The 72,089-nt window shown below is 33.7% G+C and overlaps 4 protein-coding genes across 9 annotated transcripts; all 4 read right to left on the bottom strand.

Moving 5' to 3' along the window:
- Window positions 1-12,015: 12,015 nt before the first annotated feature.
- LOC128235598 (dopamine D2-like receptor) lies at window positions 12,016-15,535 on the bottom strand. The gene is made up of 3 exons (XM_052950407.1): window positions 15,051-15,535; window positions 13,736-13,988; window positions 12,016-12,123 (listed from the first exon to the last, which is right to left on the bottom strand). Exons 1-3 carry the CDS (start codon window positions 15,533-15,535, stop codon window positions 12,016-12,018), a joined length of 846 nt encoding a protein of 281 aa, XP_052806367.1.
- A 7,078-nt stretch (window positions 15,536-22,613) lies between these two features.
- On the bottom strand, window positions 22,614-45,168 carry LOC128234350 (uncharacterized). The gene is made up of 12 exons (XM_052948542.1): window positions 45,046-45,168; window positions 32,786-32,928; window positions 31,913-32,099; window positions 31,020-31,337; window positions 30,527-30,726; window positions 28,759-28,873; window positions 27,965-28,099; window positions 25,830-25,958; window positions 25,364-25,559; window positions 25,131-25,147; window positions 24,732-24,840; window positions 22,614-24,245 (listed from the first exon to the last, which is right to left on the bottom strand). The coding sequence occupies exons 1-11, from the start codon at window positions 45,113-45,115 to the stop codon at window positions 24,764-24,766; spliced, it is 1,587 nt and encodes a 528-aa protein (XP_052804502.1). The 5' UTR covers window positions 45,116-45,168; the 3' UTR covers window positions 22,614-24,245; window positions 24,732-24,763.
- Window positions 45,019-60,089, bottom strand: LOC128234348 (uncharacterized). 6 transcript variants are annotated; one of them, XM_052948537.1, is made up of 14 exons: window positions 59,954-60,088; window positions 58,842-58,945; window positions 57,161-57,437; window positions 54,868-55,010; window positions 53,753-53,939; window positions 52,748-53,065; window positions 52,320-52,519; window positions 51,647-51,761; window positions 51,065-51,199; window positions 50,752-50,877; window positions 49,758-49,974; window positions 49,280-49,296; window positions 48,812-48,933; window positions 45,019-46,382 (listed from the first exon to the last, which is right to left on the bottom strand). In XM_052948537.1, exons 3-14 carry the CDS (start codon window positions 57,216-57,218, stop codon window positions 46,227-46,229), a joined length of 1,794 nt encoding a protein of 597 aa, XP_052804497.1. In that variant the 5' UTR covers window positions 57,219-57,437; window positions 58,842-58,945; window positions 59,954-60,088; the 3' UTR covers window positions 45,019-46,226. The 6 variants fall into 6 exon arrangements, with proteins under 6 accessions (XP_052804497.1, XP_052804496.1, XP_052804498.1 ...); XM_052948536.1 differs by lacking the exon at window positions 58,842-58,945 and having other exon boundaries at window positions 59,954-60,080; XM_052948538.1 differs by lacking the exon at window positions 58,842-58,945 and having other exon boundaries at window positions 57,161-57,392; window positions 59,954-60,070.
- Window positions 60,090-62,753: 2,664 nt separating this feature from the next.
- Window positions 62,754-66,216, bottom strand: LOC128235597 (alpha-1A adrenergic receptor-like). The gene is made up of 3 exons (XM_052950406.1): window positions 65,732-66,216; window positions 63,659-63,898; window positions 62,754-62,925 (listed from the first exon to the last, which is right to left on the bottom strand). The coding sequence occupies exons 1-3, from the start codon at window positions 66,214-66,216 to the stop codon at window positions 62,754-62,756; spliced, it is 897 nt and encodes a 298-aa protein (XP_052806366.1).
- Between the last annotated feature and the right edge of the window lie 5,873 nt (window positions 66,217-72,089).

Below are 72,089 nucleotides of genomic sequence, written 5' to 3'. Positions count from 1 at the left end.
ATTGATATATAATTTAAAAACCACATCATACATACACATGATATACTATTATTGTCAATGAATATTGTTTAACTTTCAATTGATCAAAATGAATAGGTAGTTAAAAATAACATAAATAGTATTTAATTTTGTATTCTCTTCTAATACTCGAAATGCTGCTATCACTCTTTGTTAAAATGAAAGGATCATAGTCACATTAAAACTTGTTAAACCTGTAAAGCAAAAACATGAAGAATTCAGATGTTCTGTTTCTTTACTTCATCTAGCATTTTTATTTGCTCAATTGTCATGGATTAAAATTGTCAAGATGAAATCTGACTTGGCTACTGATCTGTTTAACCTAACACCATTTCATTCAAAATGGAATTTAGTTAACAAATATGAAAAGCTTACACAGATTATGTTCACTTAATTGAACGTTATTTTACTTACGTATATTTTCAAAACCATCCGCTTAGTCCTTTTGTGAAGCGCGCACGCTGTCGATCACAATCCAATGATTTATTTTTGCTGTTGTATCACATTGTCTACCGCTTTTGCAAGGTCAACAATAACGGAATCTGCGTGTCGCTTCAAGTTAAAACAGACAGAAGTTCCATGACTGTTGTTGTCAAGTATGCGCTGCAATCTTATTCTTTTTTTCATTCAACCACTCCTTACGGCATGCTCGAAAGTGATGAACGACTATTTATTTTGGGTCTAGAAATTTCATTGAAAATAACAAAATGAGTATCTATCAGCATAAAACCAACAAGTCATTTATTTTTTTCTTGACTGACGTTTTCGAAAACAGATTAAGCACGGCTGATTCCCCCCCACGGCCGACTGTATGCCTGTACATAAATCTTGCTAATATTAATTGTATGTATATTTTCAAAAAATAAAATGATATAGAGGACAAATAAGTCAGGCTTACTGTTGGTTTTTAAGCATAATTGTTGACAGTTCAATTTGTTCAATAAATTGCTTATAACCTTGAATGCAGTTTCTCTTTCTTTATTTTCTTATACCACTACTGTCGAATGTAAGAAGTCAGTGCGTGAAGCCAACTTGCCCTACAGGTATACAATGCGAAATACCTCGATATGTGATGAAAGCCAGTCTGTGAAGCCAACTAGCCGTACAGGTATACAATGCGGAATCCCTCAATATGTGATTAAATCCAGTCTGTGAAGCCAACTTGCCGTAGAGATATACAATGCGAAATCCCTCAATATGTGATTATGGCCACAGCGTGAAGCTAACTTACCGTACAGGTATATAATACGAAATCCCTCAATATGTGATTAAGGCCAGTACGTGAAGCCAACTTGCCGTACAGGTATGCAATGCCAAATCCTTCAATACATGATTAAAGCCAGTGCGTCAAGCCAACTTGCCCTACAGGTATACAATAAGAAATCCCTCAATATGTGATTAAAGCCAGTGCGTGAAGCCAACTTGCCGTACTGGTTTACAATGCGAAATCCCTCCATATGTCCTTTGAAAATTAAACCTGGTAAATACCATCACTGTTTGGAATATAAAATAATTGTAAGTGGGAATTGGACCATAATTATTGTCATTTTAATGGTTTTGACTACTTCAAAAAAACGTGTTTCTTAGCGTGTTTTATAAAAAAAAGAAAATGAACTATTTAAAGACGGTTTTTCTGTTTATAACCCTTACAATAACAAGACTCACTGTCTGAGATACCCACTTTGTCTTTCAGATATTGTTTGTTTTACATACTGTATAATTAAGGCATTGATGATGAGCATAACATTTTTTTATCATTTCAGTATACATTCAATAGTGAAATCAATTTTTGCCTCATTTTGGAAAGCGAGATCTTGTTTCAAATAGTAAAAAAATCCTGATTATATAAAGTCCAAGACTAAAACAGACTAGACAATATCATTGTGGTGGTTCTGTAGATCATAAGTGGTAGGCTTTTGGTACCATACTGCCCTCTAAAAATAACAATACGATTAGAATTTAAATGTGTGTCTTTTATGGGCACAGCAAACATGTCAGGATTTTTCCTGGTATCTTCACCAGCATCAGCACCACCAGTTGATATTATAGAATGTTCCTTGAAAGAAATGTGAAATGTGTCCTTGTTTACGTGTTCAAACCCATTTCGCCAGGCCACTAGCAAAATAATCTGTTCTAGAGAGCTTTATTAGTAAACCGGCATCCAATTGTGCCACAATTGAACTGATTGTTACCAACAGACTTATTTGTATTTAAAAGGAATTGAATAAAGAATTTGTGTTCTTAATATGTGTCACTGAACACTGGAGCTCCAAAATTATTAGGGCCCTTTTTACACCATTTTTATACTTTAATAAAAAAAGTGTATAATTAACACGTACACGAAAATTAGTGGTAATAGTTAGCCGCTCATTCTGTTTTTGGTTTATCATATCGCTTTGTAGTTTGAACATCTATTTGGACAGCCATGGTGGACTATTTTTTAATAAGCCGTATTTTTTCTGAGGTTAATTACTTTGGATACTGGCCGAGGTGTTCCGATGAGAGGGTGCGTGATTGAGTTTTCCAGCATGGCTGAAATTCACCGAATATGCCTATCCGGTGTGCTAGAATAAGATTGTCACGAAATTTAATAAACATATGGTATTATGATTGATGTATAATATAGGATTGTCGTTGCTATGCAGCAAACATTATATTTAAATGTTGTTAACTTTTTAGTTCTGACATGGTTATTTACAAATGATGGACTTTCCAGGTAGTAGTGTATTGGAGGTGGGGGAAGAACCAGTGAGTGTACTAGATCACAACTTTGCACTTGCCAACATATTAATTAAAACTTGTTCCTATTGTTGTTATTTGCAAATTTATGAATGAGTCCTGAAATAGTTTGAGGCTTGCAACAGACGAGAGGGGCCGGGCCAAATATTTAGCGGTCAACCATAAACCTATCCACGCACATAAGAGCTAAGGGTAAGCAGAAGAACTATGCATTATAAAATGTAAGCATAGCAAAATTCCTTATCATACCTTTGTTGATAATACATCATGCGTTGTAATGCATTGCACGTAATTGTGAAATGGATATCGTTAAGCTTTGATAAAGGTTAAGGTTAAGATCATTGATGAATAGGGACATGTAATATTACCTCTTTATTACTTTTAAGAGACAAACTGTTTTCAAATTAATCATGTTTTTCATTTCTCCTTACTTTTAAACCAACATTTGATCTCTGTATATTGCAGGAAAGATATATTGTTGGTTAAGTAATTATTTCACACATTTAACCAATGAGTTGCAACATCAGCATTTCTTTTTATCAAACGTGTCACGTGAGACAGCAAACACTTGTAATTTAGCAATATTTTAGCCGTGTTTAAAGAAAATAACTATCAGTGCACACTTACAGTGGTATAATCATTGGTATCGTCCATTTACAGGGGCTGATTTAGTATTTGACGTTAGAGGAGGCGTAACTTAGGAGCGTTATCTTTTGACTTGCGCAACAATTGTTTTAAATATGGTAAAACTTTTTTGGGAGTAACAGTTCATCTTTAACAGGGGCAGATTTAGTATTTGAAGCTAAAGGGGGTTTAACCGAGGAGAGTTATCTTTTGACTTGCGCCCCTCCCGTAGAACCCAAATCTTTTTGGTTTTAAGTGTTTGCAGGAGGTATCCCCCAAGAGCATTTGAACAATTTCCTAGTAGTCCGAGATAGTGCGTTTAGGGCGTGTTTTATTACTTTTTTCTCCTGTATTGAAATATAAAGTTCACTTGGACGATTTTTAGGGGTGGGTAGCCCCTGGATCCGCTTGTAATTAATGATAATGAAATATGCAAGTATCTGAATTGAACGACGCAATTTCAACGAGGAAGTTCTGTTTATTCAGATTACAAAACCCGAAACTTAATTTCAAATCAGAATATGAATAAGAAACCGAAGCAAAGAACTGATAGCATAGAAGAGTGAATACAGTATTGAATGACACATAATAATTGCATAAGGCTTCATTCAGCCTGATTAAAATGCGTTTAGTAAAAAGGTGTTTTATGTTAAAATTGATGTTTGTATATAACATTTAAATTATGTGCATTTCATATACTTTTCAAGGCATCAGGAAGAAACAGAGCAAGCAATACGTTAACATCGCCCACCTCGATTGCTACATAAATTTATTTTGACTGAATCTTAGACCATTGTTTACAAACTGTTTAATATTTACTTATCATTAACAGCAAGATGAGATCAATATACGTGTTTGGGAAAATATAGCTTCGTAATAACGACGGCCTTTCATTTATACTTCACCACTGATTTAGATTTAAACCCATATGCATTACATCAAGTTGTGCAATTGCCCATAATGCACCATGTGTTATTGTACAAAGGGTACATAATACGATATTTCGGTATGTATTAGTCACACACATGACTTGACTTGATGAGCTGTCTCAATAATAATGCACATGTCAGAGTGTGGTGAGGGTCGGCGTGGGGTAGGTGCAGACTAAATCCCAAACCTCAAACAAGGAAGTTTAATAAATGGAAGGGAATAATCAAAGAATAGGAAGTCCTTTGAAAAATAAGGCTGGTAAAGATTATCGCTCGGCCATTTCAAAATCCAGCCTATCGTGAATAATCACTTACTAGTAGTTTGAGCATATTTTATTGCTCTTTGAACATGAATATTATATATAAGCCATATACAAGGGCAGTAATGCCATGTACGTCCAGGTTTCCTGGTGATTGTTTGGGGTATAAAACGTCCTCGATTCGACGAGTATAAACATTGTTTTTAATATGGTAAAACGAGTATAAACTTTTTCGAGTAAATCTTTTCCGATACGTTGTTTTGGTCAACGAAGGGTATTCTTAATATTTTCTGAGTGCAGATCACCAGTGTTTTAGATTAATCGTCAAATTCAAGAAATTGCTTACTGGATCATTCTGTACCTTTTTAGAACCCAGGTTCATCCAAAATCTTGTAAATCTAGGGCACATTAAAAGATACAAAGGCGTCGATTGTTTACCCTAATACATGTATGTGTACTATAACACGTACATATAGGGTCATTTTGATGAGTACCTCAAAACTCTGCTTAAAGTAGAATTGTCATTACATTTTGGCGGTTATATAGTAAGTGAGACACGGTTAAATCTTTAAAGATGCATTCTTACTCCCAAATGGAATTACCACAATGAATTCAATTGTTTTAATATACCAAAAAGGATGAATAAATGTCAAAAACAATGGTTCTTATGAGGGATACCAAGTTTAGTTTGAAAGAAAGGTGCAAGAAACACGGTTGTCCTACCATATGAAATGAAAGTAGAACAGATCAAATCTTTTAGCATTCACCAATTATTTAATGTTTTTTTGCGTTTTCATCTAGTAAATACACGATCATAATCTTGTTATAAGTAATTAATATTTCCCAAAAGTGCATTGTTGAGTAAGTAGTTTAAGGTTTATCACTCAAAATTTATGTTTGTTATATATATGTTTGTTTTGATTTTGAATAAGAGTGTCACTTTAATTGAAATAGTTTTTATTGAAGTTGTGACGAACCACATTTAAGACGTTAAATTGTTGACTGCTTCATGAATTGATCACTTGATCTGCTAGAAGACTTTAAATTAGACAAAGGTCTTTCATACTTCTTTAACGCAGGTTAAAGCTTAGCCCGTATTTATATTATCAACCAATAATGTGTTATTATACAAAGGCAGAATAATACAAACTTTTGGTATTAGTCTATATATATTAACCAAACAATATGCCCCAAGTGTTTCCTTGTAAGTAGTCAGTATAATAACAAAAAATCATTCTCCTTTAACGCAGGTTAAAGCTTAGCCCGTATTTATAATATCAACCTATCGCAATAATTTGTTATTATACAAAGGGAGAATAATACGAACTCTTGGTATTAGTCTATATTTAGTAACCAAACAATATGACCCAACGAGTTGTGTTTCTTTGTAAGTAGTCAGTATAATAGCAAAAATTCATTCTTCTTTAACGCAGGTTAAAGCTTAGCCCGTATTTATAATATCAACATATCGCAATAATTTGTTATTATACAAAGGGAGAATAATACGAACTCTTGGTATATGTCTATATTTAGTAAATAAACAATATGCCCCAACGAGCTGTGTTTCCTTGTGAGTAGCCAGTATAATAGCAAAGTTTCCCTTAATGATACTCCCGTAGAATAAAAGGCAATATTTTGTATCCGGCTTGGCTTTGTCGTTGGATTTTCCATAAAATAATGTGTACCGGAATTGGCAATCGAAATCTACTTATATTTTATACGCTTTGGACGAATATACGCTGTATAAATGCAAATTGATATAAGTCTTCGTGTGTAAAAAATGTGTCATCATTTTATCAACGATAATCCGGCATGCAAAATATAACTTTTTCACATTATCCACAAACGCCGGTGTTGAATATGAAAAACGCTTTATCAAACGGGAGCTCGAAGAATAAGATTTGTTCCAGTTTAAGGCATGTATTTTTGTTTGAAATTTTGAACCAGCCAACTTTGGGAGTATATTTAGCTGGTTTTCCTGTATCAAGAACGAACGATATTTGTCTGTAACAAAATGAAATGTATATTGTACATTCTATGTTCATTTTCACATCAGTTGTTCATCAATATCTTCATTAACTCCGAACAAAGGACACAACACATGTTAATAAGCCCCTCTTACGAATATTTTTGCAAGGAACGCGGTGCTTTTGTTCTGTTCGTCCATTTGCTTAAAACATAACACATATACTCTAGAATGGAAACTAGCTTAATGTGTGTAATAGAGCGATTATGAATGAGGACAATTGTTAAACAAAACAATCTGTTGGCAGTATCATATCATAGTGTTGTAACCAACAGTAGTGTAAACAGTCAATTCAATTTCTATTCTTCAATACAAACTTTAATTTAGTTTGGAAAAAGTATATTAATACCTGGGACCATTTCATGTCAGGAATAAGCTCTCTTTAAAATATACTATGATCTCAGAAAACGTTGAATTAATAGTTAAAAGAGAACTGGTATTCATGCAATTATTTCATTTCTGACACTGAAATGAATGAAATAATAATGTTATCCTCAACGATGTGATAATAATATCATTCAATTTAATTAAAAAAATCATGTTGTTATATCCCTTTTTGAGTCATCTTAGTAAAGGTTTACAGAAGAAAAACATAACGTTAACACATAACGTTTCAATTCATCTTGCTTCGCTTTGACACTAGGTTTCCATTAATTGCTTATTTCAAATATTAGTATGTCATTACTCAATTTGATGGACCCATATTGACGTAATTGCCAGTTTAGTCAGATGACAAGGTCTTATTTGAAATACTATACTCACCTGTAAGTTATAATATAATTTTTGAAATCAGATGTGTATGGACGTCAGTATCGAGCAGAACATAATATCTATCTAGATCTAGCGAAGCGATTTTGACAGTCAAACAAAGAAATCTAAAACAAACCACAACTGATGTATTCGATGTTCCTGACTGCCTCGGTATCACGCTATATTATACGCATCACATTTGAATAATAATAAATATTTTTTAATATACAGAAAAAAATCAAACATCGGCTATAAATATTGATATTTCATTAAAAATATAATTGATATTGTTTTCGAGATTTTGTCTTGTTTTGGTTGTATTTCAGTAGCACGATATGTAAGAATAATCAAATAAGTTTACTCTGAAATTATAGATATGCGTTGCCTCCCTTGCTTAAATACGCGATATTCAGTTGTATTAAGATTTCATACATCATATGCAAACAAAAAAACAAACAAAGGCATGGCATGTGACTTTTCAAAATAAAAAAAATGTCATTGAATTATATTTCCTTAAACTTAAATTTTAGGTATTTTAGTACAATGGTGTTTTTATTATGAAACTCTATAATCACACAGTTTTAAACCTTTTATTTTCTAAGGCAGACTGTGTGTGATGCTCATAATTTCAAAGAATGACTGCATCGTTTCTTTGAAAAAAATGCATTAGGTAATCTGAATTGTATTCCTCCGGCTGCAGATAGAGTTGGGATCTCTAATTCTTGAAGTACTTGGGGTTTACCAATTAGTGTATTATTATTTGTTTCCTCAAGTTAATGCATACTTTGATAAGATTTACCGTTAATGTTTTTTTCTTTATTCAGGGTTGTTGGAATAAGAGTTAAGTTTGTGCACGTAAATTGTTTTTAAACACCCAATAAATTTAGATTTTACTGACCGTTCCAAGGCGGTACCTTACAATCCTTGGTAAAAACACCTTACATGAACCGAACACTGTTTTTGAAACATGACTAATACAATGAAAAATAGTTCAGACTACTTACTTTTACCTCGGGCACAATGCGGACGCGAGTTAACCATAGACATTTACGATTATCACATACACATGAACAAATGATGGCATTATACCGGATTTGAAATGTCAGCAATACTCTTTCTTCGTGTTGTTTAAAGTTAAAGAGTGCGGAAATTACAGTACTCTCCTTTTCAATAATACAATGAAAATAAGGCTATGGATCAAACGAAACTAAAATAGTGACACGAAACGTAAAACCTACATAAAGAGACCATTTATGTATCGAAATAACTAAATAAATTGATGTTGCGGTAACTGTGTTGTAGAAGTCAGTGAAACGCGAATTCAAAAGCGGTTTAAAGAAGGTAATGCTCGATCAACCACGCAGTTGCCTCCATGTTTATCAAAATGATACCCTCTTAACACCGAACGCCAGGCCAGACATAATAGTATAAATTTAAAGAGGTCATTTCTTAAAGTATCTGACTATAAGCTTATCTGATCGCCATTCGCCTTTCGCTTCTACCTACATGGCAAATACGAAAGAGGGGTAATAAACATTTGTGTGGTTGTTAGATAAGGGAATTAAAATAAACCTAGAATTAAGCAAGCTGCTTTACTCAACTGATCACTATAACTATCCTCTCACAGAGAAGATCACAATTGGTTTAGACGTATACCAGTTTTCATCTTGTTCAAAGACACACGTGGGTGGAAATCTGCTTTGTGGTAATGGACAAACGATATTGTTTAGTCTCAGTCAGACTTCCTTTTCATTCAATGTCCATGTCAATGATAATCAAGAAACAGTTTCAATTAGGGCTCACTTCCATCCAATGTATACACAAATGGCATTCAATAAACAGCATCAGTCAAACCTCGACTAACATTATAATACTGTCTGAGTATATTATGCATCCAATGGATCGCTCGTCAAGAATAGGTTAAACGTAAGATGTACATGTACGGTGAATAGGGCGTAGATCAACCACCTGATCAAGCACTTTAACTAATACCGATTCCAAGGCCTACGTCACCATTCACCGGTAAAGACAATTCTTCTTCCAAGGTGATCGCAATCAATATGAACAACAATTCGTTGTGAACTTTCATCTTAATGCCGTGAATCTATTCACTGATAAAGTAGTAACATACACTGTTAATGTCAGGGACGAATATTTAGTATCAAGATTTGTAATTGTATAACCAAAGTTACAAGCATCCACGCATATGTATTTTACCGGAGTTTAAAACACAATTGTATGATATGAATTACACAGCGCTATTGTCCAAGAATGGTCACCACGTGACCCCATATACTTACATTTTTGGTCACTTAATTATATCGAACTAAAATTACGTCTTTTTTCAAATTACGATGAATGAATGAAACATTTGCAATAAATTTATCAATGTAAGCAAGTGATATATACGTTACTATATGGCTTCAGTTGCCCCGTATACCCCATCGGGGGTCACCTACTAACCCCGTTACCTATAATACATCATTTAAGATCGGTGTCGTTTAGTAAAAACGACCAAAGAATTGCGTGAGTGGTCAGTCCTTTGAGTAATGTGATGATAGCACGCGAAATTTCAATTATCAAAAAGTGTTTGTATGGCGGATGTTATATTTTTTGGAAATGTGTATTTTTTAAAAACATTAAAATGTTATTTTTTTCTATACAAAATAAACAAACAACGAGGATATGTACGTTCGTATCTAGCCCTCTATTCTTGTGGATTAATACATTTGCTGGGGGTGCGGTGGCATGCGCCCTCGAAAAAGTTTGAAAGCCATGGCGGAATCTGGTGTATTCTGGTCGTTCTGATATGCATTAATGGAAAATGTACAGTTTTAGGATCATGTAGTAAAAATACGCATATCGCAACTTTGGCTGATTTTTTTCCTGCTGATGGTAATACCGCAAAGGACAGAAAGTACAATCCGATGTCTTACCAAGGACTCGCTGTTGTTTCAGAAATATGGGGATATCATACAGGAACAGGAAAACAGAGGTTTCATTGAAAAACCGCCGCACGATTTACCAGCCACACGCTTTCATTACATCCCACATCGTGGAATGAAGAAAGAATCTTGACACGCTCATCTACTTGACCACTACTGGCGCCGATGGAAACACGAATACTTAACATCGTTAAGGGAATACCAGACGAAGAGTGGTACCCACCACCAGACGATCCGCAGAGGGGACATAGTGATTGTTCAAGACGATTTCAAACCTAGGTTGCAGTTGAAGACGAACTCATTACCGGTAATGACGGATTCACGAGGGCCGTACAGATATGCACATCGAATTAGGGCTACCACTCGGCCTACAATGAAGTTATACCCGCTGGAAGTAGTGGACACTGTATTGACTTTATGGTAACATACCTTTAACCATTCGTGGCCGGGAGAATGTTGGGAATTTGGCCCGACGTAATGCGAGGTACGGGAGTGACGAAACGCGCGAAATGTATGACACTTACGTAACGCTACGTCCTGTTTTTGTTGCTATTCTATGTATTACTTGAAATAAAAGGAAACGAACCTACACGACGTGTTTTTCCGTGATCACCTCAAACATAAGCAAATGAAAATGTTAATTATTGGTTTATATAAAATATTGTTGAAATGAGTTTAGATTTCAAATCAACAGTCACTTTAGTTGAGGGTAACTATCTTGTATCAGTAAGTCGAATATAAATTTTAGTGTCTAAGATAGGGATCTATATGTTATACGGGCTATATCCTCATTGGATTAGTACCTCTAGGGACTTTGTTTTTATCACCAACTGTTAACCTAAGTTAGTGTGCTACATGTCTTGTCCTTAAAAGCTCAAAATGTTTTATTTATAATTGAAGGACTTTTGTGGGATCTTTAGATTGTTGTAGCGAAATCTGTATTTTAATTGGATTTTTTTTCTCTATACATATAAGTAAACATTAATTTCTGCGGTTTATTGGGATTGATGAGTAAAATTAAATTGGTATTTCACTGTTTCAAACGCTGAAAATATAAACTACGTATGTATATTGTCACATAAATAATACAATGAAAACTACTGAAACAAGACCAGTTGTTATTCATTCGAATATAAGCCCTGGTTATAGGCAAGAGTTTAGGTACAAATGGCACAGGACGAAAGACACACACGTATAAATACCACAGTCAAACCACACTCATATTACATATCAAAATAGCACTATCAATAAATGAAATTATTACCGCCTTAAAGCGTTCATTCAAACATGAGGTCACTGAAACACGAGTTCACTGGCGGTCTAATGTTGTCAAGTACCAAGCGACCCGATACAGACAAATGAACAGTGATAATGTAAGTTCAAGTACTCAGCGATTGCATACAGACCTATATACACATATAATGTTATTTCAAGTACTCAACGACATGATACACATCTATATACACTGGTAATGTTATTTCAAGTACTCAACGACCTGATACAAACCTATATACAATGGTAATGTTATTTCAAGTACTTAACGACCTGATACACACCTATATACACATATAATGTTATTTCAAGTACTCAACGACATGATACACATCTATATACACTGGTAATGTTATTTCAAGTACTCAACGACCTGATACAAACCTATATACAATGGTAATGTTATTTCAAGTACTCAACGACATGATACACACCTATATACACTGGTAATGTTATTTCAAGTACTCAACGAGGAATAAATCCTGTCGGATATACAGTACAATGCAGTCATTCAGAAACAGTTCTTTGACAAAGACCTCCCTTCTCAATCTCTGTGAAGCCTGATAAAATTTCACCACAATTCAGCTAGTAATGATAACATTTGAAAAACCTCGGTTCAACTGCATGTAGTATACTCGACTTGGTGCAGTATTACGAATAAAAAGACACTAACCGTGTATATTATTTCATGTACAATGATTTATAGTGTTTTCATAATTTCATCTATTTATTAACTAGTATGTCATCTGAATGATAGCATGAAAATGAAGCTTAACCATGCAATAAACATAGTGCGGATACATAAAAGCGCAATGCACCTATAATACACACGCTCGCTAATGACCGTTGTCCAAGTAATTGCTCCACCAACTACCTTCCTGATTGATAGCATACACGTATACATGTATAATTTGAAGAACTCTGGTTGCAGTATTACTAACATAAACATTAAATTCATTACATTGTTCCACCTTTTATTGTTAAAAGACAACATTACAAAATATTGAATGGTGTTTGTGCAGCGATATAATTTTTGATTAATATACTATGTTCACAATTCAAGTAAGCGGCTCTAATTTAATAAGCTGATTATCGACACTTTTTGGACTGATGTTTTGTATTAAATATATTTTGTCAGCCAAATTACGATCAGTTGCGAGTCCCTAGTTGGTGAAGCGCCCTTCTGGATGCATTAACTTCAACATAAATGTTGAATGTATTACAATGTATCAGTTTTAGTACCACCTGTAATTGTTAAAAGAAAACGTTGTACTACATATGTCATGTTAGATGCCGTGATATATGATTGGATATATTACATTCTCCAGTTAATGAACTAGATTATGGTTTTTATTTTGTAAGCTATTTCTCATATAAAATCCGGGAAGGATCCATAATTTAAAGTAAAAGGCATGCAATGTTGATTTGAACGATATCGCATTTTTTTAAATTTGGTTATTATGCCATTTGTACGCTTTTACTACATTTTTCGAGTATTCATTTTTGGGTTATAGAAATATACATTGCCTTTTTTGTTCCAACAATGTACACGGTTAGATGAAATAAACAATTATTTATGCTCTTAGAAAGTGCTGTTAGGTGAATAAAATACTCCCTGTTCATATCTCATTGCCAAGTGTTATTTGTGTAAGAGGTTTTAAAATAAACATGTGTCAATCAATAAATCTGAACTAGCCGTTATGGCCTACATCGATAAACATATCTCAAAACCTTCATAAAGGCCTGTCGAAATTCTTTACTCGTATAGGCGTATATAAACGGATTCAAGGTCGAGTTTAAGTAAGTCATCCAAAAGAAGAACGTGTACAAGTCTCCCGGAATCAACTCTGGTGCCCATGCGTACGTATCAAAGACGATGTAAAACGGGAACCAACATATCAGATAGCTACTCAGCACGTACGTTAGGGTTATGAAAATCCTTCTCTCCCGAACGTTCCCACCTCTTTCCTTTGTGATTGGATTTCTCCGGGATTTGTAGGTTTTTAATGTATTTGTAGTTTTCCCTTTTGGGCAAATTTTAGATTGGCTTGTAGAGGCACTGTCCACATTGTTTCTACCGACACTTAAATATTGGGTTTGTGTATTATCATTCAGCGTAAGACAATCATTAACGTTTTGCAACGTAGCAGTGGTGGCGACACAAGTTCTTACCGTAGACACGCTACTTGGATTTTGAAGGCTGGTATCCGTATTTGCCGCGACTTTTAAGGCTTGACTTCGCATAACGTACAGAACCCTCATATAGGAGAACATCATCATGAGGCAAGGAATGTAATGTCCTATCAACGCCACAAATATGACAAACTCGCGGTTGTCCGACGGCTCCCAAATACAGAAATGGTCCTCATTATGTTGCAGTCGGTCGGCGATAAAGGGTGGTGTCCATATTGCAACTACGAACAACCTGTAAAATGATTCTAAAATACATAGAAAGAAATTATACATAAATGTAACTGAAAACAATATATTTCGAAATCTATTAAAAAGAAATGTTTGAATTGCTACTAAGGCAAATTTTATACTGTCTTTATTGATCATAAAAGTAAGTGCTTGAGGTTCCTGGTGAATACAACGGATCCCTGAAAGCTTCATAGAAATATTGCATTAGTCGTTAAGAATAACTTAAGTAAATATCACCAGAGAGCTTATATTTTTAATATCATCATGCAAGCATTCCAAAGATTTGTCTGATCACACCTCGCATATACTTTAAACATAAAAAAGAATGACAAGGTCATTTGCTCTCAAGTAAACAATTTCCATCAGCACATTAAAACACCACTCTTTGTTGTAAATTAAACTTAATGCTAAATGTTTTTTTACATCTTTAATTTACGGTATGCTTTTTAACAAAGATTTGAGTGATTACAATATATATGTGATTAAAATGGTAGCAGCTTATATAAATAAAATCCTTGTATAAAACACTCGTATGAATATTGTTGCCTAGATCACTTATTGATATCGTGTTGGAGACAACTTTTGATTAATATTTGTTTAGAATAATGTCTTATTTATCGTTTCAATACTTCTGTTTGTAAACACCAAACTCCTGCAGATAGATAAAAAACATCAAGAAATAACTGTCACCGTCCCCTCCCAGCATCGGTTTATAAGGTTTTCTATCTCAAACAACACTGATTTAAACCGCTAGCTACACTGAGGTTTATATACTAATGGAACATGTGTCCACCTATGCCCAATACATTTATAGACTAAAGGAATATATGTGTCCACCTTCGTCCAAGACGAATATAGATAAATAAAAGATGTATCCTACTCACGCCGAAGAGACATTGGGTTCAAACCCAAGAAGAAACATCTTTTATCTTTTTCGTCAAAATGAATAAGTAAAATAAACAATATTTAAATATATATATGGTTGACAGGAGGAATTATGTATAAATAAAAACAGTTTTCTTAAGTTTAGAAAAGTTTAAGTTTAGAAAAGTTGAAAGTTACTTACCATACAAAAATGAGTATCATGACTGTTCGGAAACGGTTGTTATATTTCTTGTAATGGATAGGCCACGTGACGCACCAGAAGCGGTCTACTGAGATAGCGACTAACGTAAACACAGACGCAAATGTCATCGCAAAGTCAAAGTAGATCCACACACCGCACATGATGCGTCCAAACGGCCAGTATCCAAGCAGCGTATCCAACGTATAAAACGTCATTGCCGTTATGGCAACGAAAAAGTCCGTTACTGCTAGGTTGAGTATGTAGAGGTTAAATGGTTGTAATAAGCGTCTCTCAATGGCGAACGAAAGGAGTACAAGCAGATTGCCAAATATTGTCAAAAGGTCCATTAGAGTCAACACCACGGCAAGGATAATTTTCTTAGCGGTCACTTGAAAATCTGGAGGCACAAACTCCGTATCAATGTTTCCAAAATTAACTGCTATGGTGTCTTCAAAATACGTAGTATTATTAGCAACTCCCGTCATTATGATATACTATATTACTCGTAGAGCTCTTTGCATTACATGCAACGTATAAGATAATGTTTAATGCGCTACACTTGCTGCCACGAAGTTCCCAGGATTATGTCCACTGAAAACCTGGGAGAAGCTTATATACAGTGTTAGAAAGTAGAATCGATTTAGGGACACGCCCTTCTGAGAGTTTGTTTCTTGAAAAGAAAATCTTAAAGGAATTCGAACTGAATTATTGCGTTATTTCCATGCCTTTCGTAGTATTGAGTTGCATGTCTTTGTTGTAGTGAATTTGTCAGATTCTTAAACAATTCATTCTTTAAGTTTACGCAAAAAGTTCATAATTTCTCTTAAAAAAAGTTGTTATATTTGATTTAAGAAAACATTAGCGTGGCGCTTTATCCCAATTTTGTTAGTGGCACGGTCGAATTTGTTCGATACTGTCTGAACATATCTGAAAAGGTTGTGTTCGTCGGAAAATATTCGCAAGAAGGGAGATTCGGGAAATTGGTGCATTTTTAACGAATAGAATTTCAAGAGTAAACATGTGCGTTTAGTAGACAAAAACATAGCAATCATCTATTCATACGCGACTTATAGTTTTGACATAAGTATTGATAAACGTTGGCACAAATTTACTAGCTGAAGTTATCATATAACTTTTACCATTATGTTTAATTCAGTTGATAATAAAACTAATTTAATTTAATGGCTAATTTGAAGAACAATTTCATGAATTAAAAATGCATCACTAACAAAGTCTTAAACAGTGTCTACGTATTATATTCATCACAAACCGTGTATGAGGTCGACGCTTCATACTCCGGATAAGGCGATGTATATGCTTCTTGGAATTGGCGTCCCATTCTTGTGTGATGTATGTGATCGATGCAGGGATTTCACGTGACGCTTGTCGTATAAAACGTACACTAATGTATTCGAAATGAACTGACGTCGGGGAAATACTGGCTATGTCACAAAAAAGTAGTTTTCCGTGTGAGGACTGTGCTGTTGAGCTAAAGTTCGAGTAATTTGAGGTAAAGAGATAAAAGGAATATTTAACTCTAAACTATGCAACACACTCATTTTAAGCGTCACAAACATTCCGAATGGCCAATAAATAGAAAACGACAACTTTGTAATGGACGAATCATTTCAGTTTAATGGTGACAATAATGCCCAGTTATATGAAGTGTTAAATAATAAACATTCTGAGGAGTAGCTTATCGTAAAGGTATAAGCTTTATTAGTAACAGATTTGCGAAACACATCTATATACACTGACAATGCCCATATGCATCGTATAAAACAACTGTCTATAATCGCTAACCTATAGTTACTAAAACTATGTGTGAAAGGCTTCGATCTTTTTTATTTATCCAGTTTCTTTTGTTGATTTAAAAGAAAGAACTACCCAAGACACATGTAGATACAAGCAAAATGAAATTTTTCAGCAACTGTAAAGCACAAACATTTCATAGTATTTTAGAAGGAAGCTTAGCACATGAACACGCCTTTTGTTTGTAAGTTTGTGTCTCTCGTCCACTGTCGGCTGGCCCTTACCTGTGTCTCTCGTCCACTGTCGGCTGGCCCTTACCTGTGTCTCTCGTCAACTGTCGGCTGGCCCTTACCTGTGTCTCTCGTCCACTGTCGGCTGGCCCTTACCTGTGTCTCTCGTCCACTGTCGGCTGGCCCTTACCTGTGTCTCTCGTCCGCTGTCGGCTGGCCCTTACCTGTGTCTCTCGTCCGCTGTCGGCTGGCCCTTACCTGTGTCTCTCGTCCACTGTCGACTGGCCCTTACCTGTGTCTCTTAACAAGGTTTGAAATTGATATTTTAACAACTGTACTCGTCCCTGTATTTTCAAAAAAGATATACACGAAAAGTATTGAGCCTTTATATTTTCTATTCTTTGAACCCGTTATGTGTTCATAGATCAAGGAGAAGGTTGTCACCTACCATTCCTTTCAAAACGGATATTCCAACCTTGTCTGGAACATAAACTTAAAAAACAACAACATAAAATAAAACATTGTGTCTTATTTTCCTACTGACTCCCTGAACATTTTAATCTTAAGGCAAATGATTTTCGCATAAATGAATGTTTTGTTCTTCTAGTCTATCGCACATTTTTAAAACATTTCACAAATTTAAATGAAAAATGCCCAAACCACTCCATTGTCAAGCCATGTTGTATCAAACAACGCAGACAAATGTCATTCATGTTCTCTGACAACTTCAGGAAGATCGAAACAGAATACCGAAACAATGGTAAAAACACATTTATAGTTGTCAGGATAATAATTATTATTTATATATGAATTATTGTAACGTATATAAGATAAATTTCACCTTTGTTTACTCCTGTTTTAAACGATGTTTATTTTCCCGCTTACTCCAATTATTCTCGGTCAAACTCTGACAAACACAACATAAAATTGTTTTGCCCTATTGTCATACCTTCATATTCTGCATCATAATTACAGCGGCAGGTGTGACATAAAACACACACACTATTAATGTCGTATAAAGTGCAGATTTAAAAGTCTGGAATTGTGGCCCACCTTAAGTAAAGTATCATTTTGATGGTATATTTGATGTCATAAAATTGTTTGATATTTCAAGATTTCTTGAAAAGCTACTTAACTGGAAATACGAGAAAATTATATTAAAAATATTGACATAGGAGAAAAATATTGACGAAAGAAAAAACAACAATGGAATGAAATATGATGAGTTTGATTCAGACTAAGTAAAACCATTATCAAGGTATTTCCCTTTCGAATCGTTCTTTTACTAGTCAATGATTAAAACGGAAATTCACAATGGAAAGATGAATATAAATTGATATCACTTTTTTATTTCAAACTTAATCAGATAAATTTGAGCGATGTCTATATGTATAAAGATTAAATTGTACACTTCATGTACTTTTTACATTCAGAGGGCTGGCATTATTTTCTGCGCAGAATCTTAAAACAGAATTTAATAGGATTTGCCACACTGGATTTTGATCGCAAATGAATAGGTATAAGTGAGATCATTGCATTTGAGGAAGTTGATGATCGACAAAAGTATAAATAATAGTTAATCGTAGAGGTGCATATGCTTCACAATACATTACCGTTCCAGTCAAGCGATATCTAATAGCTCAGAAATTTTTCTCAGAAGTGTCACCTTCATCGCCTTCAAAGTAGACCAATTACGATTTTATTTTTTAACACGACAGACAAATTACGTATTTTTAAAACCGTATCTGAAGGCTAAGTCTTAAATTTAGTGTGTCGTTACAAACACGCATTGTTAAGTGTGGACTGTACCTACCAATTAAGCCGTAACAGCATGTTTAATAACATGGAGCTCCATACAATTACGAGTCTTCATTAGCGAATCGACGTTTTTGTGCAATTGGGTTTCACGACGCCAACCTCGTTTTTATCAAAATAATCCGTCACAGTGGATGCACCTTTGTCGCCGATGAATCCATTGGTGTCGGAATACATCCCTATACCACTCAGAGTCATATTGTTTGAAAATGTGTTATGTCGCCGTGAGGAGATTTGTCAGTGAATCAAAACGATTTACTCCTTTCAATTGAGTTTTGATTGTCGGGAAGATTATTTCAATTTTGATGTTATATAAATCCTTAAACTCGGCAAGAAAATTTATTAAATTATTTCCGATTATTCTTTTTTTTCTAATTAAAATACGTTTTTTTTACATAATGATGTTGAATCATTTAAGAGCACACATTTTAAGAAATAGTATTTTTATATCGTTTAATTAATGCAAACACCTTCGACATTTGTACTCCTTAGATCGTTTAGTAATTGCCTCATAGCCGACACCGATGACCTCTGACTGCGTTCTGATCTTAAATTGTCCTTAGCTAATACGTCAGCGATTGACGTCACAAACGTCGCACCGTATTTCTTTTTTCTTCGTCTACCATCGTCATCTGCAAGGCTCTCTCTGCCGTCACGGAAACGCCGGTGCCATTCTAAAACCTGATTGCGACTTACACTGTTCTTAACAATTGCCGTCTGTATCATCTTATACGTTTTTGTCGGCGTTTTCCCTATTTCACTACAAAACTTTGTAACCACCCGAGTTTAAATGCGATCTGATGACACCGTTTCGTACAATGTGATCGTTGTTACGGGAGCGAGACAAATAGGCCCCTTACCAAATCGGCCTACTACCAAATCGGCCCCTAAGACGTCTCAGCCCTGCCATTTCGTCCCCTAAATTAAATTGACTCGAGACATTTCGGCCCCTTACTGATTTTCAACAGAGACATTTCGGCCCCTTAACTTTAGTTTATTTTTTATTTTGAATATAAAGAAAAATTATAATTTGTCAAATTTTATTTCAAAAGAAGTTGTAAATGAGATCTATAAATGCACAAATAGACAATTAGTCATGAAATACATTGATAAAAAAATCATTAAAGTCTGTATTTAAACCCTTATTTTTTAATATAAAATGCTAAAAATTTTAAGAATGTACTTTGTGACTGTGAAATATTAATTGATCAATGAAACTTCAAAGAAAATTTGTCTTTGAACAATGCATTCTTTGCCAGGCAAACTGTTGGTGTTGTGGTGTTAAAAAGACATTCAAAGACGTGTCAATGAATAAGTGTCTTTAATTTGTTAATGTTCTTAACAGTTGATTAAATAAGATTTGAGTAATATAAACAACGTCTCAATTCAAGTATATATATTAAATCGTTTCGAAAGACAGGTACCATTTCTTTTAAACGTTTTGCTGTGCCTTTCCTAATTTATCATGTATTAAAAGATCTATATTAGCGGGGTTCTCTCGCGGGTTTTATTTTACCATTACAAGTTATAATAACTTACAGTTAATGTTAAAATCTGATGTACATCTTAGTTGATGTCAAGTTTAAGTGTTTATGACTCATATTGACACGTGCTGTTGTCATAGTTGCATCGGTACATTATAAAACACACGCATGTCTGACATGGTATTATCAAAATTGAAAGTTCTATATTAGCGGGGTTCTTTCGTGGTTTTTATTTTAATATTATAAATAATAATAATAATAACGTGATAAAAGCTGATGTACAGTTAATTGGAAGTCTTATTTTCAGGTTATTAAAGCATAATTAAATCTAAGATAATAAATGATTAAATTAACAGCTACGTGGCCACAAATTCAAATGATTAAATATGATAAATTGCTTTTCCATATGTTTTTATGTTTCAACCATCAATTTATTATGTACTTATTTGAGGTATAATATTGCCCTACATTGATTTTTCTGTTTTAAAATGATTAAACTTGACATTATTTTTAATATCAAACGATAGAAAATACTTAGCGGATTAAATTGGTATATATACTGTTACATTTAACTACTCCATATCGTTATGAGTACGCCATTCCTGTTTATCTTTGATCATCCCTCGTATACGGCAAGATATTCTCTTTGCTCTTTGGATAACCTGATATCATCGAGCGATACCCAAGGAGTACCCCCTTGTACAAAAAATGTTATCCGGTAAAATATGAAGTCCAATTATGATAAAACTTAAAAATGGAAAAAAGAACGATCGTGCGAATTGCCCGAAATAACAGCTCACTCACCGTCACTCTGTTCACCGTCGTTTTCGTCATGGTATTCTTTCATTTGCATAAACAGACTGCTGACCAGAATAACATGATTTTTGTCTTCAATATGAATGTGTCTTCGTTTGAAAACCGATTTCGACTGTTCTCGAAGTCCACATTTAAAAGTCCACTTGAACGAAGTCCTTTTTCAGGTTCTGATAACTTAATGGAACTCTTTTGCTGCTAAACACATCTATACAGTGCGTACACGCTGACAATAGCAAATTATATGAACAGAGTGACAGAAACAATGATAGAATGAAGCACCTTTCCGTCCCCAAAATGTCCATATCCAAATGTTATCTCCAAATATTAGCCTGGGATGCTTCAATACAATACCAGATCAATGGGCTGGTGAATAACTTAGAAAACAAAGTTGGTAACTGTATGCCGAAACCCGATCGTGAATTTTTAAAGTGCAGATTTCGTTTTCAGCATCAATATTACGAATATTATGTTCTAGCGCATTGATAACTGAGCGGTTATTGACTTCACCAAGACTTCAGATGTTGATTTGTTTGTCAGCAATGTTTAAGTCTAAACAAAGTGAAATTTGCTTTTCCTCAGGTTATTTTTCTGGCGATAAATATTTTAACAAATAGCCATTTTCTTTTGTACCTGGATTTAAGGCACATTTTGTACCGTTATATGACATCATTTCGAAAAGTATTTTTTTTGTGTGAATTAAAAATTAAATCTATCTCAATGAAGTGGACGTCTAATTACCTTTGCTGTATAACAGTTTCCGAATCTAGGTAATAAAGGCCTCAAGACTAATTTATATGTTCACATTGGAATGATTTAAAACTAAAAAATAGTGTCTGGCTAATCAAATTCTGACAGAAACTGATGAATAGAACGTCTCATATTTAACTTACAACGGTAAACAAAATTGTAAAATTGAGGTTTGAAGTAATTATGCCCAAATAGTGTTCGGGGAGGGGTTGTCAATAAACAAGTTCGAGGAAAATAAGTTTTGATATTTCATTGACTTCTGTGTAATGATATACACCTTCGCAAAACAGTGTCGTAAAGTACCGGTTTGTCAAAAAAAGAAGAGCAAAATTTGAAGTTCAAGCTATGACGAGGATGACGAATTTGTACCGAACTTTTTGATAGGGAAAGGACTATATGGGTTATTCCTACATGTTATATTCCAGGAAAGTTGTATCGGAGATTCAAGTCGGCCACAAGTAAATAAGCTTAATTTGTTTGTGAAATTTGGGCAAAGTCGTAAATCATAAAATCTACATAATTTCCTTGCTTAAACTGATAGAAATGCTATTTTGATATGAAACATGTTTGAATACTATCAGGAATTCTCCCAGCATTTGATTGGCGAACACATTCATGTTTTATTCGCCATGTGACTTGAAATAACGAGATTCTCCGATGTTTAATCGGACCACTGTGAAATGGGCTATTGGCTTATCAATTTAGAACAAACAAAAAAAGACGATTGTAAAGCGATTTTTTTCATATCAATATACAAACATACACGCCATAAAAAGAACAACGGCAGCATAGTTTATTCGTTCTTAAAAATATCAATTAAAAAAACAAAATATACATAGTTTCAACTGTTACACAAACTAGCATTTAACGATGGTCTTGTTGAATGGCACCAATAATTCAAAATAAACAGGGACGAGACCATATCATGACAAAGTCTTAAGTTAGAAGTATCAATACAAAGACCACATAGACGAATTAGTGTACCTGTCTATGTTGTTCTGTTTGTGACCATCAGTAGTAAATTATTGTGCGATTCTCAATATGTTTAACAGTGGTTAATATACTAGACATCGTTTAATAGTCAACAAAAGGTCATACAACTTTATCAAAGAGCTATTGACCCTTAAAAATGCTTTCAAAATTGACAACAATTTCTACGTTGAACTTTTTTCGTTTTATCTTACATAAATATAAAGAAGCATATACGAAGTACAAACATGAACTAAAAACAAGATGACTAAACAATCTGAACATAAACTTATTTACTATGTACACAGACTACACATATATAACAGAAAAAAATAAACGGAATCATCAATAATCGTATTTATTCTTGTGAAACCGTCATTGTACATATTGTATTTGAGACATCCATTTGAGATGAAAAGTCGCATTAATATATACATTTTTTATACCTTTTATAGAAACGACGCCATATTCTATTACTCAAAAACGTATATCACGCATACAACATAAACGATGCAACGCCATTTGTTAAGGACTGGACACGTCCATATTGTTTCATATTGAGACACTAATATTTATATCGTTCCAAAATGACGTGTATTTTCCGATTCCGATAAAAAATGAAAACTTTCCATTAAATTGATCAATGTATACAGGTTTCTGATGTGATATATTCATTACGAAGCTAGTAGGTGACCCGATATATACGATTATACGGGGCACAGGAAAAAATATGTCATTGGGTTATTTGGCCTGTATATTCCATGTAAGATCACAAATTGACTCCTAACTTAAAGTAATAATTAATTTTAAATAAAATGGTCTTTGGATATATCAATATGTCTTAAATAAGTGTGCTTAAATTCAGTTACATAATGTATTAATGTAACTGAGCACATCTTGGAAGAGTGCATGTTTTCATAAAAGCAGAGACTAGTGAATCCTGACAATAGTTGTAATAACTGGAAACACGGTTCATGTTTACGAAACCAATTGAAATGTTCTATCCCTAATATTTTAAACAAATTAACTCATAAATTATATATAATCTTGTCGTTGTTTGAACAAAAAATGATTACATGTAATGCCAGATTTTCAATGGAGTATTTACATTTTTTACAAACCCGTTTATACGGTCGTGAGTAAAGTTTGGATAATACAGCATTTAAGCATGTTTTTTTTGTAAAAATTATCTATAATTTTCCAACTGCAACAGCAAATAGGGCTTATGTTAAGCATGAGTTTGCGTGACCCTTTATTATACTGGGCCTTCACTTCAATTCAAGTCCAGTAACGCCTCTATCAGTCAGATGTCAGTCAACAGAAAGGATCAGCGTCATTTTGGAGTGTTATTTGCACTGGGGGCTGGTGTTTAGAAGAAGTATCTGTAGGAAGATAAAGCATTTAAGGTGGACTTGAGTTTCTACATAGACATGTAATGAAATTAATTACGTTTCTTGCAGTATGAAGAAAGGCAGCTATTGCAATAGCATTCACTAAAATAGATAGGAGACGTATTAATAAGCTTTCATAACAAAGTTTGTCCGTTTTCTTTACAATACAGATAAAAAGATAAAGTTTATTCAATATGTCATCTGCATTATAACGATGTGTAGTGGTATGCTGTGTACGGATACATGACGTAATTCATTACCTCGATATGATGAATATTTAACCCAGCGGACAAGACAGTATAAAAACGGATTATGTCATGGGAGAGATAAACATTGAGAACTAAATGCTTACTTCATATACAGTAGTGTTATGCCATTGCGTATGCCTAAAGTAGCATCCCGTGTAAGTCATAAATGCTCGTTGTTTATAATTATGTTTCTATTCTGCCCTATATGTGATATTGTTGGCTTATTTACCTGCATGCATCATGCAACTGGTCGTGATTGGCTCACTCTACACTTTCATAAGTTTGTGTTTGTTGGCCATCAGGAGACTGTGAACCATCAGTGGTGACGTGCTCAGGACCTGGTTGTATATATTCAAACAAAGAATAAATACTGAATTGTCAACATGTTATGCTATTTTGTTTTAAGTCTTGTTATACATATTATTGTTTAGTGACTATATACTATATGTACAGACTTGACAATCCACGAGTAATTTACTCTTTTAAATAGTAACTGAAAATAAGGTTCGCAGTATTGCGTTTTAAAGACTATCGCAGTAAGGCGTTAAATAAACAACGCTAGTTATATATTACAGCATGTCAAAAGTATTACAATTATTTAAAAAAATAACCATAAAGATGCACTTACCTAACGGCTTCATATATCTGAAAAAAATACATTAAAATGTTTATGTTTAAGCAAATTTCCGTGTTATACATCAATTATTATATCATTTTAATATTGCACTCTAAAGATAAAGCCAAAACAAATTTTCGAACTGAAACAATGTCTAAATGAAAAAAACTTTTTCACATCATGTTGATGTATGGATCAACAATGCTTGAAGTTTCGATAGTATAAAAAACAGAATATACTCTTACACATTTGGTTCCTGAAAACGTAAATCCGTATAATCCTCACTCCTCGGTGTATTCTGTCGTATTTTTGATACAACCACGAACCCGACAAGTAAAACAACGACAATCAGAACCGCCACACTACCGCAAATAATTCCGATCAATGTGGAGGAGGAGAGGTCATTACAAGTAGGAGCGCCTGGTTTCGAAAGTCGCTGATCTACAAACAAAGCATAGATCGGTTTGTTTATACGCCTGATTCAATACATGGACACTTAAAGGGAAAATCGTACATTCGTGAACAGAATTGAACCTGAATGCGGTTTTATTTATCGAAGGCGAAAATATTCCCTAACTGTATTTTTGTTGAATTCAATTAAGTTATTCAAATATTATTTAATCATTTTTTGAAAAAATAAATAAATATATGTGTATGTGAAACACCAATGTACGCACCACAAAGCAACACTCAATTCAAACAAATATTTACCTTTGACCAAGAAAACAGCAATTTCATTTACTGCCGAACCAATTGTGTTTTCTGCCATACACGTATGAAAATAATGGCCACTTGAGTGAACTTGTATCTGTAATTTGAGACTGCTTTCTGTTTTACTACCTGGAAAATATTTAGAATGTTGTATTATTGGACAGCAGATTTGTACTTTATACACAGTTTATTATTATTATTATTATTATTATTATTATTATTATTATTATTATTATTATTATTATTATTATTATCATTATTATTATTATTATTATTATTATTATTATTATTATTATTATTATTATTATTATGTGTTTAATTGTGCTATAAACTTGCATTGTTTTATAAAACACATTTTATTGGTACGGCAAATATTGTGCAAAAGTGTTGTGATTGTTCAGATAAATTATGCAACTGTACAATAGGTACCTGTTTTTACATCAATGATAGAAAATTACAAACACTTACCAATATGATGATTTGACATTAAAAACATTTGTCATATTTAATGATCTTTATTATAGTTTGTTTGTGGTTTTGTTCTTTCCAGTATTATGTCAGAACGAACTCTCTTCCTACAGAGTGGTATTTCCTTTTATTGTATACCCTTCATAAATCCACACGGAATACATATCGCAAAATACAGTTGTCCGTACTCCACTCTAGTGCAATACGGCCGTATTCCACTCTTGTGACGTCATCTCATAACAAGTATTGATGCGCGATGTTCAAATGAAGTCATAAAACAAAATAGTGCCTCGGAAAAATGACATTTATAATAAAACCATTTGCTTTTAAGTGATCTAACCAGTAATATAATAAAAGGGTTATTAGTGACTGCGTTTTGATCTGAAATGTCGTATTCGACTCATGTTTTTTTGCAGAATTTGATTTCACTCGGCTTGCGTTTCGTGAAATCCGAATCTGCAAATATCCACTCGAGTCGAATACAACCATCCGGATAAAAACGTATTACTAATAATCCTATAATATTTCCAATATTTGGGATTAGTATATACCTATCAAATTCATTTTCCATATCCAACAGTGAAAATAAAGCACGCCGTATTAAAAATCCGTATCATGATACTTTCGTTTTCTGATTCCGTATCATGCGAGTACAGTCTGTATTCTCAGAAATACTTTCGCGCGACCAAACAAACTGGTAAAACCTGTCAACTTTTAAATACTAGTACATTAAATTATCTAACTTTACTCACGCTCAAAAAGCATGTACATATTCAGGAACATGGTTATCATGTCCTTCAAAGGATCATGAGGATAAGCATGAAGCAGAAAACACTTCCAATCAATGAACTAGTTGTTTACCATTTTGCCAAGTTCATAAATTGTTCCATTATCCATGTTTATTATCAACAATATGAGCAGCTCGCCAATACAAAGATAATGCCGGGTTACGTCTACAGGAATTGACGATATGTCTGTACTCGTAAAATAAGTACCATATTTTTTTTTGTGCTGTGACATTCAATAATTGTTCTCGTATTAGCAATTTCTTAACTTTGCTAAAACACAAACAATTTTGGTCTTATTATGCTCATTAAAGTGAATTCCGTAATTTCTGACTTCGTTTGCTGTAGTAGCTTCCCTTGACTTCATTACACAAAACTATGTAATACATTCGAATTCATACGAACAATTGACAGATGGCGGTAAATTTAAATCAAATCGAAATCGAGAAATTAAAAAGAATAATTGAATAGACAGGTATATAATGAATCGAATATTACGATAAAACGCTTTGCTGGTGATTTGTATCTCGTTCGGTGAGTACATATGTATCCATCTCGATCTGCGGTCTCAACATATACGTGTTTACTCACCGAACTGGACGTGATACGGGTCACCAGAAAAGCGTCCTATCATAATATACCCTTTTTATCAAGTGATTCCGATCAAGTATGGCTATAAGAGTCTGGAAACCACAATGACTGTTTAGCCGATGCTGGAAATGTTGACATTGCTTTAATTACCATATCCATCAATAAAACGTTTCACGCAAATATGGACTACTTATAGAGTATCCAATGCATAAGAAAGTATGTGCCTGTACATTAAAAACAAACACACATTGACAACAATTATAAATTGCTAAAAGCAGATCAAACTCTTACCGATCTCTTTCAAAGACGTATTTAGCCATTCGATCTTCGCATACGGATTTGCGTCAACATTGCATAACACGTTAAGTCTGTCATCAAAGGACCTTACTTCGGATTTATCAGTTGAAAAACTGATGAATGGTTTGTCTAAAAACGGAAAAGTTTAATTTCTTATAAAATCTTGACTATTGCTCTTCTACACAGTTGAATATTGCAAACGGAATATGGGTAAAGCCGAAATGACTTTTGTGGAACGCAACACTATGAGGTCCTTTGGAATAATTGGTACTCATGAGTGTGGTACGAGTTACGCAGAAGTTCAATATTGCCATTATTCGGTATTAAGACATGAATAATAGATAAAGATAATTTGGAGAAAAAGTAAGGTATTTGGTACGTATGGTTGGAAAGAGGTTACAATACCGATTTGGGCACTGATGATACAATAAGTATTAACATAAATATTTATTAAAGTAGACAAGCCCCGTAACTAAAAATCATCTCCCTTTTATTCCATTATAACTTAGATAAAATTTAGATTGAAGAGAAGTACGATATATGGTTCAAAATCAGTTATTTTCACAGGCCACCTAATAATGTTGTTCATTAAGGTAAAATTCAGGCAGGCAACTATAAACAATATGCATGTACTTTACATTCGATGACAGCGTTTCGTTCAGGATTGTGTTTACTCCTTAAACTCTACGCAGCTTTCGATGCTGAGTGTTTTGCATTTTCGTTTTGAATATCCATGTTATATTAACCATCAACTAAAGAATATCAATTAATGTAAAGTAATAACTTACATGTAATGTTAAGTTTATAGTTTTGGATTACTTTGATCTCTGTAAACGCAGGATTTTCCAAGTAACACGATATTGTTTCTCCACTATTATGTCGTGAGAGGTTGGCAGATAAAATCTGCAAAAGTCCAAGGAACATCACGATACAATTTTGAGAAAGTGAAACGATATTTAATGTTATTTTGACCAAATGGATCAATAAACATCTCATGTTATGTATTCTCAAAGCAAACAAATACAATTAACTGAACATAGAAAGCAGAGTCATAGACATATTTTTGAAATTGTCAGACTGTTGGTGTCATACCAACACATGTTTAACACAAAACACTGCTTGAAACATCCTCGACCTTCAAAACAAGACGTCATTGACGTTGCAATTTTAGTAACAGTCAAAGGAATCTTTCCCGATTACAAAATAAACTAAACTACTTATTTCTGCTTGTCGTTTATTTTATCAAATACACAAAAGATAGAGTGTAATATACAATTAGCTCTATTCAAACATTAAATCGTCCTTTTTACCATTAATAATTATACGCCGTATAATACACTTAATGTGCCGTGTCTGCATAACTTCAATTAGAACAACTTTGTTAGAGTCGGACGTAAAGTGTTTGTGATATGATTAAGCCAATTCTATGTTATGGCTCCCAAGTATGGGGATATGAATATAGCCAAACCATTGAAATGATTCAAAATGAATTTTGTACACAATTTTTACATGAAAGAAAAACTACCAAATCGTGTATGGTTTAAGGAGACTGTGGAATATTACCATTATATATAACATATTTTACAAAAGTATGATATGGATATGCTTGGATATCACAAGATATTTTTGATTTTAATTTATTTGTAAAACTGTTTAGAGACAGGATAATTGACTGTTTACTCAAACATGGCACGATAATGCGAGTAAAGCCAGCCTATGTTACCACTACAGCCACTTTAAGAGTTTACTTAACATCGGAACAATATTTGTTGATAGAGATGCCACTAAAACATAAAATTGCATATGCTAAATTTAGATGTTCTTATCATGACTTGCATATTGAACTTGAAAGGCACTAAAGCATTGCACTGCATGATCGATTATGTATTTTCTGTCTACTATACTATAATATAGCTGAAATTGATTGTGAATATCATCCTTTTTGTCGTTGTAAAATATATACATTTAAAGCATCAATATTTGTTAAATTGGTATGAATCTGAATAGTGTCTATGACCTATTATTGACTTTTACACAATAACAAAATTAGCAGTGTACATATTTCATCTTATGAATTGTATCAATGATTAAGAATACTTTTTCATCTCATGTATAAATGTGCTATGACACAACTATTAGCATTACGCATGATGTTTACAAAATAAATTCTTCACTTGACACTTGACTTGACTTGTAAACAAAAAAGATGAATCAATAGTACTAAATTATCAATTACTAAATCCTTATCCACATATTCAGTTAATAATTCAAGGATTTGGTTTATACTAATTTATTTTAGCTCGTTGTTGCGAAAGCTGATAGCTCATAGACTCAAACTCGAGTTCATTTCCTGAGCAGAAACCAGTACTTTGTCCTTTTTGAGAGGCTATGAGAAAGTACCCCTGGTGGGGATCGAACCCACAACCTCTTGGGTGAGAGGCGGACACCTATACCACTAGACCACTCTTACCCGTTAAGGATTTAACCTATAATCGTTAAACACTATGTGTAAGTGTACAAACAAATGTAAATAAGTAGTTCTCAATTGTGTTTTACCATAGTCCTTATATGTCCAGACACCTCTTCAACCTCTTTCTTTTTCTGGGAGGATTCATACAGAACATTTGACGAAATGTTCCATCTAATTATACTAACTGGCTTAGAAACGTCGCTTGTACACTGCAACATGAGTCTTGTATTACCTTCTTCATCGTTGGTTCTTTTTAATTCTTCAAGCTGTAGAAACGTCGGTGGGACTGGTTGAAGAAATAATACAACATTTCAGTGACCAGAATTGTATTCATGCGGTGGCTTATGCATGCAATTTAGATATTTAAATTAATATCAATTTTGGGGCAATTAATGGATTACAAATTTGCATATTTCAGTTATATCGCACTGTCAAAAACATGTAATTTACAAAAAGTATTTTGAATATCTGAACTATAAACAAATTGTTTATTGTTTTCTCTATCGTCAGTATGAATATATTGTTTTATCATGTCATTCTGTTCAACATAAGGAAATCATATTACTGTGATTTACTTACATAAAACATACATGCCAGATGTTGAGCAAAGGGTTTTCATTTCCAGTGTGTATTCGTTATACGTTTTAAACTCAACGCAACAATTCAATCTCCTGGTATTGTCATATCGGCTGAAAATTTGTTCGAAGATTGTTTCAGCGTCAACTGTTTTATTGTCTCTCAGTTTTGAAAAGCTGTTGCTTGTATTGTAAGTTGTAGAATTGTACATGAAGTAGAGTCTTGGCTCCGGTCTGGCTTTGAAGGCTTTGCAAGAAATATAAGCATGTTCTCCTTCTTTAACTGAGCCCGGCAATATAATAGTCGGAAGCGATGGTTTTTCTGTACATGAAAATATAAACTTTAATCAAGGCATTGTTTACTTTTTTATTGTCTTGCATGTTATAATCTAAATAAACATATAATGAAATGTATTGTATTTGTATTTATTAATAAGCAAAATGTAATCAAATGCAGTTGTGATCGGAATACATGCATTTTAAATCGTTCTTAATTGGTTCTAGAAATCATTAAAATATACTTTATCACACTTTATAATAATATTGACGTATCAGGGGAGTTTGCCTATAAGTATGCCAAGACACACAGTAAGAATCAATTGAACAATAATACAATATAATGTTATCGCCATATAGTTTTGACATTGAGCGAACTATCCCATCATACGACATATGTAAACTTTCAATGATAAGACACTTTTTAATAACTAACGCATAATGTGACGTCTGATAAAGGTCCGATGTTGAAAAAACTCTTGGCCCTATCCCTTTGCTTGCCCTTTTTGATATGAATTATAACAATTTCATTGCACTGTTTCTGTTTCTCTGTTGTTGTTTTATCACATAATGTAAATGTGTTTTCATGTTTAAAATAGAAATTAAGTTAAAATTGCTTACTCAGAATGACAAGAGAAATTGATGCTGTTTTGGGCTGTTGGCCATCTCTAATAGCCTCGCAAGTAACGGTTTGATCTGTATTTTCTTCATTCGGCATGTATGCAAAAAATGCTCGATAAAAAGGGGAACCTTCCACAGTCACATTGGGTACATCTTGACCATTTTTCTTTAGCTTCATCTCCATGTTCTTCAACAAGTACATATTAAACTCTAATTCGGTTAATGGTACCACGCAGAAATCACTAGATATGAGTTAGTTTTTTTCTTAGATTCTGATGTATTTCTGTAGAATTTGTGTGTGAAAAATGCATTAAACAGAAAAAAACAAGAGCGAACTCTTTTTTTTTTCATTGCCATTCTTTTAATCCACTTTTGAGCGAAACAGGATTCATCTGTGTCATAACTCAATTATCTTAAAGCATTTTAAAAAACGAAACATTTAAAGAAAGGTTACATCGAGATTTATACTATTATCGAACGGCGTTTCTGGTGCGTGTCGAACAGTTAAGACTGTAACTGACTGCAAAACGTAATATGGTGGCCAAGTAAATTATTCCCTTACTAACCGACTGAAATGTGTTATTGACACAATTTACTCTATTAAGTTCATTTACGATCCTATTAGTTTGGATCAGATTGTTAAACAGAACAATATTACGTGAAAGAACAAAAACATACGTGTTATAAGACTTAGAGTACAAATAAGTACGGTTTTAATATGCAAATTAAACTTAGGGGATCTTTTGTTTTTTTATTCCTATTCTGTGCCTATCCTATTACGTATTTAAGGGACTTTTATTTATTCTCTATCATCGCTAGTAGCTTAACATAAACAATTGATTAAACAAATATTACGAGAGAAATAGTTGTTACCAGGTTTTTCTCGCTGATTTCAGCCACAATACATTCCACGTTGACGTAGACGCCAACAGTTACAACCAGGCATTTTGCACAATCTAACTCTGGGATGGTAACTCTGTCAGGGAATTGTGGAATTATGGAAAGGACCTTTGGCTCTGAAATGTTAATGACGCATGCACAACGTACTAACCACCAACGTACGTTTCAAATACATGTATGCTTGAATCGTTAGTACAACTATGTCGGAAATATGTCCTATCTTGATAAAAAAAAGAAACTTCGGCTTTTTATTCAGGAAATACTACTCAAATATCTGACAGAAATGTTCCTATTGGGCAAAACTCAATATAGTTGTCCATAGTATTCTTGTCCATCTCAACATACTTTTACAGTGATATGTTTAAACGTAATTGCTATTGTTTATTTGGCTTTCTTGAAAGTAAACGTTCAAGCCTCTCAATAAAGGATAACATTTATAATGGTTTGTTTACTGACAAAATGCCTCGAACTTTGCCCCTACCGCTGAAATATGTACGCGTGAGTAACTGAAGCAAACTGAACACGAGTAGAAGTATTTTGTCAGTTTTTTAAAACATTGTTTTCTGTTTTGTTTATTCATCTGAAATTAATTGTCGCTGACGTAAGTTTTTAATAAATATTTCCTCATTAAATATTATATCATCTTTATTCGTTTTTTTTGTTTTTCTTAAAGAAAATCTTACATGAGCCTGCTAGTCATGCAAGACAGCAAGATGGCGTTGTTTAAACGAAAAAAAGATGATTGTTGAACAAATGACTCCTCCAATAACGGAATACAGTTCTGAAAAAAAATACTTTTATTGTTTTATAATAAGGTCTCAAGCTCTTCGAGCTTTAAAATGATTCATAAATGGCAGTAAAGGTCAATTGCACAACTAAACGACTTTCTTTTTTCTAAAGAAATGTGTGTAACTAATGGCAAATACGCTCTTGTTACGGCAATGTCAAAGAAGTATGACGCCTACGTCACGAAATAATCATACACTCCGTCTCGCTTCACGTTTGATGAGAATGGCCAATACACTGGGGATTCATCAAATAATCATAGCACCTTTAACACTGATTAATATGGTATTCAAATAATTTGAAAAATACTGCCCGATGATTCAAAATGTCCAATCATTGTCAACTTATCATTTTAATTTAACAAACAAAAACAATTTATAAAGTCGTTTAACTAATTGGATGACAACATATGTATTACATAATATTTACTCAGTTACTCATTCACGACTCAAAACGAAGGACAAACTGTTTCGTTCACAACTAATAAAGAGTAAGTCACTGAAATGATAAAAAAGACAACACGTCTGAAGAACTAGCTCGTTTATACGCAGTTTGTAAATGACTAACCTTTACAGTTGAAGTAATGGTTCTAGATTGTTAGTATGTACTTACAACTATAAATAGTTTGATACGACTACGTCGCATATCCATTTATTTTAAGGAATTGCAATTAACAATCTTTAAGTTTTTAGTGGTCTACATTTTATTGTGAAAACTACCGACTTACTGGGCCAGCCACTGTTTGTCATCACCGCTTTACATGATTAAAGTCAATAAAGGCTGACTGACGATTTATTGAACTAACTGTCTGCAGAATCACTGCCTTATTATTGGACAAACTGTTATGTTGGCCACTAATATACTTAACAGTTGCTAAAAGAAACAAGCTATTTTTACGGTATATTGTTCAGGTGGGTTGTCAAAAGATGGTGTAATCCTGTATGCTATCATTGACACCATAATCAATATAAATATTAATGATGCTGTTTTACTGTCCTATTGTCATCTGTTCTTATATATAGAGGACAGTTGATTTCAGTGTAGGGTCGCATTTTATTTCTCATGAGTTGTCTTTTGATCATAAATAAAAAACAATCTTATACTGAAAAAAAATGCTTATTTTCGGAAGTATTTCTTGGCATTTTGATATATATGTTTCAAAATACCCCCTTTGTGATAAACTGACTACTACGCCGCTACTAGTGGGACGACCCTTCCACAAAGTTTTGATTACATATAAAGTAGCTGTCATTTTTGTTTCCGTTCTCTATTTCTGTTCTCATTTTCTGTTCTCTATAAGGTTTCTAAAGTTCATTTTTTCTTGCTGTTTAGTGCAAACATTTAATGAATATTTATCAATGAATTTTTAAATTAACGCATCCATGTTCTTAATAATTAATCACTGCAAAAAATGCTTTTAAATTGAATGGGTCGTGAATACATTCAAATTACACTGCTTAATTACACGTCATTTACTGTATGAAAGGTCGAACGAGTAATGAAAACAAACATAATTTGACATTGGATTTTAAACAGTTTTCCAAGCTTAAGCTTAGGTTTCATGATATAAGAGTATTGAATAACCCCTCAGAGATCAGTCTGATTCGCTAGAAGACGAATCGTTTTCCAGATTGTTTTGGTAATTTCTAGGCGTGAGTGGGATAAAACAATTAGTTTATTGTTGTATGAATTTCATGGACTACAAAGCCATACAGTAACTTGATAGATAATGTAACACCAAATTAGTTTCATCTGTTGAGTATGGAAGCAAATGATCGAATAGCATTAAGTTCTAGAAACCGTTTGAAAAACAGGATTACCATTTTTTTAATATATTTATTTCTAATCATGTTTTAATGTAACCTTTTTTAAATATAAAATTTTGGTCAACATTTACTGGTTTTAAAGTGATTTGTTTGGTTTTGAAAAAGGGAAGTAACTACACTACATTTGAAAAGTAGAGTTTCTTAAAATTGATATTTTTACTTCTTAGCTTGTTGTGAAAATATCTAAAATAAATTTCACGCATATATATTTCATCGAAAAGCATAAAATAATCGTTTTCTTTACTGATCATATTGGAGCCAAAACAACACAATACTCATAAAATTAAGTAGAAACATATAATCAAGCAATTTTTGTCAGCAAAAAGATATGATATAAGGATATGAAATGGCTTAATCTCATCTTTTTAATAGACACTTTAGCATCATTGAAACCCTTGTAATGGCTGCACGTTGTTTTTTCGTGTCACAGATTTATAAAATTTCAATAAGTATGGGGATTAATATTGATCAATGGCGTATGCGGATTGGATGCTTTACACAAATGTGTGAGGATAATTAAGGTTTTAGTTCTTCCAAGTGGTTTTGTTAAACTGAAAATAACTCTCAGGTTAGCCACGTGTATCTTGGCTATATTACTGGTATGTGGTGACATTGAATCAAACCCTGGCCCTCCTAAAACCGATGGCACCCGGCGAGCTGCAACCAAACAGAACAGGGGATCGGGAAGAGCTGCCGCAAGTGACCAGCAGGAAGTGTATCAAGGGGAGTCGCCCCGACCCCTAAGGCCATCCCAGGAAACACCCATTATGGAGACGCGGCAACAACGTATATCGTCATACACCACTCAGACAACAGCGCAGGCACCATTAACCTCGCACACCAACGTTAACAGTTCACATGAACCTTCGCACATCATACATTCCTTAAAACAATGAAAAGCGATTTAATCACTCAGAACCAACGTGTCTCTAGTGACATTAATGTAATTAATCGCAAAATCGATGACGTTCTTACTACGGTACAGGAGCTAAAAACGGATTATCATGAACTGAAACAGGAAAACATAAAACTTAATAATCAGATGTCAGAATTACAGAGCAAGCTTGATCAAAAAGAAAATCAATCAAGACCTAATAATCTCAGATTCACTGGCATTCCAGGAAATATTAACGAGAGATGGGATACTACAGAACAAAAACTGAGGGATTTTCTTAATACGACATTACATTTTGGTCAACAAGCTAAACAGTTTGAGATTGACCGTGCGCACAGAGTGAAATCAAAGGACCCTACATCATGTACAATTATAGCACGCTTCAATAAATTCAAGGACTGTCAAACTAGTAATGACAAAGCAAGCACTGTTTTCAAAGGTATGCGCAATCCACAATATCTAGTACAACAGGACTATAGTGACCGTGTAAAAAGACACCGGCGAATACTCGGGGAGCGAATGATCCATGAACGCCAGCAGAACAAATATGCGTCCATTCGTTATGACAAGTTGTATGTGAATGATTCTATTTACAAATATGATGATAACAGTGATCAGATTGTTTTCATTGGTAAACGCTCATTCACAAGGCCACGTGTTAGATCGCTGCATGGAGATGAACCCGTTCTCGATGCGAGCATACCATTGGCTCAGATTCGGCGCGAAGACCGTGACGTTGGAGCACGTGGTCCATCAACACCAATCAGCGATGTAACGGAAAAAACCGATGATGATATTTTCTCCGATTCGACCACGGACTAGGAATTAGGCCGAGGCACATTGAATACGTACTCAAGTAGAACCACACATGTAAACATTGCCACGTGGAACATTGGTGGACTAAATAAATATAATGATAAAATTAGTGTAAAGCGGTTTTTAAGTTCATATGATATCATTTGTTTATGTGAAACATGGAGCATGATAACAGGCGAATTCGATAGTTTTTTAGATTCATATTTTCATTTTGATAGTGTTAGATGTATGATAGGTAATGCTAAACGTAATAGCGGGGGAATACGTGTATTTATTAAGCATTCTCTGTATACATTGAACATATTCAAACGCTTATTTAAGCATTTTGAAGATTGTGTTGTTTTACATGTCAACTTATCGTCATTATATCAATGTAATGATATTATTATGTATTTCGCATATGTTTCGCCAGAGGGTTCCACATATTACGATAGGAAAACTGATAAAAATGGCATATTACAGTTGTTTGAGCATTTCGAAATTATAAGACACGATTATGCAGATACTTTATTATTATTGTCAGGTGACTTTAATTCTCGTACTAACGACTTCTTAGATTTTATACCCAATGATAATCTTAACTTATGTATTTGGCGATGTAGAATATGAGGGGAGTTATTTTGAAATGCCACGAAACAATAAGGATATAATTCGGGGGAATTTTGGAAAAACATTAGTTAATTTTAGCTGCATTTTTGACGTTCATATTCTAAATGGTAGATTCCCGAGCGATTTAAATGGAGAATTTACATGTTTTTCAAATGATGGTGTCAGTACAGTCGATTATATGATAGCTTCCTCTGACCTTTTTCAATATATTACAGGTTTTAAAGTGCTAAATGCAGATGATTCTGATCATTTTCCAATCTCATGTGTGTAAAACCTGAAGTCCAAGGAATTATCGCAAACTACGGTTATGACTGATAGCATAAATGCGACTAATGATAGATACAAGTGGCAAAATAATTTGTATGATACCTTTATAGAAAACAAACGTAACTTATAGCATGCTCGTAATGCTCTTATTTTACAATCAATGAATGATGGTATAAATCAATGCATAGAAGTACTGACAAAAATATACTATGATGCTGGAAATTGTATGAAAAGCAAAATTAAATATGTGTCAGACCAACCTCCATGGTGGGACGAAGAATGCTATCAACTTAAACAATTAAAAAACACTGCCCTACGTGCATTTCGTCATTCTCATAGTAGCAATGACCTTAAAATATATAAAGATAAGCGCAACGCGTTTAAAAACTGTTGCTGTGTGAAGCAATACGATTATCAATGTAAGAATAGATTTAAATTAGTAAACAGTGCAAAGCCAACATCATTTTGGAAGCAATTGAAACTTGGTACAAAGAAATCGAAAGCTGGGTCTAGTATTGCTGCCAACGACTGGCACGATTATTTCAGAAGCCTTCTCTATGATGAAAATGCAGTATTGGTTGATCCGAATAGTGAAAATGTTCATGATTTTATAGACGAAAGTGCTAGCACACTTAATGATCCTTTTACTTTATCGGAGGTAGAATCTATTTCCAAACTAGTAAATAATAAAAGTTGTAGGTTAGATGGAATTCCGTCTGAATTTTATAAATATACATGTTCTGATATAGGACCTTTTTTCTTGTTATTATTCAATAAGCTTTTGTCAACAGGAGTGTTTCCACAATCTTGGGGACAAAGTATAATATGCCATGTTCATACATCTGGGTCAAATACTGTACCAGGAAACTACCGTGGTATATCAATTACAAATACCATGTATAAGATTTTTCTGGTGTTGTAAATAAAAGACTTTATAATTGGGCTGAGCAAAATAATAAGATTGATGAATGTCAAGCTGGGTTTCGTCGAAATTATGCCACGGTTGATAATATATTTAGTTTACAAGCTATGGTTCAGAAATACCTTTCAAAAAAGAGGACGCTTTTACTGTTTATATGTTGACTTTCGTAAAGCTTTTGATAAAATTAACCACGTAAAACTATTTCAATCACTTAGAAATTTAGGTGTATATGGTAATTTTTTAAGAGTCTTGAACTCTATGTACTTTAACCTTAATTCATGTGTGAGAACAAATGGTGGGGTAACTAATTCGTTTCCCTGTAATATCGGTACGAGGCAAGGAGATAAATCAAGTTCGACAATCTTTATCCTCTTTATAAATGAGTTATCTGCTCTTTTAAGAGAGAAGTGTGGGTCTGGGATTTTCATCACAAACGATATACCAGATATAATATGTTAAATGTTCGCAGATGACATTGCAAATTGCGCCGAAACAACATTAAAACTACCGCAGCAGCTCAATACAATAGATGAATTTTGTCTTAATTCCGGTATGGAGGTGAACCTTGAGAAAACAGAAATTATTGTATTTAGAAATGGTGGACCTTTAATGAGCTATGAAAAATGGCAGTTTCGTGAACTTAACGTTAAAACTACTTCAGTTGACAAGTATATGAGACTTCTTTTTACTCCACAATTGTCTTGGACATCAGCTAAAGAAAAGTTGTCGGCTCAGGCACAAAAATCTATATTTGCAATTAAACATTATCAAAAGCCCTTCGGTTATTTCCCAACCAAAGAACTTTTTAAGATATTTGATACCATGATTAACCCTATTTTATGTTACGGTTCTCAAATTTGGGGAAATGAGTTTAGTCCAAGTATTGAGTCTGTACATAATGACTTTTGCAGGAAGCACCTTTGGGTAAATAAGACTACGAACACCTGCATGGTTCTTGGAGAGTGTGGTAGATTACCATTGTGTACATCATATTTTTCTAATTGTATGAGATATTTTTGTAAATTACTAAGAATGACCAATACTAGATATCCGAAACAATGCTATTTAATGCTTAAATCTCTTGATGAAGTTGGACGAACTTGCTGGGTAACAAATATTAAAAAACATGTTGTTTACATATGGATTTGGATATATTTGGATAACTCAAGACGTTGGAAGTGTTAACGTTTTTTTAACAATCTTTAAACAGAGAATTATTGATTGTTATAACCAAAACTGGTTTGAATCTGTAAATAATTCTGTTCGCTGTTCTCATTACAAAAACTTTAAAACACTGTTGAATGTTGAAAGATACCTATCAGTAACTATACCATTTAAGCACAAGATAGCACTTTCAAAATTTCGATGTTCAAACCATAAATTGAGAATAGAAACTGGTAGGCATCAAAACATACCAAAAGATGATCGTATATGTACTTTTTGTTATGATAACGAACATTTATCTGTCTTAGATTGTGAATATCATGCATTTTTGTCTGTAGAAAGTATGACAATATAAGAAGACAATATTTGTTTAATTGGTACTCTGCTGGTATAGATTTAAATGACTTTTATAGCCTTATGAAAACAACTAATTATGAGACTCTAAGTAAGTTGTCTTTCTATGTATATCATCTTCTTTTCTTTTAGAAATTAAAAATTAAAAGGATATACTCATGTTTGGATATATGCTTAAATTCCCTTTCTTGACACAACTCGTATATTATTTGTTTTATTATGTATGTCACGTATTTTGGGCCGGTGGCCTTTGATTACTTAATAAATTTCTTGACTTGACTTGACTCGTAAAATAGTTCTCGGTGGTGAACACTGCGTGTGTCCTAAATGCACTCCATATTCACCGTTATCCCAGACTGTAAAGTTACGTATTGTCAACACGACACGGTCAGGTTGAATATCAATAGAGTAACGAGGTAAGGTAGTGTCTATATTATTATTATATTTCCACCATCGGACCAAGCTTGTGTCTCGACTTCTGATATTTAAAAACACGAGCCTCACATCTTGACCTGGATTTATTTGGTCGGTATTGAAGGCCCGTAATGTGTCACATACTGAAAATAGCATATTGAACGTTGAAAAAAAATGTATGTTGCTATAGTTAAGATAATTGAACCTTATAACATACATTTTGTTATAACGGGACTTTAGTTCAGTATCATTTTGTGATAGATTTATAATCACAAAAAACTAAAACATCGCACTTTTAAACTTAGGGTTTTAAAAATATTAATTAGCATTTTTGGATGGTCAGACATAAAGCAATTGACTATCTTTTACCATCAATCTCCATATTTCCTTTACATAAACAACGGTATATGTTCTGAGAGAAATATAAAACGCCCCTGTCTAAACACAAATCATATTGCGAGTTCATTTTGTTCATGATCTAACAATTTACTCTTGTTTTTATGTTCAGCAAATATTTTTGTCCAAAACACTTGATGAACATAATGTATGCAACGTATAGAATTGAATGTACAATCATCAAGGTGTTTTTGCGGCATCTCAAATACATACGAATGTACAGAAGCATTTAAAGCTAATCCTACATGAAACGTGGATAGAAGAAATTGGCTTTTCTAATAGTTGTCACTTTTAAGCATCAATTATGTTGAAAGTATCTATGAGCTTATTAACATATCACGTGATGAGCGCCGCCAGTCTATTTGTATTCGAGGCAATGAATGACGCGATATTTGCCTCATATGTCATATTTACTATAATATCAATTCCTGCTTGTTGCGGTTCTCATGATACTGATTTATTTAGTGTGATATAATACCATATGCGCTCGTCAAACACATCATAAACAGGAAAATAATGATAAAAGACGACTTCAAAATGTACAGTCTATTTACTCATGTGATGTAATTGTTATGTGTAAACGTCGTCAAATAAAGTGTCTTAATTGCGCACTGATGACTTGGTAGACAAAACAGAATATAAACAATGTTGAAAATGACAAATATATAATCCATCTTTTCTGCTAGGGATTTGACTGAGATTTCAATCAGGATGTGTACATGTTATCCTCCAGTTTTACAGCTATTAAACGATAAGGAAAGTCTCTTTTTTCTGCTACTTACGACACTTCAAATGAACAGGATGTAGAGTGGATTTTAAGTATGACATTGAATCATTTACAAATTAAAAGGAAGGTGTCGGATTTTGATAGTTCATTTGTATATGTTAAGGAATAAAAACACTGGTTGATTTAAGGTTGAAAACCTCTAAATACTCTTCTTTGATAGCAAAATGATAGTCTTGTTGATAAAGCATCTCCATTTCAACCAGTGCAGCCGTTATAAACACCCAACTGTTGACAAATTGCCATTAAATTGTGGTGTAGACATTTGTGTTAAATGTTTTTAGTGTATATGTGTCACAAAATAGTACTAATAGCCGCCTACCATCTCGTAATGGATATCGTGCCTGACCTCAGACTATGAAGACACGGACACCGCATGCTGTCCGTGAAACAATTGGTTTTACGTTTGTTTTCTTATTGTTTTCTTATTAGTTTTATACGGAAAAATATGTGTAAATCTTATCAAATTGCCATGATATATTTAACAACATTTTCGCATTATTGCACCAAAATAACGCGTCTTTAATATTTATATTGTGCGCTGCTTTTCTCTTCAAAAATCGTTGTTCATTTCTTGATAAGTTTCCGTCAATGGATAACCATCTTGGTTATAGAACATGCTACAGAACTACTATTCAAACTTCAAGTACAGATATTGTGAAAATACTTTAAACCAAACACCAAACTTGGTGCTGATTCTTGCAATAATTGCATTGGAAGCTTTGAGCGTCTATACTCAACTGAAAACCTGACATTTTTGTGTTATTCATATACATATGCATGTTTTCATGTCTACACCATTGCTAATAATTTAAATATTTTCTAGCCTATAAATAAAATTTGATTTAATCGCTTACCATCATGGGAAACAAAATGCAAGGTCACAAAAAATGCAATCAAAATGAATTTAAACTCTTAAAAAAAAAATAAAACAAATAAACCGTTGTAGACAAGTCATCATTGGTAATTCATTGTCTAGCAGTTACTGGATCAAATAAAATAACTAACAAGTTAAACTGTAAGATATTATGATATATTAGTGCCTGCAAATGGTAGCATTTATTGTAATACAGAACGACTGAATGAAAATTATCTTCTATTTAACTTATTGAAATAGAACCATGGTATGCAAGAATGATAGCTGCAGAGCTTGTGCTTTTAAACAATAGTTACAACGGCATGTCTCATGCGTTTTTAAAGAGAATGATTTCTGCCTTGCTGGTACTTTTTTATAATAGAATGAGAACTCCAGTGCTTGAGTTTTTTATGCAAAAATGATAACTGCAGTGCTTGTGTTTTAAACTAGAACTATAAATGCAGTGTTTGTGTTTTTAATACATTAATATTTACTGTAGTGCTTGTGTTGTTATAAAAAATGATAATTGTAATGCTTGTGATTTAAAAAAAGAGTAAATGTAGTGATTGTGCTCTTGTACAAGAATGATAACTGCAATGCATGTGCTGTAATACAAAAACGGAAACTGCACTGCTTGTGTTAATAATACTAAAATGAAATCTTGTGTCTTTTACGTAATAAAAATAACTGCAGTGTTTTTAAGATTTTACCACATTGTCGACTCAACAATGCGCACAAACGACTAACTTTCTTGTTTCAGTAACTTTTAAAGATAGATTCACTTAAGCAAGTACCTTGAAAGATTAATTGAATAATGAAGACGCATAAAAGAGAAACCCATTCACTATAATAAGATCGTTTACATGCGTATTTAAAACGACTTACTTTTACAGTTTAAATATAGCCATATAAAACAAGTAGTTTTAAGGGACATAGTATAATCATGGGTTTTCGGAAGATGGCGTTTTTATGTATTAAATGAATTGAATCATTTACCCACGATAAATATCGATATTAATGATACTGTTCACATGCTGTTTACAACATAGAATATAGGTAAATCACACTAATTACAGTTTAAATCTGGAGTGTATTCACCGTCACGGTTATCTTCAACTGTGAAGTTCAGTATAAATAATGTGACACAGGGTTGTTGACCGTAAACTGAAAAAAACGCTGTAAAGTGGTGTCTATTTTTAATATTTGTTTCCACCATCGGATTTAACCTGTCTTTCGACTTCTGATAATTAAGAAATCCAGCCTCACATTGTCACTTGGATTGATTTGATGGGTTATCAATGAGTTTTAATGTGCCACATTCTACAAAAAAAAATGAAAGTTAATAACAAATTTCTGTTGCTACTATAATCGTGATTGCTGACACTTCTAACATAAATAAACTTATTTTCACCTTTTACTGATCATATTTTACTGATATTTAACATTGTTTAGGTTCTCAAATGTCATATTGACTCCATTTGTTAACATCAATCTCTGTGTCGTCTTTATATATACACCGGTGTTTGTTCTCAGAGAATTATGACACGATTCAGTCTAAACATAAATCATATTCCGAATTCATTTTGTTCATTATCGAATTATACAAAAGTGTTATAATATGCAGAAAATAATTATTTTATTTTCTCAAAACCACTTGTTAAAGACAAAGTATGGAACAGTTTAAACAACTGAATGCACAATCATCAGGGTATTTTGTTTTGAAATCAAATGCGGCTTCACAAATACATAATAATATATAGAAACATTTAAAGCAAACCCTACATGAAACGTAGATAGACGAAATGTGCTGTTCTTATAGTTTTCAGTTTTAAAAGTCATGTCAATTATGTTAAAAGCATAATGAACTTATTAACATATCTCGAGATGATCGCCCCTAGTCTATTTGTAGTCGAGGAAAGGTATGACGCGTTATTTCCCTCTTACGTCATATCTTCTACAACACCCATTCCTGCTTGTTGCGGTTCTCACGAGTTTTACAGTCTGATATAAATACAATATGCCCTCGTCCTACACGAATTGAAAAGGGGAAATAATGATAAAACAAGACTTTAAATGTAAAGTATATTTTCACATTTGAGTTATTGTTTTGTGTAAACGTCACTTAATAATAATTAGTGTCTTACCTTCACATCGATGACTTGGTAGACAAAATAGAACATAAACAATTTTACAAATGAAAATCATATAATCCATATTTGCTGCTTCGAATTCACTGTGATATCAATCAGGAAATACACACGTTATTCTCCATTTTTCACAATCATTAATAGCTACTTATGACACTTTGAATGAAGAGGATGTAGTAAGAGTGAATTCGAAGTATAGAAAAGTAAACTGCAGATAATGTGTTTATCCTTCATGAACTAAAACAGTTATGTGTGGGCTTTTTGTGCAAGCTAGATAACAGCCGTGCGTGCGTTATTTATTGAGAGTTGATGCAGTAGGTGTGTTTGATGTGCACGAGATAAATGCAATACGTATGCTTCATAAACATGGGAGAGTACTGGCATATGCATGGCGAACAGTAGCCGTTTTCGTTGCCGCAAATTGTCATATTTTCTCGCCCAGAAAACAAACTCCCGAAACATCAGGACACAAGCATGAAATCATAAAGCTCATCTACTAATTGCTAAGATAATGAATGCGAGGACATGAAACTTTTACAATTTGACAAAGGATTCGTAGATGTTGACAGAAATATTCTAATATCAGTGCGACACATTATATTTGTAACTATATCATAACAGTAGAAATGCGTTACTGCTATTCTACTTTGTTTTACTGCTGTCATCAGTGCAAATCTTAATTGTACGTTGTGACATTTTGATAAAATTTAATATAATTTAAAAAATGAAGTGTCTACAAACATTTTGAAATATAGGTCAGAATCATACGTTATTGCATGAGAGTATATTAACACAATATAATAAAGAAGACGTAGTTAAAGGAACATTGTAATATAGCAAAGTAAATATAAGTAAATATTCATCAGTATGGACATGAACAATGATTTGGCGACTAGTTTAACAACATCAGTTACGACCCTTTACAAATACATCAAATTTTAAGCAAAATAAATAAATCAATGCTATTGTTACAGCTTCAGTTCTTATGTATGATTAATGTTCGCACTTGGTCTCTGTAAAGGATTAAATTTATTATATATTAAGTATATGTGACCTCGGTCTCAACCAATTAAAAGGGAGCAGAACTACGTTAACAGAAACACATAAGGCTTACAAAGCATAATAGCAACGCTACATCAATTAACAAATAATAATCGGGTCATTTTCCACTCATGTAACTATTCGTCTAACACAGATCCTTTCATTTTAGCTGTCTGAGCAAAATCGATTGACACGTATGTTGTTCCGACGTCTAAATTCACTGCTGGCTTCCCTCGTGTGGAACCCTCTGCTGGAAGATCAAGATCAGCGTAGATGAGTGCTCCATCCTCGGCCTACATTGAATTAAACAAAACAAAAACGTTCATCAATTCGTTACGACTATGTGATAGTTAATTCAATACTTAAATTAAAATTACGTGTAGTTGAAGACAATTTGACTATATGGAGTTTAAAAGATATTCTCTACAAGGAGATTAAAACACATTCACTATAAGGAGATTAAAACATACTACTAACTACAGGGAGACATAAGATTTGTACAGGGAGTAAAAACAGAGTAATAACGCGAAGAGTTTAAGATATTGGTAACATGGCTATTTAGACATATAAGTACAGGAAGTTTTAATGAAATTCAATACAGGGAGTATAATGCATATTTACTACAAGGAGTATAAGGCATGTACATTACAGGGCAAATAAGGCATGTACACTTCAGGGAGTTTAGGACATATACACTACAGGGAGTATAAGGCATATACACGACAGGGGGTATAAGGCATATTTACTACAGGGAGTATAAGGCATATTTACTACAGGGAGTATAAGGCATACTTACTACAGGGAGTATAAGGTATATTTACTACAGGGGGTATAAGGCATATACACTACAGGGGGTAAAAGGCATATACACTACAGGGAGTATAAGGCATATACACTACAGGGGGTATAAGGCATATACACTACAGGGAGTATAAGGTATATACACTACAGGGAGTATAAGGCATGTACACTACAGGGAGTATAAGGCATATACACTACAGGGGGTAAAAGGCATGTACACTACAGGGAGTATAAGGCATATACACTACAGGGAGTATAAGGCACATACACTACAGGGGGTATAAGATATATACACTACAGGGGGCATAAGGCATATACACTACAGGGAGTATAAGGCATATACACTACAGGGAGTATAAGGCATATACACTACAGGAAGTATAAAGGAATATACACTACAGGGAGTATAAGGTATATACACTACAGGGAGTATAAGGTATATACACTACAGGGAGTATAAGGCATGTACACTACAGGGAGTATAAGGCATATACACTACAGGGGGTATAAGGCATGTACACTACAGGGAGTATAAGGCATATACACTACAGGGAGTATAAGGCATATACACTACAGGGAGAATAAGACATATACACTACAGGGGGCATAAGGCATATACACTACAGGGAGTATAAGGCATATACACTACAGGGAGTATAAGGCATATACACTACAGGAAGTATAAAGGAATATACACTACAGGGAGTATAAGGTATATACACTACAGGGAGTATAAGGTATATACACTACAGGGGGTATAAGGTATATACACTACAGGGAATATAAGGTATATACACTACAGGTGTTATAAGGTATATACACAACAGGGAGTATAAGGTATATACACTACAGGGAGTATAAGGCATATACACTTCAGGGAGTATTAGGAATATACACTGCAGGGAGAATAAGGTATATACACTACAGGGAGTATAAGGTGTATACACTAAAGGGGGTATAAGGCATATACAATACGGGGAGTATAAGGCATATACACTACAGGGGGTATAAGGCATATACACTACATGGACTATAAGGTATATACACTACAGGGAGTATAAGGCATGTACACTACAGGGAGTATAAGGCATATACACTACAGGGGGTATAAGGCATGTACACTACAGGGAGTATAAGGCATATACACTACAGGGAGTATAAGACATGTACACTACAGGGAGGTTAGGATATATACACTACAGGGAGCATAAGGCATATACACTACAGGGAGGTAAGGACATATATATATACTTCAGGGAGTATAAGATATAATCCCTACAGGGAGTATAGAATATACACTACAGGGAGTATAAGGCATATACACTTCATAGAGATTAAGACATATAACTACAGGGAGGTTCAAAATTATTTGATACAGGAAGTTTTAAACATGTTTAATACAGGGTGAAAAAGACATGTTCACTACAGGGAGTATAAATCATATTCAATACAGGGATTATAAGACATATACATTACAGGGTATATAAAGCATGTACACTATATGGAGTATATACACTAAAAAATTATAAGATATATACACTACAGGGAGTATAAGATATATACACTTCATGGCTTTTATGGCATGTAGACTACAGGGAGTCAAGTAGAAGGAGTTTAAGACGTATTCCCAGCAGGAAGTTCAAGACATATTCAATTCACTAGCGGTATAATTACTACAGAGACTCGCAGACATATTACCTACAGTGAATGTAAGATGTAATTATTAGTACAAAGAGTTAAAGACATACTAAATACGGGAAATTAAAAAAATATATATACTACAGGATGACAATTTCCACTAAAGGAAGTCGTTTTACCTACACAGAGTTAAGTTTAAGATATTTTAAATACGGGGAGCTTCAGATGTATTTACTACTGAACGCCACACTATTGAAATTTAAAGACATATTTTCTGTCGTACCTGAGGTTTTGTAGTTTGTCTCTTTTCCTTTTTAACAATACAAGCGTACTCAACCGGTTCAGCAATAGCTTCCGATGGAGCATCACCGTGATTGGAACCAGCCAGATTGTCGTACACGGGACCTTTTCACAAATATGAATAATTGAACATTTTTTCTATTTAACTATGAAGACCTATTTTATATCTTAAATGGCATTTGTAAATTCAAACTTGTAAATTTCTGCTTTCATCGTAGTTATTGTCAGTAATATTACCATTCCATTAACCTAGTGCCTTCAGTAATAATCGTTTTGTTTGTTGATTTTTATATATAAAATGGTATTATATCAATAAAAAATCAGTGACAATACTGCTAGAAACAATGCTTATGTTTTGTGGTACACAAGTATTAAAAATTTAAAGAGAGCATTCCGAAAGAACAAAGAATGAAAGGTCATATTTGAAATACAACAGTTTACATGCAATTACCTAGCGGTTGAAAACTCCTGCAAAAGACATAAGCGTGAATGATTACAATTTAAAATTACACAAACACCAATCCTTCATCTACAGTGTTCGTCCCTTACACAATCTGTATAGGTTTCGCCATCAGTAAAAATACATTTTTTTTAAATTTAATATCAGGCAATTTCAGCAATTGATCGTGTTGAGGGACGTACATGTTTTATCTATGCTACGATCCTAGTTAGTTTAAAACAACAAAACAGCTACTAATTCGAACAATTTTGAAAATCCAAGCCTACATTAAATCATTTTATAGCGTTACTAATAATTGTTTGACACGTTTATCAGTCACGTTTTAATTATGTTTAATTGCAACTCCAATTTGAACGGTCTATGATGTTGTAACAAGCAGTTTTCACATTGGAAACGGCATTAGTTTCTTCGATATCTGACCCTATAAATGTAAACGACTGACTTAAAATTAAATTAGAAAAAAACTTACGGTTGTCGCTCCTGAATTTGCACACTGTAAGAACCTTCTCTCGTCGGGGTTTTCTTTCTTCTTCTAGATAACACCACGCACCCGACAGCTACCAACACGATAATTAGCACCGCTAGGCAGCCGCAAATAATACCGATCAACATGGAGGAAGAGTTGTTTTTACCGGTGGATGATGACGTAGGCCTTGTCATCGGTATTGTTGTTTTAAATGGCTTTTCTATAACAAATAATTTTGATATCTGAATCGATGAACATTCGACAATTATCCCGGCGAGGTGTCATTTGGGTGCATAAATACATAGAAAATTTGAATCGACAATATACACTAAATGCAGTCAGGGGCTGGTATGGACGATTCACTTTAAGTTGTAGGGCTTGTTTTCAGACGTTTTATAGCCTTTATTATTTTCCCAAACTACTAAATGTATCATTGTTTTACATTATAATTTCCAATGAATCTTTAAAACAATATGGCCAAATGAGTATACAAAATCAATGTTTTCCTGACGCAGATATAGATAAAATGCGTATGCCAGTTTAGTAATTTCTCAGTAAGTCTGAACAGTGGGTTATCTCCGGGTTTCCCAAACACAAGACCACATTCTCGCGCAACATCGTGAGGATGATGACTTAGCATACATGTTAAATCAATTTTCTTCACAATCATTGTAAAATGAATGAGGACTAAGCTAAAAGTTGATACAAATACGTGTAACACTTAGTGTTTAACTTTAACGCTATTGAAAAAATAAGTTTTTATAACGTTATAACATTTAAAAAAAATCGTCTTTCGATAAAACCACAAACCCGATGGTTTAAACAACGGTGATCAGATCCACGAGACAACCGAAAATGATTCCAATCAACATGCTCTCCATTCATTGGTAAGGAAGGCTCTTATTCCATGTTGATATAAACCATTCACGATTACTAAGAGAGATAAGCAATACATTCTCTTTAGCATCAAAGCAGATGTTCACCCAAGTGTACATACCTTTGACCAAGATGAAAACTTCATTTACCGCCGAACCAATTGTGTTTTTCGCATTACACGTGAAATTATGGCGACCAGTTGAGTGATATTGCAAGTTCAGTTCTAGGCTATCTTCATTCCGTTTACCTGAATAAGCAAATGTTAGTTATACATATAAAATCTGATGACTTCTTTCCCTTAGTAATAGTAGGAGTAATTATCAGGTTTTTTTCAACAAACTTATAGTAAATGCTTTGTACGTGTATATCGTATTCTTTAAAAGCAAAATGAAATACGTTCTACAATTTTTAACTAATCAGACACATACAAGTACCTATTTTATTCGAAGAAGTGTTTGACCAGACAATCTCAGCTGCTGGGTTTGCGTCACATTGACATACAACGCTTATACTGTCATCCACGTAGGTAGTTACTGAAGAACTGGGAGAAAAACTGATGAACGGCTTGTCTGAAACCGTGAAAGAGCACATCTGGCCGATTGATCAGAACTTAATGAAAATTAAAACGTGATAAACATCATTGTTATCTTTCAAATGAAAAAAATGATGACGTGATAATATAGTTTAATAAAATGTGAACAGGTGAAACAGTTGTCTCACATTTTATATAAAAAAAAACTTCAGATCACATGTACATTCATTAAACAACAACAGCAATTCAAAAGTTTCAAAACTTTTTTGTTGCTGAGCTTCTGTTATGCCTAAATCCACGTGCATTCAAATAGAATCATTGTTACAGCTTTGAATGCTTCATTTCATTTATGCCTATATCCATATGCCTTCAAATGGAATCATTGTTATAGCTTTGAATGCTTGGCGTACTGTATTTTGTTTTAAAATTAGCATTTTATGTTTACCATTAAATACAAATTGTAAAAAATGTAGTTTTAACTTACAAGTAATGTTGATTTTATAGGTTTTGATTACTTTGATCTCTGGGAACTCAGGATTTTCTATGTAACATGATAGTTGTTCTCCATTGTTATGTCGAGTGAGGTTGGCAGATAACATCTGCAAATGGAGAAGGATCATAATCATTTTAACATTTGATTCTGTAATACAATACTGAATATTATTACAACGAAAAGAATCATACACGGGCCATTTAATGTATGCTACCATCTGCAGAAAATATCAAGCAGTAAACTAAATATGGCAAGCAGAAATATATCTTAAAGCTATTATTAAAATTGTTAGATTGTTTGTGGCATGCTAAATAATTTTTACACAAAACACAACATGATATACCAATCACATATAAAGCTTCACATCATTGACGGTGCTATTTAAGTAACAGTTAAGCGATTCTCAAATGTCTTCCCGCTTTAATAAATTATATTTAGCTGCTTGTTCCTGCTTGTCGAAGATAAGTTGATTTAACACACATAGTGTTAAGTGTAAGAAAAAAATGAGCTTTATTAAAGCATAAAACGATTTGTTATAAACAAAAAAACACTCTAACACTAGATCCAAAGGGCCATGTTTGCATAACTACACTTTTGAATAACGCTTTAATCTTTAAACGTTACATGTAAGTGTAAAATTCATTTTGGAAAAGAAATGTATTACCTTAGTCCTTACAAATCCAGATAATTGTTCAGCCTTTTCCTTTTCCTGGGAGGGTTCAGATTGAAAATTAGACGTGATGTTCCATTTTATTTCACTAACTGGATTAGATACGTCGCTTGTACACTGTAACCGGAGACTGGTATTACCTTTTTCATCGTTGGTTCTCTCTAATTCTTCAAGCTGTATAGACTTCGGTGGGACTGGTTTAAAAATATTTAAGTGGCCAGAAATGAATAATTGCTTGTGATGTTGTTTGCATACAAATGTACATACGGTTCATTGTTATCTGTGCTTATTAATATTGGATAAACAAGCATTGCTCTATATTTTGAATAGATTAACAATATAGTCGGTATTGATGTGTTTTATCAGGTTTTCCATGTTTATTTGTTTGATAAAACTATCTCCTTTAACTAAGATATACTTACATAAAACATCAATGGCAGAAGTCGAGTAATTTGTTTTTATTTTCGGTGTGTTTTTATCATACTCTCTAAACTCAACAAAACAAGTTAAACTCTTGGAATTGTCATATCGACTGAAAGTGATGTCTAATATTGTTTTAACATCAACTGTTTTATCGCCTTTCATTTGGGAAAAGTTGTTGCTTGTACTGTAAGTTGTTGAATTGTACATGAAGTAGAGTCTTGGCTCCGGTCGGGCATTGAAGGTTTTGCAAGTAATATGTGCATGCTTTCCTTCTTTGATCGATTCCGGCAGCGTTATTGTAGGGATCGATGGTTTCCCTGTTAAAAATATGAACTTTAATTTATTACACATTTTCTCGCTTCATATGGTCAAACATAAATTATGAGGAAATGAATTGTATTCGTAGTAAATTCACATTAAATCGGTATTCTCATCTCACAATAATGAACTACCATTGTTACTTATTGGTAAGTCTTATCAGATGTAATACAATGCAGTTGATGTCTGAATAAACAACATCGCATTTAATAGGTACAAGGAATCATTAAACTAGTTTTGCCTCTCTTTATAATAATAATAATAATAATAATAATAATAATAATAATAATAATAATAATAATAATAATAATAATAAAAATAATAATTATAATAATAATAATAATGTCGTATCAAGGTAGATTGCTGAACTAAAAGTATGCCAAGATTCACTGACAACCAATTGAACTATAATAAAATATTTATTGTCGCCAAGTAGTTTTAGTATTCAGAAAATGTTCATGATGCAACACAGTCATTCAAACTTAAGCATCATGTGACATTTGGAGACAGGTCTGTTACTGATGTTGGAAAGGGTCGTGGCCCAATCTCTATGCTTGCCCTTCTTACTAGCAATTTAACCAATGCTACATTACACTGTGTCTGATTCTCTGTTGTTTTGTTTATCGCATAGTGTAAATGTATTTTCAAGTGATACAATATGATTGAATTTAAAAACAAACACTTACGCAAAACGAGCAGAGTGATTGATACTATTGTGGGCTGTTGGCCATCTTTAGCAGCCTCGCAAGTAACGGTATGATCTGTATCATCTTCACTCGGCATGTACGAATAGAATACTCGATACAATGGCAAACCTTCCACAGTCACATTGGGGACATCTTGTCCATTTCTTTTCAGCTTCAACGCAAGGATCTTTAACAAATACATACGACTATAATGCAGATAACAATACAACCCAGGAAACACAAAGCATGTGTAACATTCTTTAGATTCTAATGTTTCGTAGAATAATCGTCTTATTTACAAGCATGAAGTGTTTTAAACAGATGCCAATAGGGAAAAAAACGTAACAAAATTACAGATTTATACTTTTATTTAGTGCCATTCCTTTAACACATTTTTGAGCGAAACAGCACTTTATCTGGGTTAGAACTCAATTATCTCCATTTATTTTTAACAATTATAGAGGAAGCATTAAAATAAGTGTCATCGTGATTCCAAGACCGTACTAATCTTGAACGGCATTCCTGGTGCGTGTTGCAAAGTTCAGTCTTTGACAGTTCATGACCGTAATAAGAAGTTGAAGCGAAGTATTAACTTACTAATCGACTGAACGGTATTATTGCTGATGACCTAATGGGCCTATCTTGATTTTGTTAGCGGAAATGTAGACAATCTAGGTAACATAATGTTCATCAAATAATGTATGGCAAATATAAATGTTACACGATGGATAATTTTGCCAATTATAATGTTCACTCATATGGCAATAGATGTTACTAACATTTTATCGGGGTCTAACATGGCCTTAACATTTAAGACATAGAACGTTCGTACTGAAATCGATCACAATATGTACATCTACTGTGGATGGAATAAAAACAAAGAAAAAATGCCTCGGAAAAGAAGTACTATGTTAAAAGCCGTCCTACATTATGCAAGTCAGCACTTTGTTGGAGCGGTCTCAGTCTGGTATATGATTTGCAAATTATACAGATGCAATATTTTTGTTATGTAACTGTTTTACCTTTCCAGGTTTAAATGACTTTTGTTTTCCCTTTCGTCCTAGTGGCGTTACTTGAAAAATGATTTCAATAAGAAGAGATGAGATGTTGTTTACCAGGTTTTTCTGGCTGATCCCAGACACAATACATTCCACGTTCATGTAGACGCCAACCGTTCCCACCAGGCATTGTGCACAATCCAATTCTGGGATGTTAACGTTGTCAGGGAATTGGGGAATAATAGATAGGACCTTTGGCTCTGAAATTTACATTACGACTGCCCAACGTATTAAACCTACATCTTATATTCATAATGCATATCGAACTATCTGGCTGATTCCCACCAGGCATTGTTCACAATCAAACAAAGATTGTAACGTCAGGAAAATTGGGGAATAATGGAAAGTATCTTCGGCTCTGAAATGTAAGCTACGATTACACAATGTATTAACCACCAACTTCAAATACATGTATGCTTGTTTCGTCATTACAACTATGTCGGAAAATATACCTTACCCCATTAAAAAACACACACAAAAAAACAACACACAACAACATCATATCGCTTCTTATTCCGAAAAAAAGAAAAAAGCAGACATGTTTATACCTTAATTTCGCTAAGATACCCCCATTGGCCAAATATCTTGTGAAGCTCTATTTTTTGACTGTTGACTAAATAAATGTTCTAAGACAGGCTCTACCAAAAATATCATCAACAATAAAATTTGATGATATAACACATACATTCTTGTCTTCCTCATCATACTTTTACAGTGACATCTGCATGTGTTTTAACGACTTACTAACCCGAAATAAGTATAGGTTATTGTTAATTTTGAAGTCTTCATGAAAATGTAATCTTCAAGACTGACGCTTAAAGCCCGCCAAATAAATGATAACGTGAAAAAAGTTGAATTAATTTTAGTTTAGTGACAAGGCAAGCCCCTTTTTAATCTAACATATGTTCTTCAGACCCCTGAAATTAGTGCGCGTGATATTTTAGTCCAGTTTTTGTTTGTTTAGCTGCAAAACAATATGCAAGTTTTGGATTCACATTTAGTTTACCGCATTTAAGACTATGTTGTTGTCGTCTGTTTGTCTTTGTTTTTATTTTTCCTTAAGACAATCCCACTTGGGCTTGTCTCTTATGCATGGCAGCCTAGATGAAGCCTTAGTCGCCATAAATAAGACTGAGACCATTAGCATAAACAGTTAAAGACACCTACCATAACGGAATAGGACTCTTTAAACTAGAATTTCATTCCCGTTGCGGTATGATAAGGTGTCAGGCAAAAATAATTATTGACTTGTTCTACTTGACTAAGTGACGAGTGTTAACATCTTCATGGTGTTTTATCGCATTAAAAGTCCAGTTCACAACAAAACTACTTTTGTATTCTTAATATTATAGGCAGAACCGCAGTATGGCAAATACCTGAACCCTTCGTACAAAAAATGTTATAAAAATATGACGCGTTCATCACAAAATAACCATACACACCATTTCGTTTCAACATAAATGTGAACAATTATTTATTGTCGATTTAATCCAATTATAACGTCACGTAAAACGCCGAAAAAGATGGAAATTGAATATTTCTATAAGTTCAGCCATCCCATTGGTTCAAAAAGATTTTCAAATATTTTTATTTCGATTCAAATATAGCAACTAACATAAAGTCGTTTAAACGGCTCGCTAACTTACTTTTACTATTATATGGACTGAACTTCTCATTTACAACCAAAGCACTTGTATAAACGACTAACGGTTTCAGTTTAACACCGTATAAGAGCAAGACACTTAAACGTTAACCCACTTAATAAGAAGCTTGGTAATGGTAACAAGTATACACTTAAACAAAAACATAGTTTGATGCTATGATGTTTTAATGGTCTACGTTGCATTTTGTAAAATGCCCAGTAACTAGGAATGCCACTGTTGATATCTCTACAGCTTCACCTGACAAAAAAGTAAAAGCTGCATTGAAATACTCCCTTCTCGTTGGAAGAAAAATATTTTTGACCATTAAAAAGGATACAAAGTCATAATAACTAACTTTTTACACGCAGTTTTACAGTTAAACAATTCTGAATAGAGGCAAAAAAGTAACAAGTGATTTTAACTGTAGCTTGTACTTAAAGGCCGAAATATTGTGTAATCATGCATTTAATCACGTGCATATGATTGATATAATTAATTTATTTCCTTCAGCAAAAAGCTTTTTTTTCGATTTCAATTGTCAAACGATTTATGAATAAAACTTTGGAAAAACATAACGTCCCTTTTTGATCAAACACTTAAAACATTTCAATATTTCTTTTTATACATGTACCTTGCAGACGATATTAGGTAATCGAATATATTTGCAGTTTTGTTTCAGAAATGATAAAAGGTTTGATTTGAAATACCTTTCACTGTAACTAAAATTTCCATAGGTGGTGAGCACTCTATGTTTCCTAAATTCATTGTGTAACCACCGTTATCTTCAGCTGTGACGTTATGTATTGTCAACGTGACTCTGTCATGGTCAACTTGAATAGAGAAACGCTGCAAGTCGCTTTCTATTATGTCAGTTCTATTCTTCCACCATCGGACCAAACCCGTGGTTTGACTTCTGATATTTGAGACCTCTACCTTCACCTGGATTGATAGGATCGGTATTTAGCAGTCGCAATGTGCCACATTCTGCAAAACCAAATCGAACATTGATAACAAAAGTATGTTCCTACAGTTAATGTTATGGCTTTATTTCCGGACCATCTTTACTGATTTACAATGACATAAAACAAACAAAAAACGCACTTTGATTGGAGCTTTAAAGATAATATTAGTATTTAAGCACGGTTACACTTAAACCAAATGACTCAACCTTTTTACATCGGTCTTCGTATTGTTTATAAACACACGGCGGTATATTATCTAAGCGAACCATATTAAATTTCCAGTCAAAACACAAACAATATAGCGAAATCGTTTGTTGCTGATCTAACAATTCTTATGTAAAATTATTATAATTAACGATGAATTGTGTTCTACTGTTAAATGAACACTTGATAAAGATAACTTATGCAACAAGTTTTACAATTGAATCGGCGTACCTTTAGCATTTTGAATTGTACGCACTCACACTTGAGCGAGCTATCGATAAATGAAGGTCTTTCATTGATGTAGGCTCATTATTTCTTGCTCAATCGAAAAGCATTTCCGGTGAAACGTGCAAGCTGGAATTTACTATCTAACACCCCATACCTGAACAGTTACCCGCAACGACGCGCCATTTCTTATTTATTTTATTGTTTAGTTTATAGAAAGTCAAGTATGACGTTTCAATAGAACGCGATCGAATATATTCATAGATGAAATTTAATCACAAAATGAGATTACATAATGGTCAAAAAACGCGGTTTTTAGAGGACCTATTTGCTGTTTAACTTGATCTTAAGTAAATACGGGTCATGACGTCAGTAGAAAGCGTCGTACGAACTTAAAGGTGAAATGCACTTCTACGTTAATTACTTCACAAATTTGGTATTCAAGGTATGCAAGGAAAGGTTGTGTTTCCGTTCTGGATTGAAATTCAACCCGATGGAATGCGTGTAAGCCGCTAATGAGGCTAGCGTCGAGACCGGAATCACAGGTTATTAGTCATACGGGTGTTTGGTAGTAGTACTTTGAGACAATTTTTAAGCATTAATAAGGCCAAATCTTAATCGAATTATAACACATACTAACCAGTAAATACAACTCCTAGAGTGTATTTTTTATCACGAGATTTTAGCATGGAACCAAATTTTATGTGAATGACCGGCCATACTGCAGTATGCCTAGGTACGCCGCAAGCTTTCAAATATTTTTTAAACCAAACGCGATCTCAAATAATACTGATATTTACTAGTATTTGAACACTGCATGAACCGCGAGTAACAAGATGGGTCGATCATACAGTAAGGATTGAAAGTTTTAATTCAGTTCCAAATGTCATTTACACATAAAAGAACTGTTACTGACATTGTTAACATGTCACGAGATAATCCCTATTATTATATACGTAGTCGACCTTTCCCCCTAACGTCAAATTTACGATAATACCTATCTCTGCTTGTTGATGTTTTCATGACTTCTACCGTCCGATATAATAACAATATGCCATCGTCATACACGCCTTGAAAGGGGAACTATTGATAAAAGACGACCTATAATGAACAATATATTTTCTATTTGAATATTGTTTTATCTGCACACGTCATTGAATTACATGTCCTGTCTTCCTGTGCACTGTTGACTAGGTAGAAACAACAGAATATGAACAATTTTTAAAATGAAAAATATAGTATCGATATTTTCTGCTTCGCCCTTGACTGTGATATTGAGCAGGATATACACACGTATCATACAATTTTCACAGCAATTAAGAGATCATGAAGCTTCTTACGACACTTCACATGAAGAGCATAAGGAGTGGGTTCGTAGTATGAGTTTGAATCACCGATATATAAAAAGGATATTGTCGGCTTCATACATTTTATTTGTTTATATTAAGGAAAGAAAATGAAGAACATGTTGAGTTAATAGTCATAAAAGCTTCTCACTTTCCCTCTCTACGTTCAAAAAAGGTCAACAATAAGTAGAATTATTCTAAAGTATGTTGATTTCAACAAAATTAAATCATAATAAACATTATAATATTGACAAATTTCTTTCAATGTTGACTATTTCCTAATTTTCTTTATATGTGACAAGTATGATAAACTCACGCAGAGCATCGGTCAACCATTGCGTATTTGATATGGTGCCTGACCTTAGACCGAGAAGCCACGAGTGCGTCATACTGTACGCGAAATAATTGTTGTAACTTATTTGATTTTGTTTTGCATATTGGTTAAATGGTTCGTATGTATTAACTTATCATATTGATATGTTCAACAAGATTTTCAGAAAAGTTCTATATTTATATCAGAACAACAGCTTAAACCCTTCTATGTATGATGACATATTCACCTCTAAATAAATTTTAATAGCTTATACTAATAGGAATCCCTCCTTGTTGCAGTGTTCATGATTATAATTTCTTTAGTGTGATATAGTTAGATGATGCCCTCGGCAAACACGCCATAAATAAGAATATAAAGATCAAAATACCGGGTCTTATTTCAAATTTAATGCTATTTTTATGTGAACAGATGTTAAATAAAGTGTCTTACCAGCGCACTGATGACTTGGTAGAACAAATAAAATATAAACAATTGTAAAAATGAAACACATACAATCCATCTTTTTAGTTTCGAAATTGACTCTGATATCAATCAGGATATATAAACATTATCATCTAGTTTCACAGCCATTTGGGCGACTTATAATTAACTATAGGGCCTTCTTTGTCCTGCTACTTCAAACACTTGACACGAAAATTGAAACCGTCGTATGATCTTCAAAGTTTGAGTCATTGAATACCGTTAGATACAAGTAAACTGTGTTATAAAAGCCGCGAAAGTAAAATGAAAATATTATTTGTAAAACTAACTGTAAAATCTATGTTAAATTTAATGCATTGCAACGTTGAACAGAACATTATTCTCAAGAAGGTTTATAACTATCAGTGGCAAATGATTTGTTGAGTAGAAACACATGTTGACCCTTTTAAATAACCTTATTGCGAGAAATCATTAAAACCAATAATCAATCTGTTTTTTCGATTTATGTTCTGTAAGTGTCAAACTTAAACTTAAATTGAAATCATTAGAAACGTTCATATGGAACAATGCATATCAATTAAATGATGTTATATAAGAATATATTTTTTTTCTGTGGTTTATTGGGATTCATGAGTAAAATGAAATCGGTATTTCACTGTTTTAAACGTTGACAATATAAATAAGATGTATATTGTCACATGAATAATACAATTAAAACTACAGTAACAAGACTAGTTGTTATACATTCAAATAGTTTAGAGGTACAAGTCAAGGGTACAAAAGGCCCAGGACGAAAGACACACACGTACAAACTCCACAATCAGACCACACACATATTACAGGGTACAGAAGGCACAGCACGAGAGACACACAGTACAAACTCCACAATCAGACCACACACATATTACAGGATACAAAAGGCCAATGACGAGAGACACACACGTACAAACTCCACAATCAGACCACACACATATTACAGGATACAAAAGGCCCAGGACGAGAGTCACACAGTACAAACTCCACAATCAGAACACACACATATTACAGGATACAAAAGGCACAGGACGAGAGACACACACGTAAAAACTCCACAATCAGACCATACACATATTACAGGGTACAGAAGGCACAGCACGAGAGTCACACAGTACAAACTCCACAATCAGACCACACACATATTACAGGATACAAAAGGCCCAGGACGAGAGACACACAGTACAAACTCCACAATCAGACCACAAACATATTACAGGGTACAGAAGGCACAGCACGAGAGACACACAGTACAAACTCCACAATCAGACCACACACATATTACAGGGTACAGAAGGCACAGCACGAGAGACACACACGTACAAACTCCACAATCAGACCACACACATATTACAGGGTACAGAAGGCACAGCACGAGAGACACACACGTACAAACTCCACAATCAGACCACACACATATTACAGGGTACAGAAGGCACAGCACGAGAGACACAAAGTACAAACTCCACAATCAGACCACACACATATTACAGGATACAGAAGGCACAGCACGAGAGACACACACGTACAAACTCCACAATCAGACCACACACATATTACAGGGTACAGAAGGCACAGCACGAGAGACACAAAGTACAAACTCCACAATCAGAACACACACATATTACAGGATACAAAGGCACAGGACGAGAGACACACACGTACAAACTCCACAATCAGACCACACACATATTACAGGGTATAGAAGGCACAGCACGAGAGACACACAGTACAAACTCCACAATCAGACCACACACATATTACATATCAAAGTAGCTTTATCAATAAATGATAGGATTACCGCATTGAAACGTTCACTTAAACATGCGTTCACTAGCGGTCTTATGCTATTTCATGTACTGATACAGACCAATACACACGGATAATGTTATTCAAGTCCTAAGCAACCTGATACAGACTTTTATACATGATTATGTTATTTCAAGCAATCAGCGACCTGAAACACACATTTATACACTGATACTGTAATTTCAAGTACTCAACAACCGGAAACAGACCTCACCTGCAGAGGAATAAATCTTGTCGGATATACAGTACAATGCAGTCATTTGACAAAGACCTCCGTGCTCAATCTCTGTGAAGCCTGATAACGTTCACCACAATTCAGCTAGTAATGACAACATTTGAATAGCCTTGGTTCAAATGCATGTAGAATAATCGACAGGGTACAGTATTACGAATATTAAGATACTGACCGTGTATATTAATTAATGTACCATGATTCATAGTGTTTTCATGAAATGATAAACCGGGATGCCGCTCGTCTTCTTAATATCTGCCCAAATGAGATCACGGCCGAGTTCCTGTTCACAATGTAATAAACGTTTTAAGAGTCATACTGTCACATTATAGTAAGAAGTGTGCTAAATACTTGGCGTTAATATTCATGACTTTCAACTACAAGATAAATATGATTATTTCTACTATAATTGAACAATTTGCACAGAATGGATTTACCCATATTGTTTATATTGAATATATTTTACAATATGTAATGTGCAAAGTATAATTAATTGAACTTCTCCTGAGTGCATGTTATTGTTATCTGATTTAAATGAATCGAAAGATAGTTCGCATTTGCCATCCACCCAACAAGCACCGGTTGACACAGGATCATTTCCCGACAACCCGAAACCACCATTTGCATTTGTTTACCAGCGGAACGTGAAACTTGGGCTTTCTCAAGTGGCGGCGACCCAGCTCTCTTCCATACCTTCCGCATGTTTATTTCGGTGGTCAGAATGCTGTGTGTGGTTCAACAGCTGCTGACATTGGCAACCTCTAACAGTCCCCTTACAGTCATTATGCAGTCCGCTTTCAGTTTCTCTTCAATTGACGTCATGGCTGACGGTCCAATTATTGACTTCCGTCCACGAACTGCATCATCTTCAATGGACTGTTGGCCATCAGAAAAGTTGTCGATGCCCCTTGAAAACCATTGCACGGCAAACGTGTCAGCTTTAGTAGCTTATACGTTTCGGATGGTGTGTTCCCCTTTTTCTTTACAAAATTCAATGTTTGTGCGAATTTCCCAACGTTCTTGTGGCGACATATTTATATTCATAGGTGTCATAGAGAAGACGTTGTTTATTTCAAAATGCAACAGCCGATTGACGTCATACATAATTGCGATTATTTTCAAGAGTTTCTGCAACTTATATTTATTTCATTTAGTTTTCAGTTCATAATACGTACGACAAAACGCCACCTGGACCGTTAGCGCCTTACTGTGGTTGCATAATATCATTTTGTTTCGCACTATGCTATGTCATGCTATTCTTATTATGGTAGTCAATAAAAAAGTTAACTATGTTGCAAGAAGTATGAAAACGATTATGTGACCAGTCTACGTAAATATTGATCATCCCTCGTACCTATATCCTGTTGGATGCCGTGATTTATGATTGGATATATGACATTCTCCAGTTAATGAACTCGGCTCGCTATAGGCGATTGACAATAAATAGGGTAATGATTTTATTTTTCTAAGCTTATGTCATATAAATCCGGGAAGGTTCCAGGATTTAAAATAATAAGACATGCAATGGCTATTAGAACAAAATTGCATTTTTTATTTAACTTTTTTTGGTTATTTTGCGATTTGGATGGCTTCACTACACTGCCGAGTATTGATTTTCGGGTTATAGATATATGCAATGCCTTTCGTTTTGAAGGCTGGTATCCGTATTGACCGCGACTTTTAATGCTTGACTTCGCATAACGTATAGAACCTTCATATAGGAGAACATCATCATGAGGCAAGGAATGTAATGTCCTATCAACGCCACAAATATGACAAACTCGCGGTTGTCCGACGGCTCCCAAATACAGAAATGGTCCTCATTATGTTGCAGTCGGTCGCCGATAAAAGGTGGTGTCCATATTGCAACTACGAACAACCTGTAAAAAGGGTCCAAATATACATAAAAAAAGTTTTACATAAATATAACTGAAAAACACACACTATATCTAGTGCAGTTTTCAATTTACTCTGAAATTGATATCATGGAACATTCGCAAAACAACCGAGAATAATGTGTTCATATGTAAGATGTATTATCCGCCTTCGTAGGATCTCTCTTCTAGTATGAATTATATCTGTTTCACATTTGATCTGTTTTGCATGTTCTCTGTAGTTAGTATTTCAGCGTTCAGAAAACAACAACAATATATTTCGAAACGTATTAAAAGAAATGAAGAAGCTATACTGGCTTTATTGATCAAAACGTAAGTGCTTGAGGTTCCTGGTGAACGGATCCCTGAAAGCTTCCTTGAAGAACCGCATTAGTCTTTTATAATGACTTATGTGAATATCACCAGAAAGCTTATATTTTTAACATTATCACGCAAGCATTCCAAAGAATTGTCTCATTACATCTCGCATGTTTACTTTAATCATACAAAATAATGATAAGGTCATTTGCTCTCAAGTTAACACTTTCCATCAGCGCATTAAAACACCAATCTTTGTTGTTATTAAACTTTATGTTTAATGTTTTACGTCTTGAATTTACGATATGCTTTTAATAAAGAATTGCAATTAAAAGAAGTGATTACTATTAATCTGAAATTAAAATGGTAGCAGCTTATATAAACTAAATAAAAACACTCGCATGTATATTGTTGCCTAGATCACTAATTAATATAGTGTTGGTGACAACTTTTGATTACTAGTTGTTCAAAAAAGTGTTTTATTTATCGTTTCAATATTTGTGTTTGTAAACACCAAACTCATGCTGATAGATAAATATAGCAAATAAAATAACTGTCACCGCCTTTTCTATCTTCAAATAAAACACTGATTTAAACTGCTAGCTATGTATGCCGATATATGCTTCAATTGGTGTAAACTGAAGTTAGTTTTTTTAATCATACATATTCAGGTTATCTTTAATTAATTGTCGACTAGAATAGTTAAAGATGTGTAATCAAAAATTAATAACATTCACATGACTTTAACATATAATTGTTCTCCCAAATCATTGCCATAACTGGTCATTTATGCATTTATCATAGTATATCATCATTAAAAAAATAGTCTTTGTAATAACATATCATTAAATTGCCATAATCCGCTTTTGTTGGATTTCTAACAACCGCCTAAATTGATACCTGGACAATTCAGAGTTTAAATCTTTATTGAGCTTACTGGTTTGCAGGTTGTCAAAGAAGAATTTTATATTGACAGTTATTCCAAGAAACACTACAAAAGCAGTCATTTGCCTGGCAGGAAATTAAATTTCTTTTAAGACTGATTGTCACAGGTATCATTTAATAAATTTTGATGATTGTTCGGAACAGAAAGCGCTTATGTTGATCCTAGGATTATGGTAGCACGTGGTAACGAGAAAGTTGCAAGTACTCTTTCCAAAACAACCAAATTCAAATATTCCGAGGATGTAACATTTGTCATTTAGATGCGGAATTTATGAAACGACGTTGAAATAATAAAAAATAGCATTGATCAGTTTTTATCAAATGATAGTAAACGAATATAATGAATTGCGTATGGATAACCAGAAATGTTATTGTATTCTTATACTATAATAGTTTATATATATATATTTGAAAATTTGCTGGGCCTAATACATGAAACGTTGCCATCAACGCGCAGAATTTCAAACACTATGCGTATAATAATACTTGTTAACATTTGCTATATGGTTGACAGGAGGAATTATGTATAAATAAAAAAATGTTTTCTTAAGTTTAGGAAAGTTTAAAGTTTCTTACCATACACAAATTAGTATCATGACTGTTCGGAAACGGTTGTTATATTTCTTGTAATGGATAGGCCACGTGACGCACCAGAAGCGGTCTACGGAGATGGCGACTAACGTAAACACAGACGCAAATGTCATCGCAAAGTCAAAGTAGATCCACACACCGCACATGATGCGTCCAAACGGCCAGTATCCAAGCAGCGTATCTAATGTATAAAACGTCATTGCCGTTATGGCAACAAAAAAGTCTGTTACTGCTAGGTTAAGTATGTAGAGGTTAAATGGTTGTAATAAACGTCTCTCAAAAGCGAACGATAGGAGTACAAGCAGATTGCCGAATATCGTCACAAGGTCCATGAGAATCAAAACCACGGCAAGGATAATGTTCTTAGCCGTCACTTGAAAATCTGGAGGCACAAACTCCGTATCAATATTTCCAGAATTGACTGCTGTGGTGTCCTTAAAATACGTAGTATTATTGGCAACTCCCGTCATTGTGATATACTATATTACTCGTAGTTATTTGCATTACTTGGAACGCATAAGATATTGTTTAAAGCACTACACTTTGTGCCATGAATCTCCCAGGAGTGTTTCTACTGAAGGCCTGGGAGAAACTTACATACAGTGTTAGAAAGTAGAATCGATTTAGAGACACGCCCTTCTTAGAGGCTATTTCTTGAGAAGAAGATGCTAAAGGAATTCCAACTGAATTATTGTGTTATTTACAAATAGATGTTCAAGTGTAAACATGTTCGTTTAGTAGACAAGAACATAGCAAGCATGTTTTCATTCGAAGCTTATATTTTCAACATATGTGTTGATAAACGTCGGCACAAATTTATCCAACTGAAGTAATCATATAACTTATACCATTATGATTAATTCAGTTGATAATAAAACTAATTCATTAAATGGCCAATTTTCATGCATTAAAAATGCATCACTAACAAAGTCTTTAACAACGTTTGCGTCTTCTATTCATCACAAACCAAGTATGAGGTCAACGCTTCTTACTCCGGATAAGGCAATGTATATGCTAATTGGAATTGGCGTTCATTTGTTGTGTGATGTAAGTGATCTTTACCGGGATTTCAAGTGACGCCGGGCGAATAAAAATGTGTACTAATTTGATCGAAATGAACTTGTTTGCTTTTTAGCGAAAGTTGAAGTATTTCGTTGTAAAGAGGTGAAAGGGAAATTTAACTCTAACCTTTGCAACACCCTCATTTTAGGCGTCACCAACATTCCGAATGGCCTTAAGATAGAAAACGACAACTTTGTAGTGCACGGATCATTTGAGTTTAATGGTGACCTTGTCTGGACAATCAACATACAAAAACAACAATATTACATAAAACATTGTGTCTTATTTTCCTTCCGATATGACAGTCCCTGAACATTTCAATCATTAGGCAAATGAATGTTTTGTTTTTCTAATTTACCGAACATTTTTAAAACATTAAACAAAATTTAAATGCAAAATGTCCGAACCACTCCATCGTCAAGCCATGTTGTATCCAACATCGCAGACAAATGTCATTCATGTTCTGAAACTGTATAAAATGGTAAAAAAAACACATTTATAGTTGTCAGAATAATTATTAGTATTTACATATGAATTATTCTAACGTATATACGATAAGTTTCACCTTTGTTTGCTCCTGTTTTAAACGATGTTTATTTTCCCGCTTACCGAGCTCACTGCGATAAGGGATACGGACAAAATTGGTAACGTCGATAATTCACCGGGAGACTCACCCAACGTCGAAGGATCGATATCGACAAGGGATGTGTACAATTATGTTGTTGTTTCCTCATCCACTGCATTTATTACTTTTGAGAGACCAAAAGTAATTATTCCTTGCTATATCGCCGTATGCTTTCTTGAAACCCAATTGCACAAAAACGTCGATTCGCTAATGCAGACTACCACAGTGACATTTATTACGCAGAGAGTAAATATGAGAGTTTTATAATTAAAGGAAGAGGGGTAACTGTCACATTAATAAACGATGTTATCTTGTTTTTTTATCGACAAATCGTATATTGTCATTTTAAGCGGATTGAGGATTAAAAAGTATATGTGAAGGGATATAACACAAGTGCTTGGTTTCAGTAGTAGCTTGTTTTAACTCATGGTAATGAAACGTTTGATATTTTCTTGCTCTTTTTCATTTTAGAATTACCCTGTGCTTCTAATCCGTGTTTACTTTCGGTTGTTTGATTATTGGGCTTGTCCCTGTACGATTGATTATACAAAACAGTACGAATTAAACTGAATATTATTAATTAATAACATTAAATTATTAACTTAAAAATCTAGGCGTTTATGTTATTTCGCCTTACACATCGTGTTAATCTTAGGATATAATCTTAAAGAATGTCCGATAATTAAAACAAGACGCTGTCTCTATGGATACTTCAGGTAAACGTCATGTCATAAATTCCGCCATTCCGTGTGCTCACATGATTCGGTTGATACATGTTCATTCCAAGGTTTTATATGCGTAGGTGTCTCTAGAATTAGAGCTCAACCGAAGAAGGCGTAAGTGTTAAGTTCTATTTTAAGCCATTCTATTTCCGCTGTGTACAGCTGTTTTTCAGTAAGGTACTACTGGTTACCGTGACGGCTTATATGTATACCAAATCAGAAATACCCAGTTCTCTGTTGTATAGGTATTTCATTTATCAATCGCTTTTATTTATCTTTGCATCAAATCATAATTTATGTTTGTATGTCAGATTATGAAAGTGTATAATAATAACAAACAACAATTAACAGTTATTTACATATTAAACAGCTTTTAGTGCTCTAAGACAAGGAATCAAATAATTTTACGTCGTAATGTTTCAGTTTTATACAAATTTTAGGAAATACATTCAAAACAAACACATTTTTATTGAATTTCGAATCCCAACACACAAAAGGATTGTAAGAAATAAAGTCTTTTGCCTCTGACATATGGTTTCTACGACAAGTTTAAACAAAGATTCCCAAACTGCATTTCTATCTTTATACTTACAAATCCTGCTCCTTTACATACACGTGTTTCCCCTTTCCAGCGAACTTGCTATTCTAACTTCTATCACTAGGTTGTCGACGATATTATGGAATAATCACCTTTCTCTCCGAAATGTAATATAATACGGTGATTACAAATATCATGTACCCAAATGATCATTTTGGATAGACAACTAACCCATTAAAAGTACATTTAGCCACACTCGATATGAATAATGTTGCATCGAGTAAATATTTCCAAACAGATAACTCAAACTCGGTCCTTGATTATAGATTCAACAATAGCGCTTCAGATAGAAGGTTCATTGGTTATGCAGGCATCAAAACAAGTAGTTCAGTAATAGGCAAATAACAGGCTAGAACAACATAAGGACCACCGATACGAGGGATGATCCAAAGTAAACAGGACTGTTCTCATATAACAAATATGGTTTAATATTTATACATCAAAATATGCATTAACAAGATGCAGATAGTATCTGCAACAAACACTGACAATAGCATGCAAATAGAATGTATGGTGCAAAAGTTACAGGGTCTGAACAGGGTCACTAACGCTAACCCGGCGCACGCCGGATGCATTGGAATGACGTTAACAGCATACACGACGTCAACCTCGTTTTATCAAAATAATCCGTCACAGTGGATGCACCTTTCGCGCCGATGAATCCATTGGTGTCGGAATACATCCCTATACCACTCAGAGTCATATTGTTTGATAATTTGTTATGTCGCCGTGAGGAGATTTGTCAGCGAATCAAAACGATTTACTCCTTTCAATTGGGTTTTGATTGTCGGGAATATTATTTCAATTATTCAGTTATGTAAATCCTAAGACTGGGCAAGAAAATTTATTAAATTATTTCCGATTATTCTTTTTTTTCTAATTAAAATATGTTTCTTTTACATAATGATGTTGAATCATTTAAGAGCACAAATTTTAAGAAATAATATTTTTATATCGTTTAATTAATGCAAACACCTTCCACATTTGTAGCTCCTCAAATCGTTTATGAATTGCCTCATAGCCGACACCGAAGACCTCTGACTGCGTTCTGTTCTTAAATTGTAAGTCCGTAGCAAATGCGTCAGCGATTGTCGTCACAAACGTCGCACAGTATTTCTTTTTTCTTCGTCTACCCTCGTCATCTGCAAGGCTCTCTCTGCCGTCACGGAAACGACCTCTTACTGATTTTCAACAGAGACATTTCGGCCCCTAAATTTTATTTTATTTTTTATTTTGAATATAAAGAAAAATTATAATTTGTCAAATTTTATTTCAAAAGAAGTTGTAAATGAGATCTATTAATGCACAAGTGACAAATATTCATGAAATACATTGATAAGATTGATAAAAAAAATCATTAAAGTCTAAATTTAAACCCTTATTTTTTAATATAAAATGTTAAAAAATGTAAGAATGTACTTTGTAACTGTGAAATATTAATTGATCAATAAAACTTCAAAGAAAAATTTGTCTTTGAAAAATGCATTCTTTGCCAGGCAAACTGTTGGTGTTGTGGTGTGAAAAAGACATTCAAAGACGTGTCAATGAATAAGTGTCTTTAATTTGTTAATGTTCTTAACAGTTGATTAAAGAAGATTTGAGTAATATAAACAACGTCTCAATTCAAGTATATATATTAAATCGTTTCTTAAGACAGGTACCATTTCTTTTAAACGTTTTGCTGTGCCTTTCTTATTGTATCATGTGTTGGAAGATCATATTAGCGGGGTTCTCTCGCGGGTTTTATTTTACCATTATAAATTACAATAACTCACAGTCAATGATAAAATCTGACGTACAGCTTAGTTGATGTCAAGTTTAAATGTTTATGACTCATATTGGCACGTGCTGTTGTCATAGTTGCATCGGTACATTATAAAACACACGCATGTCTGACATGGTATTATCAAAATTGAAAGTTCTATATTAGCGGGGTTCTTTTGTGTTTTTTTTTTTAAATATTATAAATAATAATAACGTGATAAAATCTGATCTGTTATTATGTGATCAATATTTTTTACGTCTTGACATTCCCTGTTTAACCAGGAAAATTGTTTTGTGCCTAGACATTTTGCCCTCCTCAGTACACAATATGCTGTAACAGCATTATCGTTAAATGGTTTCTATCATTTCAATATTATCTATATCATTGCGTCATATCATGTGATATATTATTATATTCTGTTATCATATCTAGTGACATTTAAATGTCTGAGGATTAAACGATGCCATGTTAACTATACAACTTGCAAAATTACTATTGTTCCTTAGTTATGGCCGCGTTTTCGATCCGTTTTTATTTCAAGCCATAAACACGTTTTAGACATAAGGCATACGTGCAAAATGGGATAGGCATGAGATGATAAGTTACAAAGAGAGATTACATGTTCGAATCCTTTTGACCTGGACAAGATATACAGTCTACTGAGCTTACAACTTAACCAGATAATTGAACATTAACCCTGTCTAAACTGATACGCCCATTCAGTATCAATAAACTATTGTTCGTACAAATCTCTTATCATCGCCTGTACACACATTGTTATATAGTGGAACGAAATGTAGTATTTTAATCTTAAAATCTTAAACGTAAGTTCATTTAAAACTAGTTGCCGTTAATGGAATTCATATCTCTTAACATTAGTACATGATTGTATTCTCTAAAGAAAACATCAACTAAATATCACATTTTTTATTTGAAATCTAATTATCAGGTTATTAAAGTATCATTAAATCTAAGATAATAAATAATTAAATTAAAAGCTACCTGGCCACAAATTCAAATGATTAAATATGATAAACTGCTTTTCCATATGTCTTTATGTTTCAATCATTAATTTATTATGTACTTATTTGAGGTATAATATTGTCCTACGTTGATTTTTCTGTTTTAAAATGATTAAACTTGACAGAATTTTTAACATCAAATGATAGAAAATACTTAGCGGGATAAATTGGTATATATACTGTTACATTTAACTACTCCATATTGTTATGAGTACGCCATTCCTGTGTTACAGAAACAATGATAGGAAGAAGCACCTTTCCGTCCCCAAAATGTCCAAATCCAAATGTTATCTCCAAATATAAGCCTGGGATGCTTCAATACAACACCAGATCAATGGGCTGGTGTTAGATTTAAGAAAACAAAGTTGCTTTCTAAGTTGGTAACTGCATGCCGAAACCCGATCGTAAATTTTTAAAGAGCAGATTTCGTTTTCAGCTTCAATATTACGAATATTATGTTCTAGCGCATTGATAACTGAGCGGTTATTGACTTCACCAAGACTTCAGATGTTGATTTGTTTGTCAGCAATGTTTAAGTCTAAACGAAGT

The sequence above is a fragment of the Mya arenaria genome, chromosome 5 (genome assembly GCF_026914265.1).
Source record: "Mya arenaria isolate MELC-2E11 chromosome 5, ASM2691426v1".
NCBI lineage: Eukaryota > Metazoa > Mollusca > Bivalvia > Myida > Myidae > Mya > Mya arenaria.
Note: the sequence above shows the minus strand (reverse complement) of the source record. Positions and strands in the feature narration are given on the sequence as shown.

What these genes read in the sequence shown, in the direction of transcription:
- LOC128234350 (XM_052948542.1), bottom strand. Translation starts at nt 45,115, where the DNA reads ATGGATTATATGATTTTCATTTGTAAAATTGTTTATGTTCTATTTTGT. An exon ending in AAATCAGCGAGAAAAACCTG is followed by an intron (nt 32,100 to 32,785) that starts GTAACAACTATT and finishes TACTTGTTGAAG; the next exon opens with AACATGGAGATGAAGCTAAA. An exon ending in CTATAAACTTAACATTACAT is followed by an intron (nt 28,100 to 28,758) that starts GTAAGTTATTAC and finishes TTCCGTTTTTAG; the next exon opens with ACAAACCATTCATCAGTTTT.
- LOC128235597 (XM_052950406.1), bottom strand. Translation starts at nt 66,216, where the DNA reads ATGACGGGAGTTGCCAATAATACTACGTATTTTAAGGACACCACAGCA. An exon ending in ATGATACTAATTTGTGTATG is followed by an intron (nt 63,899 to 65,731) that starts GTAAGAAACTTT and finishes CCCTTTTTACAG; the next exon opens with GTTGTTCGTAGTTGCAATAT. An exon ending in ACCAGCCTTCAAAACGAAAG is followed by an intron (nt 62,926 to 63,658) that starts GCATTGCATATA and finishes ATGGTTTTCAAG; the next exon opens with GGGCATCGACAACTTTTCTG.
- LOC128234348 (XM_052948535.1), bottom strand. Translation starts at nt 60,023, where the DNA reads ATGGATTGTATGTGTTTCATTTTTACAATTGTTTATATTTTATTTGTT. An exon ending in GGATCAGCCAGAAAAACCTG is followed by an intron (nt 53,940 to 54,867) that starts GTAAACAACATC and finishes TATTTGTTAAAG; the next exon opens with ATCCTTGCGTTGAAGCTGAA. An exon ending in TTCTGCCATTGATGTTTTAT is followed by an intron (nt 52,520 to 52,747) that starts GTAAGTATATCT and finishes TTTTTAAACCAG; the next exon opens with TCCCACCGAAGTCTATACAG.
- LOC128235598 (XM_052950407.1), bottom strand. Translation starts at nt 15,535, where the DNA reads ATGACGGGAGTTGCTAATAATACTACGTATTTTGAAGACACCATAGCA. An exon ending in ATGATACTCATTTTTGTATG is followed by an intron (nt 13,989 to 15,050) that starts GTAAGTAACTTT and finishes ATCATTTTACAG; the next exon opens with GTTGTTCGTAGTTGCAATAT. An exon ending in ATCCAAGTAGCGTGTCTACG is followed by an intron (nt 12,124 to 13,735) that starts GTAAGAACTTGT and finishes AAATTTTATCAG; the next exon opens with GCTTCACAGAGATTGAGAAG.